Below are 69,431 nucleotides of genomic sequence, written 5' to 3' on the forward strand. Positions count from 1 at the left end.
TTTTTCTATTGCTTTATCTATAAAAAAAATTTATGAGTTCGATAATTATCTTTCCAACAACTGCACATCATTGCAAGAGACAAAAAAATGTTAGACAAATGTATGGGTAACTATTGTCTCTATTTTATAACAATAACATATTTCATAATGAAAGTTAGTTGAGTTTAGGTTTAGCACAAAATCATAAAACCATAAAGTTCATCCACCAACTAGTAATTTGCAAAACATAGGTAGATAACTGCAATAATGTGTTTTTGACTTATTATTATAAAGGCAATACTTAAATCTCAACTAAAATCATTACTACAATTTTTACATTTTGTATTCTGTAATGGTTATTAATTTTTCGAGGCGAAAAATATCACACTACCTAAAATTTAATCAAATAAAATGAATCTTTCGTTGAGCTCAAACTTATTTTCATAATGATGATTCAAATAATCAATTTACATTATGCAAAAAAGTCTTACCAACTTGTGTATAGAGTAACATTAGTTAATTAGCCCTACTATAATTCATAGATTTGATTTTAGCTTTGTTTAGTTTATTTGTATAACTTAATTTAACTTCGACTTAATTTGATTTATGGTTTAAATGAAAAAATCAATTGTAGCATGAGCTTTACCACACTTTTCAATTTCAACTCAAACTTTGAGAAATTGTTTAATTACAGTCAACAACAATATGACAAATTTGTTAGTAATTTAATTCAATTTCATTTTATTACAGATACGTCTAATCAATACACACACTAAAAGGTCAGTCAACACTAAAAGACAAGAATAATGCGGAGTACTCACTGATTTTCGTTGAAAAACAATGACGAATTTTACTTAAAAAATCGTCATCGATATACAACTAATTTGTAAGTAAATTGTTGGACTAGTGTACAATTTTCCATACTGATATTATCAATTAAATTCATGCATTATTCAAATGATTCTTCTTATAAAACTACATGAAGCAATAATATATTTTTCAAAAATTTCTACCCATAAATAAACTAAATCAAATCTCAAGCTATAATTAAAAATTTATCAAATTTTTCAAGTTATAAAATATGTTAAATTAAAGTTGAAGGATATAATTAATCAAACAAACTAAACTTAAAAACCTTTATTATTATTTAACCACAATAAATACTCCAAAAAAAATGACAGAAAAGAAGCCACATGGCTTAGCTGGCCTTGAAGCAGATGGCTGTTACTTTCAAAATTCATGGCCTCAATTATAAAAGAAAAAGGAAACGAAAACGATTATCAAAGATATCTCATTTCCTTATTCTGATTAAGATACAATTATTTGAAAAAAAATTGTTACTGACTTTAAAGAATTTGGAATCTCTATGCAATGAGTATGTTTGAAGGCAACGGACCCACATGCCAATTTACTTGTGCTTCAGTTCAGAGCTGCAATTGATGAGTTTCCCCAAAAAAAAATTTGATCTTTTTCAGACAGTAATAATTAATTAGGTGATTTAAATGGGGGTTTCTCCCCCTCTCTAGATTTGGTTAAATGGGGTTTAAAGCTTGCGGTGTCGCATATGTCACAAAGGGCTGAGTTTTGGAATCTTCTGGTGGTTAAAGAAGTGGTTTTTGTGTCAGAGCAGCTCTGTTTCGTATTCTTTCTTGTTTTTGGAGGGGTTGACCTCAATTTGTTGTCTGATTCAATTCTTTTTTGTATCGGTATATATCCCAAGTGGGATTCAGATTTTGGGTCGGTTTCAATTGGGTGTGTGAAGTGTTTTGGGATAGAGACAAGAGTTATGAGAGAGAGAAGAAATCACCCATCTGGATTTTGCTGCATTGATTGCAGCTTTTGGTGAAATCTACAATTGGAGCCTTTTTCTTGAGTTTTTGAGCTCTGTGTTATTCTCTTTGTTCAGAGAGTTTAGAAGAAGATCTGTGTAATTAGCAAATTTTAAGTTTTTTTGAGTTTAAAGAGATGGCTTGTATGAAGTTGGGATCCAAAACTGATGCATTTCGGCGCCAAGGGCAAGCCTGGTTTGTTTCTTCACTAAGTCCTCTTTTTATTTCTTATTTTTAAGTGTTATCTTTGTCCAAAAATGACTGGTTTTCTTTGAATTCTTGATTGCCTCTGTGTCTGAATTAGGACTAAAGAAAATGAGCTGAGTTTTGTGTTTAGGCTTTTTTGTTTGTTTCTTCACTTAGTCCTCTCTTTTTTATTTCTTATTTTTAAGTGTTATCAATGTCCAAAAATGACTGTTTTTCTTTGAATTCTTGATTGCCTCTGTGTCTGAATTAGGACTAAAGAAAATGAGCTGAGTTTTGTGTTTAGGCTTTTTTGTTTGTTTCTTCACTTAGTCCTCTCCTTTTTACTTTTTTAAGTTTTATCTCTGGCCAAAAATGACTGTTTTCTATGAATTCTTGATTGCCTGTGTGTCTGAATTAGGACTGAAGAAAATGAGCTGAGTTTTGTGTTTAGGCCTTTTTGTTTGGCTCTGAAAATAGACACTTGATTTCAGTTGCTGAGTTTGTTAAGTTTTTTTATATTTACATGGCTGAGAACTGAGAAGTGAGAACTATAATAGTATGTGTGAGATTTGGGAATTTTTGTGACAAGTTTTGCTGATTTCAGTTGCTGAGTTCCTCTTTTGTTTTGTTGTTTAAAATGTGAGTTATTTCTATTGATTTTCTGAATAGAAACATCCAATTTTGGGTAATAGTTTGGTTCTGTAATCTCTGTCTCAGACAAAACCTTTGCAGATTACTTCTTTAGTAGTACTCTTATGAATTTGGTATTGTATATATTTTCAAATTATCTGAAAAAATATTGATACTGTGATAGTGCTTTGACATTAGCTTGATCTGATGTTAAATAGCAGATGTATGTATGCATTAGCTTTTTGTGTAATTCCTGTGATCGCGTCTTCTTCAACGCTTTAACAGTTGTTGCTTTTCTTTCGAGTTATATGGTGATTTGCTTCCTCACCTTTCTCCTTCTCGTTTGCTCGTAGGTTCTGCACGACTGGTCTCCCTAGTGATGTAGTTGTTGAAGTCGAGGAAATGTCGTTTCATCTTCACAAGGTATTATCTCAGTTTTTCATCTCTATCGTCGTTGGCTCTCGTTGTTTGTATATTACTTTGTTTCATAGTGTTGATTCATCTATTTGATTTCTAATGCAAATTTGTAATTTAGCTTAAATTGTGAGGATGGATGTGAAGGAAACAAAACCATTGTTCAAGAATTTGATATTTTTTGTGTGATTGAGCATAACTTGATATGGTATGTTGTTGGCTGCCCCGTTGTAGTTTCCGTTGCTCTCAAGAAGCGGGGTCATGGAGAGGCTTATCGCAGAGGCATCCGAGGGAGAAGAAGGTTGTGTCGTCAAACTCTCAGACGTTCCCGGTGGAGCAAAAACGTTTGAGCTCGTAGCTAAGTTCTGCTACGGGGTGAAACTCGAGCTCACTGCATCAAAAGTGGTGTACCTTCGGTGTGCTGCTGAGCATCTCGAAATGACTGAAGAGTATGGGGAGGGCAATCTTGTTTCTCAGACCGAGATCTTTCTCAATCAGACGGTTTTACGAAGCTGGAAGGACTCTTTGATAGCACTGCAGACGTGTGACGATGTGCTCTCTTATGCTGAACAGCTCCACATCCTGAAAAGATGCATCGACTCCTTGGCTGCGAAGGCGTGCACCGATCCTGCTCTGTTTGGGTGGCCTATGATGGAGCGTGGTGGCCCGATGCAGAGCCCGGGAGGGAGCGTGTTGTGGAACGGGATAAGCACGGGTGCTCGACCAAAACAGTCGAGTGAAGATTGGTGGTACGAGGACGTGTCGAATCTGAGCCTGCCTCTGTACAAAAGGTTGATTTCGGTGATGGAATCTCGGGGCGTGAAACAGGAGATAATTGCCGGCTCCCTCGTTTGTTATGCGAGAAAATACCTACCGGGACTAAACCGGCGCCACGGTGGAAGTGAGTCGAGGGTCGTTTCGGCCGCCTTGCTCTCGGAAGAAGATCAGAAAGCTCTCCTCGAAGAGATCGATCGCTTGCTTCCCCTGCAGAAGGATCTTGTTCCGACGAAATTCCTGTTCGGTCTTCTCAGAACGGCTAGATTCCTCCGAGCCGACGCCTCGTGCATATCAAACCTGGAGAAACGGATAGGGATGCAGCTCGATCAGGCGACGCTCGAGGACCTGCTTATGCCAAACGTCTCTTACACGATGGAGACCTTGTACGACGTGGACTGCGTTCAGCGGATTCTCGAGCATTTCTTGACCATGGATCAGATGGTTGGTGATGCATCTCCTGGCTCAGTCGATGATGGCCAGTTGATGGAATCAGCATCACTAACACCTATCACCATGGTGGCCAAGTTAATCGACGGATACCTCGCCGAGGTCGCCCCTGACGTTAACCTGAAACACCCCAAGTTTCACTCGCTCGCCTCTATCGTGCCAGAGTACGCGCGGCCCTTGGACGACGGTCTTTATCGCGCCATCGACGTCTATCTCAAGGTAACTATATATTTTAGTATAATTATATAAATTCGGTATATAGCGTTATAATGGATTTTCGGTATACTGTATGTGAAAATTAATTCATAACGTTATTGTGCCGAAAATTCATATTTTTCGGTATTTTTTGGATACGATAAGTGTGGTATATCGGTAAATCTTTTTTCCACCCCTAGTGTAACCACTCATTGATTGATGAAAATTGCAACATTTCAATCAACTAAACAATTCATTCTCTCACATACAGTCTCACCCATGGTTGGCCGAGTCCGAGCGCGAGCAGCTGTGCCGGCTGATGGACTGCCAGAAGCTCTCGCTCGAAGCCTGCACCCACGCAGCCCAGAACGAGAGGCTGCCGCTGAGAGTAATAGTCCAAGTCCTCTTCTTCGAGCAGCTGCAGCTGAGAACCTCCATCGCGGGCTGCTTCCTCGTCTCTGAAAACCTCGACGGCTCGAGACAGCTGAGGAGTGGGCTGATGGGGGCGAACGAGGGGGGCTGGGCCACCGCGGTGAGGGAAAACCAAGTCCTGAAAGTCGGGATGGATAGCATGAGGATGAGGGTGTCCGAGCTCGAGAAGGAGTGCTCCAACATGAGGGATGCGATCGACAAGTTAGGCAAGGTGAAGGTGTCGCCGGCGTCTTCGAGCGCGTGGGGAAGCGTGTCGAAGAAGTTCGGGTTCCGGCTCAAGTCGCAAATGTGCAGTGCTCAGGAGGGATCTGTGAGCAAGCAGAATAATGGCAGCAAAAAGGTTGACAAAGTTAGAGAGAAACAAGGGAAGGAGAAGAAGAAAATTGTGCTTTTGAATGAAAAGAACTAATTTCTTGATTTTGATTGGTTTCTAACATTGTTGTGTGTGATATTTGATGATTATTCTTGCCCCTTATTTCTTGTTCATTTGTAACTTAGGTAGAGTGGAAGTGTAATTGTGTGAACATATTTCTAATTTGTTTAGGTAAATCCTATTTTTCTTTTCCCAAGCTACTAATTTTTGTGGACATATATCTTGTGCTTTTTTTTTTGGTTTGGTTATTTTTGGTCTAGTTATGGCTAATATTACCATTTGTTACTATTTTGTTACTATTATAAGTTATCAACTTTCTATTTTGGATTTTTCTATTATAAGTAAAGTGATTGATTTTTCTTGTTTAAAATAAAAAAAATAAATTATTTACCTTTTTTATATTCTTTTCTCTTACTTTATCTTTCTAACTTTATTCTATCTTTTTTTTTTCTTTGCAATGTTTTATTCTCTTCGTTTAACTCAATAAATATCATTTTCTTAAATTTCATGTTTAAAAGAAACTTCTTGCTTATAGTGGGACGAAGAGAATATAATTTTTGTAAAAGACAAATTCAAACAAACAAATCACGTAGTACCATCAAAGGTGACGTGAATGAAACGATTTTTATAGTGCTTGTTTTCAATTATGAGAGACAAATGAGAAAATCTCCTTCAAATATTAAGTCAAAAGTTAATTTAAATAATTTAGTAGCACCTTTTATTCCACTTAGTGGGACGAAGAGAATATAATTTTTGTAAAAGACAAATTCAAACAAACAAATCATGTAGTACCATCAAAGGTGACGTGAATGAAACGATTTTTATAGTGCTTGTTTTCAATTATGAGAGACAAATGAGAAAATCTCCTTCAAATATTAAGTCAAAAGTTAATTTAAATAATTTAGTAGCACCTTTTATTCCACTTAGATTGGAAAATTTGTCACACTTTCCTTATATATAGACTTATTAAGAGACCAAGTATGGTTTAAAAAAATATCAAACTGGAATTTATGTTTGTATCAATCCAAACGTGATTTGTATACACAACCATGGGGCTAACCAATTTCTTAATAAAAAAAATTCAATTAAATTCGAGTTAGGTCGCTTGAAGTATGAATATTCCATTTTAATAATATTAAATAAGTCAACTTAGCCAGAGGTGTGAATGTGATTTTGCAACTGCTTTATAAAAGTCCACAGCAATTATCCAATTATTTCATGTCCATCTTCTATCATAAAATAATTACATCATTATAAAGTAATCTTATACTATGATATAGACTAACGGCGCCATGTTTGAAAGGTAAAAAAAAGGCGACAAGCATCATTTAAAATATCTTCTAATATACATATAAAATAAATATATGATACTTATAATAAGAAAAAAAACTAAATTATTTTTCTTAAACATTTCTTAATACATAAATAAAAAATAGATATATATGTGAACACTAAAAAGAAAAAAATGATTAAATTCTTCCAACTACTTACATATTCCAAAACATTTCATTTTCATTTTTCCATCCAATAATTTAAAGGTGGAAAACTTTTAAACTTGTGCGCAATATGCGAACCCAAACTATTCATAAGTAAGAACTTTCCTCAGTTTTTCCAAAGTAAGTGGAATGCGTGCCATGGTTAGCTACTATTTTAATGATTAACGATATAAATGTATGAGTTGTTAATCTTCAAAAAAGAATAAGAAATGATTTTCTTTGTAATCCCTGGTCCCAGCAATTGTTTTACATATTGTGGAATAATGCATCTTAGCCTCTCATTAATCTTCTCTACTAGTAGTAGTTTTTTAATGCTTTTTTTCTAAAGAGTGTATTTACATCTGTTTAGGATAGGTTTGTGTTAAAATAACAACACCTTTTAAAATAACACCGTACATCACATATCCAACAATATTATAAACGCTACACAATAATATTATAAACGCTACACAACAATCTATAGATTGCTATATAGCGTGTTGGTTATTGCTGACCGAAAAAAGTTGTTGTTTACAGTATAACATATTGCTGGCAGAGTTTTGTAAAAAAAAAAAAAATGCCACATGGCAGCTGGTTATTCGTCCACGTGTACAAATGATTGGCTAGAAATGATGGTATGGTGTTACGAGGTGGTGTCACCCTAACACTCCCTATTTAGGATATATTTTAAAAAACTTGGAGTTTTAAAAAAATCAGTATCTACAATTTTTTGTTTAGTTCCCTTTTTGATATGAATGCTAGCATGTGAAGAAATTAACCTTGATTTAGAGTGACAGATCGTGAAGAAATTATAAAACATTGAAAATTCAAATAAGTAAATAACCCAATTTCCTTAATTTTTTACAATTATAATTGATATAATAACCATGAGAGCGAGGGCAATTTGGTCTTTCAATAGGCGATGAGAATGCGGGCCGACGCAATCGCAACAGCACACATGATGAATATCCTATGCATGGGCCTTCGAAATTTCCCCTCGCATTTTTGGGACTAAATTCCAACCCTCAGATTCCGAATCTCAAGCTTGCTTTATCCAGAATCATTTCTCTCTCCTTGATTCTCAATTTATCCACAAATTCTTTATTTATACTATTTGTTTTTTCACTAAAAACCATATCATACTCTCATAAACATAATCAATTATCACACTCAATTTTTGGCATCTAAATATTGAACGAGTATTCACTATTACACCTTTTCCTTATCTACTCCGACAAAATCGGCATTTTTGTAACTAATTATCAATATTTATAAATAAACCCACATTAATGGGAATTAACTATATATTAAAATATAAAAGTCAAAGTGATATATCCCGCCGAATTTTCTTTTCATTCCTATAAATATTATTATACTCCCAAAAATACAATATAATATTCATATTTCGTCAAACCCTTCAAACTGCGCTCCCAAATTTTCCACACACAAACACACTCTACATCTCTACACTGCCGCGAAACAGGTTCTCTTCTCTCTCTCTCTGTGCATTGATTTCATTGTTTTTGTTCGTATTTGAAACGAGTTTGGATTTAAAAATTGATGTTTAGCTGTATGTATTGTGTGATTGAATCGAGGCGACGTCTGTAGCTTTCAATTTTTCGTGATGCTGTCGTTGATTTCGATTGATTCAATAAACAATTGTTGAATTCTTCATCGATGTGTATTTGATCGTATATAAAATACGCGATGTTGATTTGTTGAAGTGTAGCTGTTAACGTTAAGCATCTTTCGCCGGTCACTTGACTTTTGATTTTCCATATAAACAGAGCTTTTTGAGAGAGAGTGATACCTGCAATTCTGCTGGTTATTGTTCTAGCGTTGATTTGTTTTATAATCAGGTGATTTATTACGCCAATTTTTGCGATCAGATTCACGATTTAGTTTTGGATGATTCTGAAATCCAGTTCACGTTTCCGTTGCTCGTAATGCTTGATTCGTTATTTGGGGATCTGTTTGGATTTCGGAATGCCCTGTTTTAACGCGATGATAAATTTGAATGAGTTTCGTCTTCAAATTGAAATTTCATAATCAATGAATCCGGTGATTGGAAGCATTTCGATTAATCTCAACGACGAATTGAAAATTTTTGCAGGTGACGGAAAGGAATATGGAAGGAGACGACAAATCGGACGGCGCGGTTTCGACGACGCGGCGGAGGCTGTGCACGTGCTCAAAGGACGATTTTCTCCCTGAGGAATCGTTCCAGAGCTGGGGGAACTATGCGAGTGCATTGAGACAGACTCCGGCGCGGCTGCTCGACCGGGTGACGTCGCGGTCGAGCTTGGAGGCGGAGCTGGAGGTCAAGGCTCGGAGCGGCGGACAGATGAAGAGGACGCTTACTGCGTGGGATTTGATGTGGTTCGGCATGGGCGCTGTCATCGGCGCCGGAATATTCGTCCTCACCGGGCAAGAGGCGCACATCCACGCCGGCCCTGCCGTCGTTCTGTCCTACGCCTTCTCCGGCCTCTCCGCCTTGCTTTCCGTCTTCTGCTACACCGAATTCGCCGTCGAAATTCCTGTTGCTGGTATACACTCATCACTTTAATTGCTTAATTTCAAATTTTTGGTCTAAACATGTGATTTCTCGAAATTATACATTGTTTGATTCGATGAATTGTTAGTAGTATGAAGCTAGTTTATAATCTGAAGAAGCTATTTTCCTGCAGTTTTGTTATTAATTGAAGTGTCAGAGATGATTAATTAGTAATTTTACTAATTTATGAATTTTGCAGGTGGATCATTTGCCTACTTGAGAGTGGAGCTCGGCGATTTCGTGGCATTCATAGCTGCCGGAAACATCCTACTCGAGTACATCATCGGCGGAGCAGCGGTGGCGCGTTCCTGGACGTCCTACTTCGCCACGCTCTGCAACCGCCAACCCGAAGACTTCCGGTTCGAGGTAGACGGCTTAGCAAAGGACTTCAACCAGCTCGACCCCATCGCCGTCGGCATCATCATACTCGTCTGCATCATCGCCGTCATGAGCACAAAGGGCTCCTCCCGCCTCAACTACATCGCCTCCGTCGTCCACATCATCGTCATCGTCTTCATCATCATCGCCGGGCTCATCAAAGCCGACCCCAAGAACTACAGGGACTTCACACCCTACGGCGCCCGCGGCATCTTCAGGCCTCCGCCGTCTCTTCTTCGCCTACGTGGGCTTTGACGCCGTCTCCACCATGGCCGAGGAGCGAAGAACCGCCCGCGACATCCCCATCGGCCTCGTGGGATCGATGGTGCTCACCACCACCATTTACTGCGTGCTCGCGGTCGTCCTCTGCCTCATGCAACCGTACTACGAGATCGACATCAACGCCCCTTCTCGGTCGCTTCGCGGTCGGGGGGGCCCCGGGAGCCGTGGCAGCCGGCGGTTAAGGGGATGCCCTCGGTCCTCCTCGCAGCGGGTGGGGCGGGCTCGGTCCCTCACGCACATAGCAAGGACAAAATGAGGGCCCCCGTGGTTCGCCAAGGTTGATCCGAAGAAGGGACGCCGATATCGCCACGGCGAATGCTCGCTGCCACGGCCGTGATAGCCTTTTCACGATCTCGAAGTCCTAGCAAACTTGCTCTCCACGCACGCTCTTCATCTTCATGCTGGTGGCTCTAGCCCTCATCGTGCGGAGGACTACGTGAGGGGGACGACGGGGGCAAACCCGGAAGGCTAGTGGTGTACCCCACATCCTGGTTTCCCTCCGGGGAGGGCCCTTTTGGGGGCCCAAGGAGAAAGGGGTGGATCGGGTACTGCGTCACAGTGCCTATATGGTTCCTGTGAACTTGGCCGGGGCGACCGGCTCGCACGGTCGCCTGCTGGGGGGGCCGTTGGTGCCGTGGATGCCGTCGACGTCTATAGCTATAAACATATTCTTGCAGGATCCATTGATGGAAAGTTTTTGTGAGGTTCAGGTGTGGACGTTTTCCTGCTGGTGTACTACCTGCTGTTCGGGCTTCCGGCGACGACAGGGCCGATGTACGACCGCAGGGGAAGGCGCTGGAGTGCGGAGGAGGGGACACCCGGCAGGGGGGGATCCCTTTTAGGCTAAATATAAATACTAAGTATTTTTCCCTCTGTTTTTATTCGTTGGGATGTTATATGATTCAATTACAATTTCCTACTACTTATTTTACTTCAGTTTTTTGGATTGTTGAATCTATCGAATGTATCCAAATTCAATCAAAAAATTCAGTAATATGAACGTTCTCGTTTCCCCTTTTGTTTCTCAAAGATCTCATTTTGAAATTGGAATGATGGAACGCCCCCCATTGTTCCCCCGGGATTGGTCTGCCATTTAGTCTTTCCGGGGGTAGGAGCCCACATTTTTAATAAAGGACCCCCCTTTTTACTAATTTTTTCCCCCAATTTTTTTTTTACATTTAAAAATTCTACATCAAAAGGAATAAATTTTAAACGGACGGATGGGGGCCCCGGGTTTTGTAAAATTTTTTTGGCCCGTGATCTGGATTCTGAAAGGGGTCAACATGTAATAAATTATGTGATCACTTAAATAATTAATGATTTTCCCAAATTTTGCTGCTACCAATTTCAGATTTGACTGTTATAAGCATAAGATAAATTACTGCCAACTCATATAAAATCAGTATCTTAAAAAAAACCCAAGGACCACAAAATATTCTCCTTTAAAGGTTTCCCAGTTTTGCTGCTACCAATTTAAATTTGACTATTATAACCGTATAAAGTCACTGCCAAATCATATAAAATCAGCATTTAACAAAATTAACCAAAAAATAGAGTCATATAAAATCAGTATCTTAACAAAATTAATCAAACATATAGACATGGGCGTTTGGCCCTCTCCCTTTTCCCCCTCCATTCTATATTTATTACAAATTTTAATGTATATATATTATACAAACTTTCATGTCTATACATTAAACTATACCAAATGCTCCTCAAAAAATAATTTGCTCCTCGTGTAATGAATTCTTGGCTACGCAGCAATAGTTAGTTGAAAACTTGGATTGATTAATCAGAAAAAACAGTTGGAACCAGCACTTCTCCAGGCAATCTATTGGTATATAGCCAACATTGAAGTCAATTCTACATTAACATCACTATTAAGATTTTCGCAAAGCTACAGCGATAGGAATGATGAAATTTAGTCTAATTTTAATCTGAGCCAAATATTTTCAAAACTACTCCCTTCATTTTTGTTAATTTAGTATATAGAAATGATATGCTATGAAATTAAAACTTAGATTTTCAAAATTACTCCCTTCATTTTTATTAATTTTTAATTTCACAAAATTTATAAAAATCAAGCTTGATTTATTATTTTATTAATTTATTTGAAATTATAGAGAAAACAAGCAAATCGAGTTTTAATTTTTATGAATTTTGTGAAAATAAAATTTTCAATAACATTTTCTTATGTATTAGAATCAAACTAAATATATAAATCGAAACGAACAATGCTAAATGTGCGTAAAGGAGCTCACATAAGATATGTAACATAGCATTCATCTATAAATATATATCACCCAGTACAAGAAAATGATGTTTTAGTTAGTTAAGAGCATCTCCGGTGGCGCCCTTCCCACTAGGACTTCCCACAAAAACTTCCTGTCACGTCATCACTAGGACTTCCCATTCCACTGTCACATCACTTTAGGAGCTTCCCTTTTGCACTAGGACTTCTCACTAGGACTTCCCGCAATTAAATTCACAATTAATCAATTTACGGAACTTCAATTTACGGAATTAAAATTTCGACACGAATACGAACGGGGAAATTACGAATATTTCATTAAAAAAAAAACATACATTATTCGGAAAAAAAAATTACATAGTCAGATAATAAAAAATTAACCACATCAACGTCCACCTCCGCGTCCAAACCTCTTCGATGATATCCTCTTGAAATCGAATATGGGCATCTCTTTGCTGCATGTCGGCAAATGCGCGCCAACCGCTCAACCTCTCCATGAGGTACCCCCATGTTCACATTCGCGCTGGCCACGACGTGGCTTGGACCGACACCCGTATCATCTTCGTTGGTCCACTGAGTCAGTTCGTCACCTTCACTTTCGACAATCATGTTGTGTAAAATGATACATGCGTACATGATGTCGTCGATGTTGGGAATATACCACATCCGTGAAGGACCCTTCACCATCGCCCATCGACTCTGAAGCACACCAAATGCCCGCTCAACATCTTTGTGCGCTGCCTCCTGACGGCTCGCAAAGTAGGACTTCTTTGTCCGATCGCATGCTTGATCGTCTTCACAAAGACGGGCCAGTTTGGGTATATCCCATCCGCCAAATAGTATCCCATATTGTGCTGGTTGCCGTTGGCGACTAAAACCGATGGCGGGACCAACGCCATTGCATAGCGATCGTTGAACAGGGGTCAACGACTGGATGACGTTGAGGTCATTGTTCGACCCAGCGACTCCAAAATAAGCATGTCATATCCGCAAGCAGGGTAGTCGCTACAGCTTCAAGGATCATCGTGTGATGCTTGGCTTTGAAGCCGGAAGTGTGCATCCCTTCCAGGTGGCGGAGCAGTTCTTCCACTCCAAATGCATACAATCTTTGCTGCCCAACATCCCAGGGAACCCGTGCACCGAGCCGTGCATATTTATCAGCCGCTGGCCAGTCTTCGGGCTCGGACTCCGAAGATAGCAATCCTCGAATATCGCTCTAATGCCCGCGCAAAAGTTCTGCAGACACTCGATGGCTGACGACTCGCCCAATGTGGAGGTACTCGTCGAACATGTCGGCCGAGGCCTCCGTACGCCAATTGCCTGATTGCGGCAGTGGACTTCAGTAAGGGCGTGTGTCCGGGTTTGCCAGGCGCATCCTCCCTGTCCGAAATACTCGTATCTTCTCTCTAAAGCACCCACGATATGCATAAACAGCGGATGATGCATCCTAAAACGTCGCCGGAATATGGCATCCCCGAAACGCGGCTGCGGAGCGAAGTAGTCCTGATACAATCGAATATGTGCAAGATTGTGGTACCGGGGTACATGATGTCGCCGATGGATCGGCCGAGGTACCGCCGCCTGCTGCCTCTGCCGTAGCAATCGATCAATCGCCCCCTTCCACAGCGACATTCAATTCATTCTCACTATCACTATCACTATCACTATCACTAGCGCCCCCGCCACTACCACCCGCACGACTACTAGCCATTCTAGATATACTTTGAGTTTAGAGAGATAAACTTGTCAACACAAGTGGTGTGAATAAAATGAAGTTCAACGAGCCGTATTTATAGAGTTTAAAAAAAATCAATTTTAATGCGGACGTCCGGTCGGACGTCAGTCGGATATCCAAGCCCATCTGACGTCCTCACGGGACGGGCGTGTCCGAGTTTTTCCTTCACTACGGCGGACATCTGGTTCGACTTCCGCGACGTCCGCCGTTGGAGATGCTCTGAAGAGTTAACAAAACAAAATTTTAATATTAGTTGATTATTGTAAAAAGAAAATAACTAGCGCAGCGTTAACATTTATTTCGTAATTAAGATAACACTAATTTAAATGTCCATAATTCTTCATTTTCTTAAATCCATGTTGAGGAAAGTAGCAAAGAAGAAATAGAAACCGCAATAACGACGTCGACATTTCCCCTTTAACCAATAAGACAAACAAATGAGAAATTATTATTGAATAAAAAATCAGATATGAGTGATTCAGAGTTCTATAGCAATAGTTTCAGCGTCAAATATCCAAATAGGAGAATTTAGGAGCACCAAATATAAACATAGATTTTGGCAACATACACATCTAACATTCCCAACTGAGGGTCAGATTTTACCTACAAATACATAAAACTCGAAAATCAGTTAAAAAAGAAGGCAGACTCTACAAATATTTTCAGTAGCTGTTAGGCTTCGGCTGAGCTAAAGCACTTTATTGCGCAGGAGGCGGGGCTTTGCTTTCTCTACCTGTGACGAGCAGCATCGTTCCCAGAGTCGCCCGCTCTCCATCAATACCAGTGCCAGGTTTTCATCTTGACACTATATATGGCATAAGAATTTACGTTGTGTTCCATGTTTTAGTTATCCTTTTCCTGTTCTGTGGGTCCAGATGTGTCGTCGTCCTGTTCAATAGTTCGGTTCTCTTCAGCCGCTTGTGTAGAATCTGAAGGACTGGCAGCACAGTCTTTTGCATCATTAGGGGATTCTCCAGTATCTGTAGACTCATCGGTGGAGGCTGGGGAAGGAGCCGTTTTGTTGTCGGGTTGGTCCTCTAATTCTACCTGCAGCTCGCCATTGGGTAAAGATGGGAGTTGGTCTGCATCAGATGTGTTTGCAGTATTTGATGGCGTAGGGTTTTCAAAAGAATCTGAACTTTCCCTCCACTCGACCCACTCGGGTTTGTCGGAGGAACTTGTCTCACTTTCACTGGAGCCCTCCAGCAATTTAGTAGGTATGTCATCAGCAACATTTGGTTTCTGCTCGGAAGGTTCAGATGCGGCAGTATCAGCTAAGGCCTCATCTTCCTCGACAACGACACCTCCAACACCAACATGGCCTTCGGTGTTGGGGGATGAAGAAGCAACAGGAGCATCGCCGTGTTCATCAGCGATTCTTCCATCTTCAAATGCAAACCAATTTGAGTTTGTAAAGAGGGATCCACTGCAAACAAGATCACAAATCACAATGAGGCTTGCTATTTTGTTCAATAAAAAATTGATTTAATTAACTTTCACTAATATTTGAGCTTGTGGATACAAGAAATTAGAAGAACTATAAAGGTAAAAGTTACAAATTTCATTTCCATTTTTACCTTTCCTGGTGATCATCACCCAACCTGAGTGAAGAAATGACTACTTCAGCAGATTCATCATCAAAGTAAACATCCTGAAAAAAGTTATCATAGTTAGATGATTAAAAAAAGATGAGATTTGACAAAGTTAAAAGGATGAAAAGGACAGAAATATAAATTATGGCGGTGCAAAAATTTGGCACGGATAAAGTTTAAGATGGAGAGAGTAAAATATCAAAGAAGCAGAACCAAAATTCGCAAGATATTCAATACCAATAAATTTTCTCATCCAACCCATCACTAAATGCAATCAATTAAGTCATAATTCTCAGTCATGTGAATACCTCATCATCCCGTTCCACAGAACCATGAGCCTGCAAAAAGTAAACATATAAACTATTCAGTCAATGGTACAAAGGCCACTTATTAGCCTTTTTGGGCCTCTATTAACTTTTAATTATCTAGACGAAAAAATGAAAAACAGAGCAGTAGCAGTTAAATCGCATAAAACAAACCTCGGTATCATCATTACTGTATATCCCATATCGGAAGGCCTGGCTCAAGTTATTCGCCAATGCCGCAACATCATAATCCCTATCTTGGTAATCATCATCATCACTATCTCTATTCTGATCCAGGAGTGTAGTGGGCCTCCTGCATACTCAGAAAAATGTCATGTCCAGAATGAGTTTGGAATTTAGTTAAATAGACTATGCAATTTCAAAACACCTAGACCAAAGGAATAATGCTGAAACATGACCATGATATTAGAGAGAACTAGAATCGGATATAAGGGTGCATGTGCATAAATGCAACACCCTCTAAGCATGCAATAACTCAGTTTCTCGTGCATAGTCTATATAGCTAATAGCTACATGCAGAGGAGACCATATTTATGAACACTAACCCGCATGCCCACTGTGAGACATTCTCCACAGCATTGCGCTTAAGCAGGACATTTGTTTGCCAATCAACCCAATCACTATTTCCCTGCCAATTAAAAGGTAACAAAAAACTCTTTAAAAATATACCAGAAACTCAATAGCATTGATGCCTTAGCAAGATTCAAAATATACTGAAACATTGGCATTATCAGTCTACCAGCAGCACCTCATAAGGGTACAAACAATGCTAATCTGTTAAGATATATGGGTAACAGGGAAAAAAGGATCAAAGAAATAAAGAACAAAGGCATTTTAAAATTAGTTATTCATAACAGTATATCTGTTAGATAGCTTTAAGCCAACAGATAACAATGTCGCCTTTAGTTGATGATGGTCATGAACCAAGAGAGGAGCGGTGTTTGAAGGCAGTTGCAAAAACTAACAGAAAAATGCAATGAGAAAAATCAAATAAAGATTGGGCAAACCTGTAGAAATGTCTGTATGTCACTGTTGCTATCCCCCAATTGCACAAGCTTGTTAGCAATACGGGTTAGGTGACCAATATTCCCTACCATGGGTGGTGTTCTTCCCTCTGCGGATACAGTAGGCTGCAAAATACATTACTATAGTTCAGTATTTAAGAATGATTTGATTCTTTACCCCACATCATAGAAAGCCAAAACAATTGTGATGAAAAGAATAAGAGCAAGTGATAGAAGCAACTACAAGTTTTAACTGCAGTATCAAATAATTACCTTGCTCGAATCAACAGTCAAAGTGAAGTTTCTTTCAACTTCAAGAATCTTCCCAACAAGATTGCATTCGTGAAGCAGATGTTCCACAAACTGAGGGTTCTTACTCTCAATACAAGATAGTATGATGTGTTCCACATTAGAATGTAAGAAATTATTGTATGGATACCTAAAAAATAGTAAAATCAAAATTCTCAACAGAAACTACAGAATTACTAGTATAAGACGGAAATGGGTAAATAACGTACTCGAAAAACAATTTTAGAATATGCTTCACAGCACCCAGGCGAATTAATTCCTTTTCTGCAACTTCATTGCTGACAGCGACCAAGACTGAGATGAACTCAATAATCTACAAGACCCAATCATTGATCAAAATAAGATTTTGGTTCAGCTGCATTGATTAATTCACTTATTAAGACATAATGTTGGAAAGACATGGAAAAAATGAAAAAATATAGAGATGCAGCCAAGTGAAGTTATATAGGGAATGCACAAGAGATTTGCAGTTATTAGTTGGATACAGAACATACTTGAAGAATAAACATCTGACAACAAACAATCCTTGAGCAACAAAAGATGTACCTTCAAACGATGCTTTCCTAGAGGGGGTTGCAATTTGCCATAAGTAGTAAGCAAGACACGCTCTTCCCATGAAATATCCAAAAGCTTGAGCAAATCACCTGCCAAACAAATCAGTAGAGTTATCAAGCCAGTCTCTAATGAAGATTTGCATCACGCTTTTCACAAAAATCTCCTGAGAAACGTATTTGAACAGACAAAATAAACTAAGAGCCATGCATTTGCATTGTAATTTTTAGTGAATCCATAATGGTTTAGAGAAAGAAAAGGCTGAATGGAAGCCTCAACTTGTTAGCACAAGCAATCAAATCCAAGAACTAACCTAGTCCATCTAGCATGCTTCTGACAGTCTCAGGGCTAGCAGTAGTTCCTGATCCTTGTGTCATTTGACGGGTATACATGTAATATGTTCCTGAAGTTAACCTCTTGGAGTCTAGCAACGATATACAGACAGACAACAAGTTAACCAAAACAGATTTTGGGCGCGAGTCTTCCAGAGCATGCCGGAACAGTCTTTCAATGAAACTGTGACAACAACCAGTCCAAACCAAGATAAGAAAACAATCTGATGTGGGAAACTAAGAACAAAAATAGGTAGACAAATGGACCTCGGGCTGGAGATTTTTGAAGCTAGTCCTGGTGGAGCATAACGAGTGATTGCACAAAGTGTTTCTGCTGCATTAGCATGTACTTCGGGGGAATCCTGCAAACCAAAATAGTACACACATCAAAAGCTCTGTGAAGCAGATCAGTCAAATTCTTGGGGATGGCAGGAAAAAAAAGAAACATGAAGAAGTAGGCTTCATTTGTCAAAATGTAATTACTCAACTTACCCCCACCGCAGTAGACAGAAGAAAAAAAGTTACAGAACAAAATTCTACCAAACATAAACAGTTATACATACAAGATTTTAATGAATATATACAAATGTGTGTAAATTCTGTAAAGGAATAGCTTTTGCTCCACAGTAATAAAGGATAAATGAGCAAAAGAGGCACAACTCCCAAACAGCTATACACCCACAACAATTAGAAAAGAAATCTCCAACCAAGCCACAGTCCACACACCCTAAATAACCAGACTCTGGGTAAAGAAGACAACACTGTCAAGTCAGGGTACACATGCTTACTGCAACTTACAGATGAACTAAATTTGTCAACAATCATTTCCAGCACATTCATATCTTCCAACCACTGCATAGAGTCCGCACAATTGGTGTAAATATGTTCATCCGCGCCGATTAGACGTATTAAAACCTGTTCAACAAAAAAAAACTATTAGTATTTTTAAACAAATATGCCTAGTAAAAGAGAGGCCTGGGTGAGGATCAGGGTTTGGAGGAAAGGATTAACAGCATACCTCCATTATAGATGTAATACCAATTAGGTCAACCAGCCTTTTAATGATATCCTGATGAGCCTGTAAAAATGTGAATAAGCTTCTCAGTAAATACCATATAGTACAAGGCAGTAAGTAGGCTGATGAATTATCCCTCTAAGAGGAACTTAAATTCCTGCATATTACATCAAACCAAAGAGTAATGGATTCTACACTTATTTAGAATAAATAACTGAGAATTACAAATCATGAATATAAACCCTGGAATGACTGAAACAAGATGGTAAATGGTAATGCAGGAAAACGGACAGTGCCACCTGCTAAACTGTTCAAAACTTAAAAGTTATGCATTTAGGAAGGAAGTTCTCTAAAAACATGAAATCTCAGTAGCACTTCTCTTAGAGATCATGTAAATAGACTGTACAATATAAAATTATTTCCATCTCCGTTGCTATGCATCATGTTGTGAAAATAACACGGCTTAAATTACGCGGTTTTATGTTCATAAATACTTATATTTGTCTTTCAAGTTTCAACGATGAACATAACAAGCTCTGCTTATCAGCCTACAACCATAGCAGATATACAAATACAGTTGGACTCACTTGTATGTAGTTCATTAAAGGAGTTGTCTTTCGCAGCAAGAGGCACACAACAACCTGGAGCATCAAAGATCAAGGATCAAACACACCAGCCAGAAATGAACAAAATACCTATATGCAATATATTTAGTCATTTGTACATAAAGTATAAACCATACCTTGCTGAAATAACCAGCCAACAAAGTGCTATGGGAACGCTCAGGTTCCAAAAAAGAAAACAGCAGATCCACTAACTGTGAACCAAATGCAGGAGGTAACTAGTTTAGTCCCAAATAAATAAGGTTTAAGCTTTTAGATAGACCAGATGAGATAACGGGAAATGAAAAAAGAAGAAAAGATAGCATTACAAATTCCAACCTCATCATCCTCTATCAAGGCCTTAAGAATTATATCGACCTCGCAAGTGAAAATCTCACAAGCTACAAAAGGAAGCCTGTGGGGTGACAGAAGAAAAATTACATAAGTCAAATTAATTTGAATGCCCTATACAATTTTATTGCAAATATTTGGTATGCAGTCAATTGTAAACAAAATACACCTAGAACATCTACGACACATGCTTACTTGAATATTCGTTCTTTTTCGGCACCTTCTGGTGGTTCTTCCACGATGTATTGAACCATTTTTTTAACATTAGCTCTTTCCCGCAAACTGCAAGAAATTTTGGCTGTTAACTAAAGGTGCAAAATCAAAGAAAATGATGTTTAATCCAATTATTACCAAAAAAAATAATAACAGGGACATTTTTACAAGAAAATATAGCTCCCATGATTGTAGCAGAGAAGGAAAACAGTTCATTTTCAGAGATCAATCAAGAACCCATGAAGATCGGTTACTGCACAAACTACTTAGCTGATTATCATACTGTCCTTTGCATCTCATCTTGATTCAACCTATATAGCAAATTTTATTTTTGCTTGTGGCATGAGTTGGTGAGCATTTATGCCCAATTACTGTGTCAAACCTTACATAAGAATACTCTCATGTGATGATGTACTTCAAAAAGAAAAAACATAAGATACACACAATTATGAACACCGGAATATCCCACTCCACTTTCTACACAATATAATGATTAGAAAACACAACAAATGTTGGAATATAGAGGAAAGCAAAGGAAACTTGATCTCACAAATGAATGAGACGGCCATTAAGAGCTTTGCATTCCTGAATGATTTCATCCTCGTCCAATAGCTCCTCCAGTGTAAAATCATCTTTGTCCAATATGGTCTCCACCTATTATCAACACAGTCAGAACTCAGAAACAATAAATATTCCATACGTCCAATCAAGTAATGCATGCTTTTATTGGGGTTTGCATGTCGTAATAAAATAATACCATTACCAATTCTGACCATAAAGCCCAGCACGGTATCCACAACAATTTGTACAGCTATACGAATATAAGCTAAAGGCTTGCAGTCAAAGTCTGAGAATGGTAAATAAAAGGGAAATATCTTCCCAGATCATCCTTCCACCATTAAACGGAAAAATAACATATTTTGCATAACCCATAGAAAGCATGCAGCTTCTCATTTCTGCGCTGGAAAATACGAAAAAGTGTCTCTTGTTTACCTAATCCGTCGAATTTGATTATGCAGCATCCCGTCCTATGGTTATAAGTAACATTATTTTCAATTTGAATTTCTTTTTTCTCCACTCCAATCAATGTCAAGAAAAATCGACAATATGAATCCTAAACAGTTTATTTGCGAAAAAATGAATCACTTCTATTCTTGGAGCTGAGGGATACGAAGAATTGATTTTCGGTCCCTTTTGTCCATTGATTAGGGCAACATCTTTTTCATGTCGAAGACACGGGTCGATTCCCATTGTTCAAAAGCAAGACTACAAAGATCACTCAACTAGCGCCATCGTCCTCATTTCCTATTTCCAACTTTGAGTAGCGTGTAGCTATTTTTTCTCAAGCAAATACGGTATAAATCCGACAATCATGGAATTCCCTATCTAGCCTACTCAAAATAGAGAACCTATTGTACAAATACAGCTGGAAGGACTTTAGGAACCCGACAGCACGAATACACAGTGGCACCAAGTGTGGCACTCTACTAGGCCGATGTTGCATCCCATTGCATGAATTACAGGCAAGACTAAGTTTGACGAATAGGATCCCCTCCAATCAATAAGACTCCGCCACGGCACACTGGCCAAATAGATATGAAATCATGCAAGACTCCAAAGTTACTCTCCCCCAATCAAATAACCCCTTTTCGACCCAACAAATCTCAACAGCAATACAATAAACGCACAACGAAATCCAACTTCCAAGTAACAAAATGCCAACAGGATTGGATCCAACAAACAGAATAAACTACTCAACAAACAACACAAGTAATATCTCTTCGAATAAATAAGATCACGAGCACTCACTGCGGAAGCAGTGGAGAGACCAGCCATTCGCCAGAACATGTTGAATCCCCAAAGTGCAGCGATCGAATTGCAGACTCCTACTCAGATCTGTCCACTCAACAACCCTAGCTCACACACCCAGCGCCCCCTCAATTCAACAAAATCCCTGCAATTCCAACACAAATTAGTCACAATTCACAAACTTGTTGATAATCCACGACACTAGCACCCGCGGATTCCTGTATTGGATTCAATTTCACAGCAAAATTTCACTCACGCGTAGAGATAGCTATATTACCTGCGAGTGTGTGTGGGAGAAAGAGTGAATTTTTTTCGGAATTTGCAGAAGAAATGTATCAATAAACCTACCTATCAAAGCGGAAACAAATATCCGTTGCTCAAGTTTTGATTTTTCTATGTGATTATCATTGACACATGTATATTTTTTTTTTACTTATATCATATGTATCATCAATATTTAATTATTGCAATTAGTTAACCTAAATATGGTACCAGACTATTTTATTTCGTTTGGCAATTTATGGTAGTAATAATTGTTCTATATACGCAATTTTATGTCTAATTTCATGATTATATTTTATGCCACACTTGGCGTGCATTAATTATACCACAGTAAGATAAAAGAAATACTCTCTCCGTCCCCCATAATTTGTTACCATTTAATCCGGCATGAGTTTTAAGAAATATAGTAGAAGGTGGGTTAAAAAAGTTAGTGGCACGTGGGTCCTACTTATATATATTAGTTTTATAATAAAATGTGAGTGAGAATAAATTGGTGGCATATGGGGTCCACTACCAAAGATGGAAAAAGTGAAAGGTGACAAATTTTTAGGGACGAACGAAAATGGAAATAAGTGACAAATTTTTAGGTTAATGCTATACGAATCTCACTTTCACGTATAAACTTTATAATGAAATATAAAACATATTCATCATATTATAATAAAATGAAATGAGACATGTAATTACCAACATCCCAAAATGAGTTGAATGGCGAACGAATGGAGTAGTTTTCAAGAAAATGAAATTAGTGAACTTATATACAACTACTTGTGTAAGGAACTTTTCTCAACTTCGCACAAATGAAATGAGACATGTAACTATGAACATCTCAAAATAGCAAAATAAGACATTTAATGGTAAACCGTAGAAGGAGAGAGCATAAGTTTTCGAGGAACTAAAGAACACATTATACAACCACTTATGTAGTAAGTTTGGACAACACTAAAGAAGCAGCCAACAATAATTCTTTCATGGATTACCACAGCATAATTTATACACAAAGTGGCAAGAGTTGAAGAAACAATGAATTCTAAGAGCAACAGTGTGAAGTGGATTTAGAGCAGAAGAAGATAGGAGGGGGAAATCATTTCTAGCTATCCTTGGGCAACTCCAGGTCCGGTCTTTGATCGAGAGCTTCGATTTCTGAGGTATCAGGAAAAGCATCCGGATAGGTTCCTGCAATCTTGTTCTTAAGGCTCCTACAAACATCAGAATAAATGCGCATTAGCTTTCATAGAAATGTGGCAAAAAAGACTCCCACGCAATGAAAATAACAATGATAAGGAGGGTCATTCGGGCAGAATTTAACGAACTCATTACTATGAGCAAAAGAGTTGCTGGCCGTTTGCCACAAGATCGTTCCAGTCATTTTAGCATACACTAATGTAGCTTACTTGGTAGGTGTTATTGAAGAAGACTACTATGCACCTCCTAAAAACAGAGTATATGTGCAATCAAAGAAAGCTTCAGTTGTGTTGTTCTTCTGTTCACATAAACCGCGCTTGGCCTAATACCCTCTTCACCACACAGGATCATTAGCTTGAATTAAGTGCTTAGGGAAAATCACATTGATATGGTAACCAAACAAGCGAAGGATGCTACTCGACTTCTCTGCCACTTTTGACAACAAACACCGAATTCTGTCGTGCCATTAATCTAATCCATAATGCTAAGGAAGTATAGCTTCTACGAACATCGGAAAACATCTCATATCCATATGGATTTCCTAGCCCTATTTAAGTTCTTTGTTTGTGGAAGGCTAATCACAGGGAGCTAACAATTTTTTGCAGCTGAAGAGGACAAGGTTCAATCTGGCATTAATATGCCATCATCAAACATCTCTACACATTTCATAGGCTCAATTATCATCATCACAAAGCATAAATTTCATCAACTCTTCTTAATTTCTCAAAATATTTCCACTCATCCAAAAAAAAACAAGCTATGAATACATTCATTTGTACATCTAAACAAAATAAAGCATCATAAATTGGGGGAATTGAAAGTTATAAGCCGAAAAAACGGAGAATTCGACATACCTGAGCTTCAGAAAGATGTAATCCAGGTCCGATTTCATGGACCGCAAGAGGCGCGTGTTCTTCGCAAAATCAGCATGCACTTCCATGAAGCAATTCTCCGAGTACTCGTTGAAGTGAGACAGCACTGCATTGCTGTCTTGCAATCTCCCTAATCTGCGTATTAAACACTTCAAATCACTAAATTCCGGTGAAATTATGATCGAATAACCAATTGACAAAAATACGTTTCTACACATACATACATGAGATTTTGCGCTTGTTTGATCGAATCCAAATCTCGCGAATCAGTTAGGGTTCTGAATTCTCTGGAAATTTCGCTGGATGCTGATTCCATCGACTCCTTCACCTTTTCTGAATCCGCCATTTTCACTTCTTTTCCTTCTTCCTTTCTAATTTTGGGGATAAAATTAGCTGCCTTGAAGTTGGGCCGTTAACGGGCTTGAAGTTGGGCCTTAGGATGAATTTAGCGGCTTATTGGGCCTTGGTCATATATCTGTAAATAGAGTAAATGGGCCTTTAATATTTGGATTTTCATACATATTTCAATTCTCCATGTAAAAAATGTTTTTGCATTTCCATTTCTTGATCTATATAGTAAGAAAACCTTAATATATTACATAAACTAATCAAACAATATAAATAGGGAGTGCGTTAAAATAAAACACCTCTTAAAGTAACACCATACCACTATTCTTAGCCAATCATTTATATACGTGGACAAATAATCAGTTGTCATGTGGCAATCATAAAAAATGCTCAATGGTAAATTTTCTCGGCCAGTAATATCCAATACGCTAGACAACAATCTATATACTATTGTTGTGTAGCATTTATAATATTGTTTGATACGTGTTGTCACAATGTCACTTTAAGAGGTGTTGTCATTTTAACACAAACCTATAAATACATAATCATGTCACCTAAAAAAATTAACATATGGATCTTAGGTGATGTAGAATCAAATATTTCACTATAATTTTTAAATATATAATTACATACATATAAATTGGATTGGATCTAAATATATATTGTGCAGAAGTGAAAATTGTACTAGTACACAACAAGAAGGTATAAGATCATAGGCCTCAAGAAATAATAATGATGGCAGTCTATGAAAATGTGGAAAATGGGACAAATATTTAGTTGTCAACATGTAAAGATGAGACACAAGTACGAAAGGTAAAAGCCTCATCATCCAATTTCAAAATTAATAATGATTTCTTGAATACAAATGAATAACACATGTTTCAATATTTTTATGAATAAATTTCATACTATATGTAAAATTTATTGCAACCCACATTACAAATTACTCCCTCCGTCCCTCATTAAGAGTCATGTCATACTTTTCCATTTCGGTTCGTCCCCAATTAAGAGTCACACTTCATTTTTACCATAAATAGTAAGTAGGTCCCACATTCCACTAACTCAATTCACTCACATTTTATTATAAAACCAATATAAAAAAATGGATCCCACATTCCACTAACTTTTTCAACCAACTTTTCTTTACATTTCTTAAAACCCATGCTCGGTCAAAGAGTGACTCATAATAGGGGACGAATAGAGTACATTAAACCCACCTAGAAAAAAGGCTAATGTAAGCAAATTAATTTAACTTTTCCTAAAAGTAAATAATGATTGTATTTCTGCAATATATAGCCATGGAGAAAAGCAAAGTAGCCAAGAATTCAACCCATCCCACACCCAAAAATTTATTTCAGATTTTGCTGTCACAAGAAACCACAGAAAATAAATGCTTCAATAGTAGGTCAACAATGATCTTTTAAGTAACAGTGCCAATTCAATGATTTCAGAGATGGATCACTTTGTAATTTTAAAAAATTATGGGGGGTTTATGCAATTACCCAGAAATGCTTATTGCATATTCTAAGCAACCGTACCATGAAAAGAGGGTTCAAGTGCACGCTCGTCTGAACAAATTTTGAAAGACTCAGAATTTTTTTGTGATATGGACAAACCTAAAGGTGTGAGGGATGGTCATTTTCTCATGATATGAAAAAATTACTATGAAGTTTGGTTAAATTAAATTGTGATAGTCACTTACCTTTCAACCTTAAATGTCAAAAAATTTAAGTAAAAGATGTTAAAACAAATACATAAAAATGAATAACAACTTGAATCACACAAGACTGAAATAACTCGAAATAGCAATGATTCAAGCATGGAATGAAGAGAATATTTTTAAAATACATAAAAATGCGTAGAAAGTTACTCCCTCCGTCTGCTATTAGGAGTCTCATTTATGAGCGGCATGAGTTTTAAGAAAAGTGGGAAGGAGTCTCATTTATGAGCGGCATGAGTTTTAAGAAAAGTGGGAGGAAAACGTTAGTAGAATAGGAGTCTCACTTGTATATATTAGTTTTAAATGAAATGTTAGTGGAATGAGTTAGTGGAAGGTGGGATTACCATTTATGGTAAAAGTGAACCGGGACTTCTATTCGCGGACGAATTAAAATGGAAAAACGGAACTTTTATTCACGGACAGATGGAGTACTTATAAGTGTAAATTTGAATTTGTGTATTAACTCAAATGCACATATTTTATTTATTACTATATCATGTTAAACTTAATATATCTCATAGTATTTGATTTGTGAAATTATCACATTATGGCTAAATAGATTGTTCCATACCAAAAGTAAAATTAGTGAGTCTCGTGTGTTTTGGTATTAGGTGGTTAGAGTGACACTTCATACTTTTATTTGGTTAGGATGATTTGATATATCTATCACATTAAATGTTATACGTAAATTTGTTCCCATTTATGTATAGTGAGAGAGGGAGAGAGAGAGAGGGGTGGCCATTGGCAGCAAGCTTTAACAGTGGCTCGATTTTCAAACGCAGCAAAAGGAAAGTCCGCCAATTAAGTCCAAGAGTGAGTTAAGTTGCCATACCATCAATGTTCATCACATGGATGTCATACTCATCATATCATGCCATGCATGTATATGCATACTCAAATTAAAATATAGGAGTAGTAATCTATCCGTTCTAAGATATTAGAGCCCTTTCTTTTGGGCACAGAAATTTAGGAGATGTTAAGTAGTGTAAATAGAGTTGGTAGTAAAATAAATTTTTACCATAAATAGAAATGACTCAAATATGTTGGAACACCCCAAAAAAGAATAAGAGTCTAATATCTTGGGACGGAGGGAGTACTTTAATCTAAGGGTCCGAGTGGCATGGAATCGTCATCCTTAATTAAATGTCAGTAAATCTATCTATGCCTTTGGGTATGGAAGAAGTCTTAAATCCTTAAGCCATCCTTCGAGATGCTTATAAATCAGTACGATTTTTGGATATGGAGCAGATTTAAGTCTTTCGATCAGTTGTTCAAACCTTTAAAATGCTTACAAATCAACCTAGTGACAAATCATTAGGTTAGCCGGTGAATCTCCTTAGTCTAACAACTAAAAAAATTAAAACACATTTTAGCAAATTATCAAAAAAATCATCAAATATAATTAAAATATGGCCAATGGAAATTTTAAAATGGTTAAAAACTTTGAAATGATAAATTATATCATACATTCGAATTTTTTTTCTTAATTGTCTAATGGCAACAAATTTCGGCATATCCCTATCTGAACTTATTGATGTAGCATGTACCTATGAAAAAAATTGTTAACATTTCGCAAATCCTCGTAGTGAATAAGAAACAATTTCTTTATGACTTTGTCCTCAAATAATAGTTTCATTTTGATAGGTCCACAAATTAGTTCACTTTTATTTTTTTATAAGTTTTTTATGTTTCAAGTGAGAATACTAAAATTATCTTAAACTTCAAAACTCGGTTATAAGTATATTTATAATCCATTAGTACTTATTTATTTTTAAATTAGTACATTAATATTTGGAGGGAGGAGAATAGTTGGAGGAAATAGGGGTGAATTAAGGTTAAAGAGTGGAATTAACAGAGATTGAGAGGGTTTGAAAAGACGTTGATGGACGTGGGAGTGCAGAACTGTTAATTAACAAATCAGACAAAAGTTATGGGCTTTTTAGGTATTTGATCCCAAACAAAAAATGTCCAAATGGGGACCGATCTGAAGAGATATTATTCTGTTGGTGGTTCACACACAGTGAAGGTACAGAGATGACTTCACGAGACATTGTTTAGGTGTGTGGAGCCAATCCATGCATTTGACCTTGACTCCTTATTCCTTTTTTCCACTACCTTTTGCTTTCAATTTTTTTGAATTTCAACATCACACATTTCAATTTGCTCCCAACCAAATCATCACTTATTTCTATTAGCACCCACCGATATCATTCTTGCAGATTTCGCGTCACATCCTTCCTTCAATTTATTACTATTAAAAATAATAATAATATTTCTTTTCCATTTTATCATTTTGCTCATTCACCGGTACAAGTCTCATTTACCTTTTACCACTTTTGATAATAAATTGCATCAGCAGCAGACGCAGAAATGAACGTAAGTAGGAGCTAAATTTTCAAAATTTACCTTAAAAACAAATTTATAGGCGTCTTAGATTGTTAATAGGACGTTTATATAATAATGTACTATAAAATATGAATAAATAATAGAAAAAGGTTTTAAAAAATGATTTCATAAGGGTCTAAAGCCCCCCTATACACGTAGTTCCGCCAGTGAATCCCATATTCTCTACAAACTTTATCTCATTCACATCTTATTATAAAACTAAAACCCACCTTCCACTAATATTTTCTTACTCATTTTTTATCACATTTCTTAAAACTCAGGTCTGATCAAATGTGACCTTATAATGGTAGACGGAGGAGGGAGTAGCATTATTGAGACAAGGATCACTCTTGATCCTCTAATTTGTAGTCTTGGAAATCTTATCAAGAGTCACAAAGTTTGAATTCAACCAATAGATTTACAAACAAATGCTAATTATTAACCAAAATATTTTCATTCATAAACTACACCTATTCTTAGATTTGAGCATGTTATAAGCTGCTATATTTGGACTTTGGTAATAAAAAAGATTTAAAAAGAGGATTAAAAAGCACCTTGTTTCCATATATAACAAAATAGTAGGCATCTCATAAGTTCATAATCCCTCTCAAACATTATGTCATATGCATAAGTTCTGGCAAAATCAAAGAGGTACAAATAACTTAAGCAGCTGATGTCATATCTTAGTAGGAGTTTTTACTCTATTTCTTTACACAAAAGACCAGTTCATGAACATGAAAGCAAGGCAGTGATTGGCGTCGTCGTCGTTGAGGACCTTCCACGCGACGGCTTGCTCATACGAGACCGGCCTTCCCATGCTCGAGACGCAGACTCCGGCTGGCAGATAGGCGAATCCCTAAACAAGAACGACGATGATGAGTAAAGCTTAGCTGCTACGTCACAAGGGAGAATCTAGTCGGTGAGAGGAATCTGTACCTGCTGCATGATCTTGGAGAACTCCGAGAGGAGAATCTTACGGCCTGCTTCGTCTAGAATCTTCTCCAGCATTATGTCCTGAAGGGCGACCAGGGTCGTCTCCAGCATGTCGAGCCCTGCCTGGTTTGCGAATGTGAAAACTGCGGACGCCTGCAATAGGTAGCCCGTGTTTATGAACAAAATAGAGAAAATGCAAGAATTTCAAAACATAGATAAAGAAAACAGACTAACATTCATCTTAACAGAGCAGCACATTATCGCATCGCTGTGGTGCCAAAGTTGTTTAAGAATGGCATCGCCTGCTGGTGAGTCGGCCTGAAGGAGTTCTGCCCCAGTGTGCATACTGTGAAATAAGTTGGGAAGAATATCAACGACAAAGTCTATAATACCACAACTTAGCAAGTTTAAACAAAAAAAAGGAAGCTCGTTCCTCGTGGATCTAGTGAAAAATATACCTATAGCTCCTGCATATCCATTGTGCTAATGTCACAGCCTCTGGTGATCCAGGAAAAGGCTTTGGTACCATATGTGAGCTGAGTTGAGACGGGGCTATGGCCATAGCAACTCTTTGAACTGAGGCAACAATGCTTCGTACATACTGGCGGGCCATGGCAGCAACGCTCTCTTGGTAGTGATTTTCAAAAGTGAACTGGAACGCAATGGTTAGAACGGACCTAAGGTTCTGATTGCTCGTATCAGCTTCACCACCTGCACGAGCTCCACCATGTCCTACCTCGAGGGCTGAAGCCAAGTCCAGTGTTCGAGTTGCTGCAGGACCATCCTGTATCATAAAGATAACAAAATAATAAATACGTATAGCGAGTTTGCAGAATTTCAACACGTAATTGACAGATAGAAGCTAGGCAAGGAGTAGCACCCAACTGATTTAGGTTCCAATGGAATGACACGGAAACCAGATGGCAGCAAAGGTGCATCATCACCAAATGATTCATCTATCGGTGCGAAAACAAGCTGAGCACAAGCCCCGGTTGTTGTCTCATCAATCCCACTGCATAACTGCATGGACATAAGGGTTCGTTCACAATATGAACATCATAGTCAACATAATGAAGGAAATCACATCTATGAAACTGTTTTCTTATTGCCAGACCTGTAACAGGTACATATCTCTCGACATAGCTATGTCTTCTGGGGAGAATGCATGACCCTCCAAACGAACAACTTCCAGAAACTACAATTTGAAACCAATTATTCTACAATTTGCCATTGAGAGACAAAATCGAATGGTGCATGAATGAATGTGTTCATAAAGGGTACCTCTTCGTGTTCCACTGTCTGTGCCAGAGGTAAAATGACTTGACTACTAGGAAATCCGCCGGGCTTTGAACAAGGAACTGCGTAAGGACTTGCTTTAAGAGAAGCAGCTGAGTAAACATCAACGCCATAATCAGCCCACTCCGAACGATGCTCCCTCAGGAAGCGAACAAGCAAAGCAGGGGGCACATTCTGCAATGAATATAATTTAGAGATGCTATTGAATTCGAAACTATCAATCAAGACTGTAATAATAAGCTATATAACAGAGATTAGAGGCCTTGAAGACAATGGAAAGGAAAAGCTGATGACATTTACATCATTTCATTGTCAAGAAAACGATTTACAAAAAAGTAACCTGGAGAAGCATAGATGCTCGTGCGCAGAGGACTCCCCCAAATGTTGGGAGCATTGACAAATTGTTATACTGAGAACCAAGAAATTTGTTCGGGGACGTGTTAACAGCAATGGTTACATCTTCCACCCCATCGCTGCTCATTATCGACCAGCCATCATCAACAAATCCATTGACAGCATCATTGAACCCCCTAAAGATTGTGGAAATGCATGAGTAAGGTAATCATTTTATAATTATTGTCATAATTTTTTAAGGTAAACATAAGATACTAATGGAAGTCATTACTCACCTGCACAACCTTTGACTTAGGGCCCTGAGAACAGCAGGTTGGCGGCCACCTGAGTACTGGACCTCCCCATTCGTTTCTTGAGCTATTTGTCTTATGTGACGCAAAGCCTAAGCATACAGAATGATTAATTGCTACATAATTGAAGGCATGGACCTATAAAGACACAAAGATGCAAGGCAGATAACACTCACAGCCATAGTCATCTTCTGCGCTAGGATTTTGGATGATTCATAAAGAGGCCTCAAAACTTCGGGAACACTGCCAGCCTGTTACAAAATAAGACCCACGATATGTGACATAAGTAAAATGATGACCAGCAAACATATAACTAGTTGAAGGGCATTGGAAAAGCTGAACGAAAGACCCCTAAACATTTGTTGGTAAGTTCTTACATCAAAGTCAATGTGATCAACAATGTGGATAATTGATCCACCACCCTCACAAGGTCGGATCAGGTACCCACTAGGTAGCATCTCAGCTCTGGCAAAGCAAGTAGCAGGAGGCCCAGCTGGACCACCAGTGGATGATGTTAATGACCTCTCACAAATCTGCGACATAAAAGGTTATGCTGTCAATTGTCATGATACTCGTCTTCCTTTGATGTTCAGTAAAAAGTATTTAATACGAATGAAATTACGGAAAATAGTTGAGTACTAGGATCATTTACCACTAGACTGCCATCTTCCAAGCTAGTGATATATCTTAGCGTCCAAAAGTCACGAGCAGATGCCAACGTTGTTGGTGCATATACCTATACAACAAAGTGGGTTTTTAAACATTTTTGGAGTTGTAAGATATATAAATTGCCTAAGGCCTAGAAGAACAACACACAGACTTCCATCACAGCAATTGTACCTGCATATATACAAGCTCTATAGTCCCTCCGTTTCCTGTGGGAATTGCACTTGCTACATCAAGGCAACGACAGTCACGGAACCAAGAGAGACGATCTTTGAGAATTTCGGCAACCTGCAAAGGAAAGTTAGTCAAAGTTGAATTTCAAATGGGGTAAAAACATGCCACAGATGGACGGGGTGAGGAAAGTTTGATTACTACCTTCGTGGGTTCAAGACTCACGAGGCCACAGGCTCGTGCTGCTACCCCACTACAATTGCGAGAAACAGCGACAATGCCAATAGAATCCGGACCAGGCTGTCCACATCATATACAGAAGACATGTTACCACCTAGAGCTGAGAATAGATAGAAGACAAAACTAGGCAATAAGAATCTTTACCTTCATCCCAATCATCTGTACCCAGTCGACAGCAGTTCCAGTAGCCTTACCAAGGAACTCTGCCAGGGTCTCCTCAGCAATTGCGAGAAGACTATCACAACACAAATTAAACAAAATGATAAAGAAGCCACATCAATTCAAACTTACTGGACCACCAACACATATGCAAGCTAAAACATTCGAATTACTCCACCAACTGGAAAACTTAGTAATGTTCGACCCCGGAGAAAGATCTGATGGGCATTAATTGTATACAGAGTGAATTAAGATCTACAAGGAAAGGGACAGGAAATGAAGATAAAGCAACTAATAGCATGACTGTCAAAATGATGAATGCCCATCTGAAGCATATTGACTGAGATCTCAACAAATGGCACAAGAAATTGAATTTCACCTCCAAATTCAATTAATGAAAAGATTAGAATGAGCCCTCACTTTTTTCGAATTAACCATGTACAGAATACTTAGTCAATTAAAAACCTTCATTTTTGGACAAGAATTGAGCTAAAAGTAAGGGCTGGAAAGGCTACGAATTCCCATCCCTATTCTAAAATATGAAAAATTGAGATGCAAAAATAACTAACGACACTGTCGATTTGTTCAGCAAGCAGAGCTGGAGTGGAAAAAAGGAGGAATCTTTTTTTTGAGAAAAAGAAAAAAAGAACTGTACAAACAAAAACTTGAAGAGGATAGACAAACAACAACTAAATTCACTCAAGAACTTCCCCAATCCTTTAAAAAAAACACTCCAAACTCATGTCCCAACAGCCTTGAGAGAAACACATGTGTACCTGCGGTTCTGAAACCAGACTTTGATTTGTTTAGGCTCAATGTTGGAAAGAATGGGGCATTCCCTAATGAGCTGCTGCCTCCTCAAAGAGCTAGGCTTGGGGCACTCAGCATAGACCCTCTCGAGCGCATCAACTTGCTCCGGCGTGTACCTCACATACTTGCTTGCATCCATTTGCTGCTGCTGCTTGCTGCTGCCGCTGCCGCTGCTGTTACTGTCCCTGTGCATAGAAAGCGCCATTCCACAAGAAAGACTGAATCTTTACTCGTTGGGAGAGGAGAAATGGCGGTTTAGATGGCTGCATGAACAGGCAGGCTCTCTTCACACAGAGAGCCTACTCTCCCACTCATCAATCAAGATTGTGGCTTGTTGGTTTCTTTCTTCTTCTTCTTCTTCTTCTCTTTTGTGTAGTAGAGAGAGATTGTATTATCTTTCCTGGTGTTGAGGATATAGAGATATAGAGGAGAGGAGAGCAGGAGAAGGACTGGTGTTGAGGTAGTGTTGTTTATTGGAACAGAGGTCCCCCTGGTTTTTATCTCAAGACCCCAATCTCGAGAAATTCATAGAAAGCGAAATGTGGAGAGAGAGAGAGTACTATATACAGTGAGATAAGAGAGAGGGTGGATAAAGTCCTTGCACCAACCCACAGAAAGGAGAAACTGAGGGTAAACAAAATCAAAATTGAATAGCATCACAAACTAAATCAAAATTGAAAAGCTGGTTGGGTAATTTCATCAAACACGTTGAATGCAATTAAGCAAAAGAGTGAGGTGCGTATAATGATTTGGTATTTGGGAGTTGGTATTGAAATTGGGAAATGGAGAAATGTGTACAAAGATGGAAGGATTAAAGAAACAGAAAACAGTGAAAAGATGGAAGAGAGTAAATGGAAGGCAGAAGGGATGCCTTTATTGGAAGCAGACTGGCAGGCCCAATTTTAGACAAATAGAGATTCTAGCTGTTAAGCCTGTAGCTTCATCTCTTAGGGAAAATATTAATTGAAAAAAAAATGTGCAGTCTCTCTCTCTACCTTCATTTTGTATGGTGAGGATGATTGTGGGACATGTGATGGATGATGCATGCATGGATGTCGTATGATGCATCATGCATTGGACATGGGAGTAGTATATTAGCAAAACATATTCTTAGTTCGTTATACTTTAGTCAAAATGTTAATTAGGTCTTTGTACAATTTTTTCGTTTTAATAGGTCCTTATACTTTTCACAATATTTTTATCAGGTCCTCCTATGATTTTTCGTTTTAGTAGGTCCTTATACTTTTATCATAACTTTCATTAGATCCTTGTACAATCTTTTATTTTAGGGACTTTTTTACATTTATCTTGGATAATAATCTAAATTTAATTAAACTTAATGAACTTTTTAATATTCCATTATTTAACTTAGCATAGTCTATAAAGATAATATCATCTTGTTATCCAATAATCTCAATAAGTTGTAGAGAATAATAAAAAGATCAACTGTAATGATTGAATATTAAAATCGAAGTTTTTTTTTAGAATAACTATCCGAATTTTCAATTGATTATTTATATTTATATTGAAAGATACGTTTCCCTGAATATTTATAATCATAAGATAAGTTAAGTAATAAAGTTAAAAGGTTCATTAAATTTAATTAATTAAATATAAATTATTATCTAAGATAAAAGTAAAAAATATTTTAAAATAAAAAATTGTATAAGGACCTAATAAAATTTATAATCAAAGTATAATGACCTATTAAAATGAAAAAATTGTACGAGGATGTGATGAAATTTATGAGAAAGGTATAAGGACCTAAGAATGAGTTTTGCCTAGTATATTTTGTGAAATTTTAATGTGATACTCCATCCGTCCCACATAATTTGACCCAGTATTCCATGTTGATCCATCCCACCTAATTTGACACACTTCACTTTTATCATTTTTAGTAGTGGACCTCATATTCCACTAACTCATTCATATTCACATTTTATTATAAAACTAATAGTACTTTAAAAGTATTACTCACATCCCACCAACTTTTTCAACTCATTGTCCATTAGATTTCTTAAAACTCATGCCGGGTTAAAGTGTCCCAAATCATGTGGGACTGAGGGAGTAATTAATAAGTCAAAATGAAATACTCCATATTAAAAAGAAAATACGACATCTATTTTTGAGATGGATGACGCATTAGTTAGTGTTGGTTTGGATTTGGATTTGGATTTAGATTTGGATTATGAATAGGATTATAGATAAATAATAGTATTCCCTTCGTCCGCTATTAGGAGTCTCGGTCATTTTTGCGCATCCGTTTTATAAAAATGATAATAAATAGTTAAAGTAGAGAAATTATAAAGTAAGAGACAGAATAACGATGGAGGGAGTAGTATTTTATTTTGTAATAGGACCATGAAGAAATTAATATTGATTTATAAATTTTGGTCTTACTTCATTACCAAGAATTAATCTCGAAGGATATGCTTCATTTAATATATGGCTACTCTCTGGGATAAATTAATTTTAATCGACTATAGTATTTATATTTGGCGAAATAAATTAACAATGAATTGCTCCTTTCAATTGAACGTTTAATTTCTATATATTATTGTTTTTACTTTTCGTGACGATGAGTAAGATGATATAGAAATTGGATTATCGGATCATATATTGAGGATATCGGTCTTATTTTTAATTTTTTCTTAATTAAATATTGAGTTTGAATCGAAATTTATGTCCGGATTTAAGTTTTATAACGTTGGCAAAGATAAAATACGTCATATTTTTGGATTAAAAGTTGCTTTGGAGCACTTCTAACTGCTTCCCAAACATGCATGCATGGTCTTTGTCTCTTTGGCCTAAAGTTAATGTGATGTAATTCTACGCGTTCTTAAATATTGAGCTTAACGCGGTCTTATTTTCACTTTTTTCTTAATTAAATATTGAACTTAACTCGAACTTTATGTTTGAACTTTAAGTTTTATAATGTTGGTAAAGATAAAATACGTCATATTTTTGGATTAAAAGTTGCTTTGGAGCACTTCTAACTGCTTCCCAAACACGCATGGTCTTCGCCTCTTTGGCCTAAAGTTAATGTGATGTAATTCTACGCGTTCTTAGATATTGAGCTTAACACGGTCTTATTTTCACTTTTTTCTTAATTAAATATTGAGCTTAACTCGAACTTTATGTTTGATTTTAAGTTTTATAACGTTGGCAAAGATAAAATACGTTATATTTTTGGATTAAAAGTTGCTTTGGAGCACTTCTAACTGCTTCCCAAACACGCATGCATGGTCTTCGCCTCTTCGGCCTAAAGTTAATGTGATGTAATTCTACGCGTTCTTAGATATTGAGCTTAATGCGGTCTTATTTTCACTTTTTTCTTCATTAAATATTGAGCTTAACTCAAACTTTATGTTTTGACTTTAAGTTTTATAACGTTGGTAAAGATAAAATACGTCATATTTTTTGAATTAAAAGTTGCTTTGAAGCACTTCTAATTGCTTCCCAAACACGCATGGTCTTCGCCTCTTTGACCTAAAGTTAATGTGATGTAATTCTACGCGTTCTTAGATATTGAGCTTAACACGGTCTTATTTTCACTTTTTTCTTAATTAAATATTGAGCTTAACTCGAACTTTATGTTTGATTTTAAGTTTTATAACGTTGGTAAAGATAAAATACATTATATTTTTGGATTAAAAGTTGCTTTGGAGCACTTCTAACTGCTTCCCAAACACGCATGCATGGTCTTCGCCTCTTTGGCCTAAAGTTAATGTGATGTAATTCTACGCGTTCTTAGATATTGAGCTTAACGCGGTCTTATTTTCACTTTTTTCTTCATTAAATATTGAGCTTAAATCAAACTTTATGTTTTGACTTTAAGTTTTATAACGTTGGTAAAGATAAAATGTGTCATATTTTTTGGATTAAAAGTTGCTTTGGAGCATTTCTAATTGCTTCCCAAACACGAAACGCAGAGTCTTCGCCTCTTTGGCCTAAAGTTAATGAGATGTAATTCTACGCGTTCTTAGATATTGAGCTCAACGCGGTCTTATTTTCACCTTTTTCTTAATTAAATATTGAGCTTAACTCGAACTTTATGTTTGGACTTTAAGTTTTATAATGCTGGCAAAGATAAAATACGTCACATTTTTTGGATTAAAAGTTGCTTTGGAGCACTTCTAATTGCTTCCCAAGCATGCATGGTCTTCGCCTCTTTGACCTCAAGTTAATGTGATGTAATTCTACACGTTCTTAGATATTGAGCTCAACGCGGTCTTATTTTCACTTTTTTCTTAATTAAATATTGAGCTTAAGTCGAACTTTATGTTTGGACTTTAAGTCTTATAACGTTGGTAAAGATAAAATACGTCATTTTTTTCGGTTTAAAAGTTGCTTTGGAGCACTTCTAACTGCTTCACAAACACGCATGGTCTTCGCCTCTTCGGCCTAAAGTTAATGTAATGTAATTCTACGCGTTCTTTGATATTGAGCTTAACGCGGTCTTATTTTCACTTTTTTCTTAATAAAATATTGAGCTTAACTTGAACTTTATGTTTGGACTTTAAGTTTTATAAAGTTGGTAAAGATAAAATACGTCATATTTTTGGATTAAAAGTTGCTTTGGGGCACTTCTAACTACATCCCAAACACGCATAGTCTTCGCCTCTTCGGCCTAAAGTTAATGTGATGTAATTCTACGCGTTCTTAGATATTGAGCTTAACGCGGTCTTATTTTCACTTTTTTCTTAATTAAATATTGAGCTTAACTCGAACTTTATGTTTGGACTTTAAGTTTTATAGCATTGGTAAAGATAAAATACGTCATATTTTTGGATTAAAAGTTGCTTTGGAGCACTTCTAATTGCTTCCCTAACACGCATGGTCAACGCCTCTTCGGCTAAAGTTAATGTGATATAATTCTACGCGTTCTTAGATATTGATATATATCAATATCAAGTTTTCTAATAATTATAATAAAAGAACATACTTATTCCAAATAATGTCAAAAGCGAATTAAACATTTTTTATGTCATACGTTCTAAGTAATTATTAAATTTTAATTTATCAGTTGTACTACTTGTACTAAACAAATATCATGCAAAGGTCAAATAAAACATGTTTCTCATAAATTTGTTTGAAACTAACATCATTGTAAAATGGGTCAATATCCAAATCCATATACATATTCAATAACACGTTTAAAGTTACAACAATCAATAAAACTACAAATATACTATTAAAACATAGATTTTGATGAACTTTTTTGTACTAAATCTTATACTAAACCGGTGTGACAATATATTATATGATGACACAATCTAATAAACAAGGAAATACCCATTGCTGTCCAAGCATGCTTTCATAAACATGATATCATTATAACGTTTTCATGCACTAACTTTAGCTGGAAATGGGTCCCATAAATCACTTAATATTGTATAAACTTTGGAATTAATTAACTTAATTAAATTCTCCTAATTACAAGTATTCTCATTGGTTGATTCCTCCTATAAGATTCATGACATATGCTTTAGAGTGCCCCTACAAAATTGGAATATGAGTAGTTATTAACTTATTATTCACGAGTGTGCTAGATTCAAGTATACTCGATATATTAAAATTATGTTAGCATAAAATTAATAAGTACCTTATTAATTATATGTATGTATTTTAAACTAATTTGTTTTAGTATGGCTACACATTGACAATATATGTTCATGATGAAGACGAGGGCCATGAAGCTTTTCACAAGAGTTGGATGGCAATATTTTTTAAACATTTGAAAAAGGTATAGGTGATTAATTGTAGAAAAAAAATCATAAAAGTTGGGGCCAATTGTTATTCTAATAATATTAGTAGTAAATTAAATAAACCCATGCATGCCACTAGATCGGCCCCACTTATTCGAAAGAGATTTTATTTTATTGTAGTTTAATGAAAAATAGCTTTGTGATATTAAATGTTAGCCAGATAAAACTATTTTTTAAACATTTGAGGGATAAATATTTTATTATTATTGATTATAATATGACAAAATAGCATTATTTCGAGGTTATTTTTAATTAATCACTTGTTACTTGCAATGATTATACTACTAAGGCTACGTTGGTAGCTTCGGCATTTCGATTATTATTCAACTAAAAATAATACTAGTACTCAGTAATAAGCAAGATTAGGAAAAAAGGCACGATTTCATGAATTATACTAGTACTAGTTCATTATTTACCTTATTATTATGAAATTTTAGTACCCCTACTTATTTATCTAAAAACATTTACTCCATCCGTCTAATTTCAAGTGATTAACTGTTTTTACGTACGTGTTTTAGGAAAATGAGAAATAGTTAAAATGGAGAGAAAGTAAAGTAAGTAAGAGAATAATGTAGATACGACTCTCTTCTATACATATTATTTTCTCTCTTACATTATTTTCTATCTATTTTAACTATTTATACCATCTATGCAAAACAACGACAAAAAATAAATCAATCACTTGAGCTTGGACGAAGAGAATTTCTTTTAGTGGAATTATCGACACAGTTAATTACTAAAATGATAAATCAAAGTCAAATAAATTTATGGGCAACATATATGTCATTCAATTTTGCAACACACGTTATTATTCAAAAATTAAAATGATCATTTATAGATAAACCTAAATAATGAGCCACTTAAAATCGTGTGAAATGATGTGATTTAGAAGGCTTGAAGATGACACCCCTTTTTACCATGTATGATTAAATTAGAAAGCTTGATTAACACCTTAATAAAAGCAGTGATCATTACACCCTTCATCCTGACTATGAAGGCTTATTCAAATTTTCACAACAAATAAGTAAAATTATTGTAAAATAAAATTATACTATGATAAACTTCCTAATAATTAAATGCATGGGAGTATTAATAAATGAGTTCAAACATTACTTTATGAAACAAACCTATAATTTCACTCAATTTTTTTATAGTATGTATTTAAATCTTGGGATGAGGGAGCAATTGAATTTTAAAATCAACAAAAAAAATAGTAATCAATAAGATTAATTTTTGGCTATTTTAGTTTTCATAGTGAAAGTCGACAGCCAACCACCATACATATTTGTAATACTTGAAAATGTTTCCACTACATATGGATTTACATTGTGCCTTCACTCAAAAGAATCCTAAAAGGTAAGAAAAAGCAATTGACATTTACATTTTTCACTAGGTTGACATTTTGAATAAAGTGCTTTGCATTTTCAAAAGCATCCAAAGTAATTGTGGGACTAACTAAAACAGTGCTTTGCCGTCACTAATATTCATTACCATATTATAATTTTATAGTAATTTTTATTTGTGCAAATTGTTTATATAATGGATAATATAACCCATAATCTTTTGTAAAAATTTAAGTAGTAGTACTACTATTTTATTATCAAATACTACTAAAAATACCACCATGCAAAAAATGGTGTAATGACTAATGAGTTATGAGAAGTAGAATTATTATTAAATACAAAATAATATAAAAAAATTGTGGATTTAGACAGCAATGAAATATAATGTTAGACTACTCGATATCATGTGTATACACATATAATATTGTTTGTTCACTCACTCTCACTTTTATAATGATTAATGAAGCAATGGAATGCAGTCGATCCATTTAAAAAGTTAAAAGAAAACTAAAAATATGAAAATTGGGAATGCAATTTGTATATTCTTGTCCCCTTATCTAGCAAAGTTCATGATTAATGTGAACACTCAAATCTCTGCTCTTACAATGTGTATGCATTATATATTTAATCAAAAAAAGATATCACATCAAATAAGAAAACTAATTATGATTTTCACGTTTGATGTTATAAAATTATGATTTTAATTTGATTCGATTTTGTGAATCATGGTATCATAAAGTATTATTCAGTAATTATAGAATTTTCAAGTTTCAAATTTAACAAATAACAAAGAGCAATATCAATAATTGTCTCAAAGCCGCATTTAATACTTCCTTGATAAAATTACATTTTTTTTGTCGCATAATCATATAATAATTGCACATTTGAATCAGAAAATAAACAAATTCTTTGTGCATGATTATGTTTGAGAAAATTAAAATTTGTGCCATGAACAATATCCATTTATGACAAGTTATTACTTATTACAATTGGTGAAAGATTTTACACCTTATTTACTCTATAATTTGATAAATATGGGTTGAATTAGTTATGACTTGTTTGTTTTATTTTTTATATTTTTTTTAATTTTAATATTTTAAAAATTATTATTGATATAAGTAATTTGATAATTTATACACATAATTTATTATTTTATATTTATCTGATATTGCAGAGAAAATGACTAATCAAGTTTTGATTTTATATAATTTGTAATATTAAAATAGTAGTATCATATATACAGATAATAAACAAAATAAAATAATGTTAACTTGGAGGCTAGAGCATTTCTCTTATTTATACCCGATATCCATTTTGACACCTCTTGGAGCATTTCTCTTATTTTACTTATAAGTACTATACTTTATAAAATATTTTTAAATCAGAAATTAATTTAAAGAAGAAATATATTAGGGGTGTGGGGCAGAAAAGGCCCACATATGGGCCCGGCCCACTTGTTGATGTTCCCACATCCCAATCCCCTTGCGTGATCTTGTAAAATTAAAGCTAAAAGTGCTAGTCGCTTGTGCTCTCCTTTTTCTCATGCACTAAAAGCGTGTTTGTTTGTGCGTTTCTCTCTCTCTCTCAATGTCTCACCTTTCTCCATCTTTCTTAAAATTTCCATGACTTTGCTTCCCTTTTACATCTCTCTCTCTCTCTCTCACACACACACACACACTAATACAAATTAGATTTCATGGAAGGACAGAGGAGAGAGAGTGGGGCCCAAGTTTTGAAATAATAGAAGTTGTAAAGGAGAAGAGGAAAACAAAAGAAAAAGATGAAAAACTTTAGGATATTAATAATAATAGCAGAAAATCATGGTATAATACTTTGCCATCATTATGAGTGATACCAAAGATTATGAATTTTATTTGTCAACCTTCTAATAAATGGAACAAAAAGTAGCCCAATATTATGGTTGAAAGTGATTCTTCAAGTTACCAATCCATCCAACATTCTAGTGCCAAACTTTTATTTTTATTTTTCAAAATTCACATTTTTAAATTTTTTGGAGGGTTGGGTGGGGAGGAAATCTTTTCTATTTTCTACAATTATGAGAACAATTTTAACATAGTTTGTTTGGCTAATGGATGTTTTGCCATTTGTTGTGTGATTGTTGTATGAAGCTTTATAGTATTTGGTTTGAAAATAATGTAACAAAAATAATTACAACCAACCAATATTGATGTACAAAGAGAACTGAAATTATTATATAAGTCTCATGAGCCCCTCCTCCTAAACTAATTAATTAGTTTAGGATAAAGAATTTCAATCAGTAGGGATAGATTTTCATTGTATTATTTTCTTTTTACATAGGGATGGACATAGAAAAACAATAATGAGTAAGTATAAAAATAAATGAAATGGAATTTTTTTTTAAAGAGAAAATTGGTTGGGGTGCTGAAGCTCCCCCTAGATCTTATTGTTTGTTTTTTGGGAGAAGAAGAGCCAAATCAACAAGGAGTATGTACAAGGTTAATTTAAAAAGTCAATTATTTACTTAATTATAGTACATATACAACCAAGAAAATAATTGGGACCTCTAATGTCAATACATACCGCATAAATAGGAATATAATGAAATTATCCCAACAAACAAAATTTGAGGTCAAGTACAACAATCACACGTAGGATAAAATAGATTGTATTTTATGATTATTCGAATGAAGAGGACAAGATTGCATGTTTAAATGAGACAAAATCCAAGAACTACAACATGGGAATTTAGGCAAACTAGAAATGATTCAAGAGAAGAAAATTTATAGATAACATATTATTATAATAAAAAACAAAAGTGGAGTAATTGTGGCTGTGTTGAAAATTTTGAAAGAGGTAGCCTATCTATACCCTTTGAATTTGGTTTGATTGAGAGATAATTTGTATATCATGTTTGTTCGAATAAGACATGCAACACACTATCATTATCTTTCACACTTTGGTCAACAACTCAAAATCAAAACTGATCATAAAATACAATAAATCTCACCCAAAAACTTATGACGCAGAATTAGTAGTTGACACGTTACTTCACTAGTTTCTTTCAATAAATAGGAAACAAATCGATTTATTTAGAATAGGTATATATCGAAAGGTTAAATTTATAACATTATTGGGCTTAGCTAAGCCCATTTTAGGAAATATTTATAGCCCAAATACGAAATTAATGGTGGCAGAGCCCGTGATTCGTTGAGGCCCAAATCTGACACAAATCCGATGCAAATCGCTAAACAGATGTTCCCTCTGTTTTCGATTAAAAGTTTATGTTATTTTAGTTGTCTACGAAAAAATATAAAATTTTATTAATGGTATGAAAGAAACGGTCCACTTTCACACATAATCCAATACAAAATTACTACTAGTAGTCTACTACTGTAGTATAAAAGTGAGACCCACATTTCACTCTTATAGTGTAATGAGCAAGTACAACGTGAAGCGCTGCACTTATAAAAGATAGAATGTGAGTAATTTATTGTAAACGATTGAAATAACAAAATGAGATTTTTAATTGTAGACGGATGAAGCATTTGATTAGCAATTTGCATCGGATTCGCATCAAAGTTGGGCCTCAAAAAATCACGCGCTCCATTGTTAACGACTTTTAATTGCGGACGAAGTGAGTTTGAAAGAACACACACATTTGGTTTTGTTGTTGTTTACCTTATTCCATACACTTGAATGCAATGTGGTCGCTTTCTTTATTGATAGGGAGTAGGGTGATCATGATTTGATGAAGACAAAAGAATGTAAAAAATGAAATCTTGGAAACTAATTCGTATATTTGAGAGATTTTAATTTGTGTGACGAAGAGAATATACATTGTGTTGATGAAGATGCATTTGTGTGTGGATTGGATTTAGGTTCCTACCTTAAATAAAACACAGAAAACATCAACCTGAAATTCACACTCAACTGAAATGCTTCCTACAAAAACCTATGACTGAATGTACACAAACGAGACTATTGACTATGAACCATCTTAATGAATCTGCCAAACTCACACGAGACAGTTTCGACTGCGCTACTTTTGTTTCGATCCGTCTAACTTCCATCTTCAAGAGGCATCCTTTTCGCTGTTGAGGTTGATGTTGTCGTGGTATCTCTCGCTCGATCCCACGTCCTTCTTCTTCTGGCTGTCGTTCTTTTTCTGGAATCGACCCCCGTTTCCCCGAGCTCGCCTCAGCGCATGCAAGTGTCGCGATTCATGCAAATACGGCTGCACAGATTCATCAATTATGAACAATGCCTCATGTGAATGCAATGATGATGCATCTCATTAATACCTTTCGAGACTTGGCAAGTTTATGTTCTGACTCGGCCTTTGCACGGGACTGGCGACGACGCAAGATGCCGTGATATTGTTTTGCATTGACAAAGACAGGCTCCTCAACTGCTTCTGATGGCAATGGCACACCAGCTTGCTGGATTCCCATCAATTGCAGATGCACCTGAATTAAGTTGAGATTTAGAACTCTTGGAAACTTCCATTAGGATGAGGAGACGAGCATAACGAGTACAGTACCATAGGCTGAGCAGGATAAGGTTGCGCTGGGTAAGGCTGGGTTTCGTAAGGAGCAAATATACTCCTGTAGTACGGGTCGGGATACGGGTAAGCTGCTTGGGCCTGCAAGTATTAGGAAATCCGAATTATATACTTAATCCGTATTCATCAATTATCAGCAATCAAGACAACCTAAGATGACATCTAAGGATGATTCCACGATTATTATATGGTTATATTCTACACGAGGATGATACGAGAGAAACATGAAAAGCATTGTCCTGTAATAACACTAGTGATGCAGCAGAGACACTAACGAAAAACAGATGATACCACAATTCAGCTAAGCTGACGATATCTTCAACGTTTAGGTGGCTCAAACACATAAAAACACAAGTAGCACCATGTGTAATACCGTTACATTTCCTACTCCAACTTGAGCAGGAGGTGATGCATAGTGCATTCCCGGTGATGCAATACCAGTGGGACACGTCCCTTTTGCTGGAGACGACGGTTGTAGGTAAGGCTCTGTGTGCTTTTGTTGTCCATCAGCCTCACTATTCTCTGAAAATCATTCATATCACAAAAACTAGTAAGCAAGTCTAGACGGCGAATATCAAAACAGAGGAGCACTAAGAAGTGACCCCCTATTCCACTAACTTTTTTTCACCAACTTTTCTTAACATTTCTTAACATCCGTGCCGCTCATGAATGAGACTCCTAATGGCGGACAGAGGGAGTAGAAATTACTACTACTTTAGATATTTTTAATGTTAAATTAGTTCATACAATTACAAATTTACAATTACAAGTAATTCCAGTTACCCCATACGATTTCAAACGTAGTAACTAAGTACTCTCTCCGTCCGTCCGTCCGTCCGCCATTAGGAGTTCTATTTTTTGGTGGCACGAGTTTTAAGAAAGTTAAGAAACACGGGTGATTTTTTTTTTGTGAAATAGGGGTCTCACTTTATATATTGATTTCAAATAAAATGTGAGTGGAATGAGTTAGTAGAAGATGAGGAAGACCCTATTATCATTTATAGTAAAAGTGAACTGAGACTCCTATTTGCGAACAGACTAAAATAAAAAAATGAGATTTCTATTCGCGGACGAAGGGAGTATGTTGCATAGAATTTAAACAAAAATGCAACGCAGTATATAATTTTTATAAAATTTGAATCTTGATTATCAATTTAGAATATTTAACCACAGTCCAAAAGATAGGTATTGGTGGTACTACTAATTTGAATTATTAGCATAATTAATTAATCTTAAGTCAGCGCTAAGTGAGTGGATAATGCTTCACGGGAGTATGCGATTAACTAGCGAGACAAGAGAATATCCAATCAGATTCCGCCCCATGACACGCGTCGCGAATTGAATGGTGGAAGTGACGGATAGAAGTAGCTGGATATTGAACAACGAGCGCAGGATATAATATCCGATTTTGAATTGAAATATGTGGCGCAGAGGCCAGTGGTCAGCCGCAATCTAAACGTGGGGTAGATGACGTCATATGATGTTTTTTCAACATAGCTTACTCGATTAAAATTAGAAATATTTTTACAATAAATTAACTCTAGATCGATCTATATCTTTTTATCATCAATTTTCCTAACTAAGATGAAAAACTCATGTATAATATGAATAAATAATATAAAATCAGCTGTATTTTTTTTTGTTTGACCACAGGTGTACCGAACTCGACTAATCCTGTTTGACCGAATTTACGAATTAAGGTCGAAAGTCTTCCGGCAGATGGCGGAATTTGGACGTGTGATCTCAAAATCACCACAGCTCCGCGCGGGCAACTGCGCTACGACCCGTTGATCGTAACAATAGATTTATTAATGCAGCAGAAAATCTAAATTAACAAAATTAACCTGAGCAATACTTAGACTTAAAAATAGAAAAACTAACTTCCAACATAAACTAATTATATAAAAAAAATTCTAGCCAATTCCATAATATAGTCACGATCATGTTATACAACATCTTATGGATGCCATTGATTGTCATAATTATTGATCGTATCGTAATCCAAGTTTGTGTTAAAATGACAACCACTCTTAAAGTACCACCATGACACCACTTATACAACAATATTATAAACGCTATATAACAATATTACAAACACTACACAACAATCTATAGATTGTTATATAGTGTCGGATATTGCTGGCCAAGAAAAATTGTTAGATAAAGACCAACAAATTGCTGGCCGTCTGTTTCAGATTTATTTTTATTTTTTTTTGCCACGTGGCAGCTTATTATTCGTCCACATGTACAAATGATTGACTAGGAATGGTGGTATGATGTTATTTTAAGGGGTAGTGGCACCCTAACATGCCCCTTGTAATCCATCTAGTATTAAGTTATCTAATTATTGTATAAATTATGAGATTCAATTTTATAAATTAAATATAATATATATTTAATTATGACATACATAATTTGGCTAACTAAACATGGAGCAACGCTAAAACATCATAGGATGAGATATTTGTGCACGATTAATGAACTTGTGTAAGTGTACACATCAATACCATATCCAACATTTTCTGTATCAAAATTTAAAGCAACATTCAAAAACTCAGTACATTGCTATAATCATACTCACTTAGAAAGGAATCACCCTTTCCAAATAAAGTGAAAAAATATAAATATAAAATGTAATCAGATAATAGAAATAGAGAAAAACCAAAAAAAGGTATGGATAGAGAAAGAGAAAAGTAGTAAAGTAACCAATATATTTGTGAAAGTCTTTTAAGAATCTTTTCTTGAAAATTGACCTATATTTTTGGTAGTACAACAAAATAAGGAAGAGAGTGAAATTGGCATGATTGCAATAATGGACAGTTAATGTCGCATTCCAAATGTCGTGCTGATTATATAATACGTGAATAATTAGGGGCTAAGCTTTCGAATATGATAGGATTGAAGTTATCCATAAGGTGATTATCCAAGATTGCATCAATATGATTTATTTATCTCTTACATCAGTTACATGCAATATGTAAAAAAAAATTAGGGGCTAAATATTTGAACACAAGGTATTTCTACCGCTGGAAATTGCAATTGAATTTGAGATCTACAGATTTGATGTTAAATATTTGATTTTTTGTGCTTTGAATGTGGCTGGAAATTTGAATTGAATTTGAGAATTGAATTTGAGATCAATCCAATTGATGTTAAATATTTATAATATGGCTGGAAATTTGAATTGAATTTGAGATTTTTGATGTTCAAGATTTGATTTTTGTGGGTGTTAGATGCTGGGCTATATCTGTTTTTGGTGTTGATTGATTAATCTTTCTATTTTAGTTATGATTAAATTAAAAAATGTACTACTAAAGATTGGATTTTTTTTTTATTTCTATGCTTGTTCTGCATCTGCTAATCTCATATTTTTCTCAGTTATTGATGAAGATCACTAACTTTTTGGAAAGGGATCGGTTGCGGCGTTTAGCTGTAAGAAAACAACGGAAACGGCGACATTTCTCCAAAAAGGATCTCTTGCAGCGTTTATCTGTAATAAAAGAACATAAACCAATAGATAGCTGTGTAGTTGTAAGAGAGGAACTGAAACAGAGAGATATATTGTTAACAACCGTGGAAGATCTGTTTGCTAATCTACCGGGTGAAATCACGGAAGAGATCTTGGGAAGACTCCCGATTATGAGCGTTATGACGTGCAAGTGTGTACTTAAATCATGGCGCCATCTGATTGAGGGGGATGACTTTGGGACGTCGTATACTCCCAAACCAGGCCTAGCTTTCGTTTACCGAGACATGGAAATGCGGTACAATGTCTGCAATGGGGCCTTAAAGCCACTCTTCCGATTCGATTCACCTTCTCACATTCAATTTTCAGCTAATAACCGTCGTGTTATAGTTGCTTCAGATAATGGTTTGCTTTCAGCGTGGGATCGATGGGCTAAAGTTCTATTTATATGCAATCCAATGACTCATGAGTATGTCGAGCTTCCTCCTATATCTACTAGTATATTTACTTCCCTTTTTGGCTTTGGAACGAGCAAAATAAGTGGACAATATAAAATTTTATATGGGAATCGGTATAGTTGTCATGTATACACTATAGGGAGAGGCGCCGGGTTGTGGAGAAGCCAGTCACTAAGGTTTAATTAGTCAAACATAAGAATTGATTGTTATGTATTTTGTTTATTTTTATGATTCTTATTTACTGAATCATAAACTTCTCGATCGGTTATCTATCTAATTGTCATTATATGTGGTTCAACTATATTACATTGGCTTTGATTGTAGCTCACAAAAATTGGAATTGAATTTGATGTATAATGAATTTGGTGCTAAATCTTTGATTCTTGTGATGAATATGGCTGGAAATTTGAATTAATTTTAAGATCTATCAAATTTGATGTTTAAGATTTGTGTGCTTTGTTTTTTGGAAGGGGATGTCGTATACTCCCAAACGAGGCCTAACTTTCATTTATCGAGACATGGAAATGGGGTACACTAAAAAGACTTATGGAGTAAAAAACCCCCCTCCGTTTTGTATATTGGGGGAACTTTTGGACAAAGTTTTAAAATGAATGTTAGGGGGTTAAATAAATAAATAAAAAGTAAAAAGAGAGGAAAAGGTAGAGTGTCACTAAGCACTTAATGGGGCTATATGTGTTTGATTATGTGAAAATGTTGGTGATCTATATACGTGTTAGGGTGTGAATAATAATAAGTGATATGCATTTTACTTTGTATTCCATCCTATTGGTTTACGAAGTGATATATTGTAATACCCGCATCTTTCATTATCCTTTTCGTTGATGTTTAATGTCGAACTAAAGAATCTTCACTCTATTGCTTCGTTGTTTTAAATAAGAACTCATTACTTACTGATGCTTAGTGTTGATAGTTCGCGAAACAAAACTTTGAAGTGAAAATCAAATGAACTAAACAATTGGAATTTACATTGTAGAATGTCATGAATTTTCGAATAGCAATTCTTATACAATAAACGAACAACTAATTTTCAAAATACTACAATACTTAGAACAAGGCTTCCAATAAAGGAAACAAAGAAAGGGAAAGATAAAATGTGCATGGAACAAATGGCATCGGGTCTCTTCTTCCGAGCCGAAAGTTGCGGCCCGTTTTCCGATCAGCCGTTGGGGCCAGGGTATCAAGCTGTCCTGGACAGCAGCTTGGCAACCAAGCTTTTCTCGACCTGCAAGGTAGAGATCAGTTTTTGTCCACTAAGGATCAAAAGAAAACAAAAAGGGGCTCTTACCATAGGGATGGAGACAACTTTTCTTTAGTTATAGATGACCAAAGAATCACCATAAGAGGCAAGTCAGCCCTGCAGCACCTTTGGCACAACAGCCACCTGCTTCTCTGCACAATCAAACAATTCCAATTACTAACTAGTACTAGGTACCCATAAAATACCAAGTTGCAGCCATGAAGGAGAGGCAGTGTGATCACTAAAAGTGAGATTTACTGCAGCATAACAACAAATGGTACAACAACCATTTAAGGCCTCACGAGTACACCACACTTCGCCTATAAACAACTCCACATCACCTTGAACACCCTCCTACACATCAAAAAATTCAGCAAAACTCTAGGGAGAACCAAGAACAAGCAGTAGCAAGTGTGAGAGGGAGAAAAACTGAGGCCAGAGGCAGAGTTTCTCAAAGCAGCCGTGAGACCGAGAGGTAAACACCCCCACACCCCAACACATTATCTTGCATCATGTTTAGAACAATCACAACATAGTACAAGAACTTAGTGGCACAAGTGTAATTACACTAATTTCAGCCTCACACAAGTAGCAAGCTTTAATAATCAAGGGATCAACATTCTTAGCCAAACACATAGGGTAATTTCAGATTAGTAAAGCTCCAACTCTTGGAATCATAGAAGCGACACTTAACATAACAAGATGAACAAAGATCAAGCTCATTCCAGGGAGCTAATGCTCCCTCCAAAATCAACTTTAAAACACTTTAATCAAGAGCTCCAACATCACATGGCTACTGCCCAAGCTTCAAACAATTATATTATGTAACGAAAGAGAGTAGTAGAGCTTAGCTTCGGGATCAAGAGTGGGACCAAACGGGGCTGTCCAGCTAGGGCCAAATGACGACGGAGCCCGGTGAACTGACTGTAACGGCGGCGCTGCTAGAGCAGCAGCGTGAGGTAGCGGCGACCTAGGTCTCGAACCGAAAGGGGGCAGAGATAGGTGTCGCGCCGTAACGAAGACGGCGGCGCCAGTTTTGCGCTAACGGGCCGCACCCCACGCGGCGACAGCCGAGCGGGCGGTAGATGGGCTCGACGACGGCGAATCGCTGTGTTGAGGAGTCCAAGAACAGAGAGAGAGAGAGATGGAGCAGAGGTGGCGGCGGAGCTCGCCGCGTGATAGCGGCGACACCGGCACGTCGTCGATCCAGAGCTGGGGGCTGGCGACGTTGCGGTGAGGCGGCCGAAGAACTGGAGCTAGTGGATGAGATTTGAAAAGGCGACGGCTATGGCGCTCCGGCGATAGGGTGAAACGGCGATTTCGCCGAGAGCCCAAAGTAGCATGTCTTCATATGTGCTATTTTGTCTTGGACTCTTCCGCTGCAATCTAGAGTTACGTGCTAGAAAGCTATGAACTTAGTCTTGATACTCTGAACACGTTTTGACTATGTACCCATATGCCTTTGATACTATTGACTTAAGTGATTTCATCCTTTTTATGTTGTCCCTTGATTATCGAGAATTGTTTAGTCGCGAAATAGCTACGCTCACTAGCACTAGGGAGTTGTGGTCGTGACAGAGTGGTATCAGAGCAACGTTCTTTCGCTCTGGACCCAAGAACCTTCTTTTCAAGCCTTAGTCTAGAATGATAGTACTAGACTAGAATAGTACTAAAATGGAAAGCTTAAAGGGACCCAACACCTCGACTCGTCACGTTCAACTGCAGCAATGAGGTAAGAAAGAAGTTCTTACCAGAAAATTTTCAGTTATTCATGAAAGAACTTGATAAGAGGAAAAATGATTTCTTTCTGAAGATGTTGTGAAAACATTCAAGGTTTTCAAGGAAAAGCATGTAAATTTCAATTTTTCCTATGAACTATGGAATTTTCAAGTTTAAAATGTTAGGTATAAGGGTGTCTTGAGACAAATGCTAAAGTATTATTAATTACGCATGCTCGATTATGTGAAGTATGATGATAGATTAAGAACTTTTAGAAAGTTACGAAATGACTAATGCATGCGAACATAGTATGCCTAAGAAGTACATTAGGCTGAACGCTCTTGAACAATGATATAAGTTGATGACTTCCTTTCCGCTTTCCTAAGCGATAAAACGAACAAGTATATGCAAGTTAGGGAAAAACCCTAGTTTTGTTTTCAAAATGAGGAAATATAGGTGAATGGGTCTTAAAGGGGAACCCACACCTTTTCCTCTACCCTATCTCTAAATGCCGAAATTTACAACTACAGAAGGTAGAGGCTGCCTAAGCTGTGTATCGCAATTGAAACCCTCTCACAAGGTAATTGAATTTGAAAGCTTCGCATTTCTTCTCTTGTTGTCTCTCTCGGTGAAACCCTCCGGTGACGCAAGGTATTTCTGCCGCTGGAAATTGATTTTTTGTGCTTGGTTGTGGCTGGAAATTTGAATTGAATTTGAGATCTATCCAATTGGTGTTATATATTTAGCACTACTTTTTTGTTAATATGGCTGGAAATTAGAATTGAATTTGAGATTTTTGATGTTTAAGATTTGATTTTTGTGGGTGTTAGTTGCTGGGCTATATCTGTTTTTGGTGAATATAAGTAGCTCAGATTTGTTAGACGGTGTTGATTGTTTAATCTTTCTATTTAAGTTATGATTAAATGAAAAAAAGTACTACTCCTAAAGATTGGATTTTTTTTATTTCTATGCTTGTTCTGCATCTGCTAATCTCATAGTACCATTTTCAGTTATTGATGAAGATCACTAACTTTTTGGAAAGGGATTCTGCTATACGTGTGTCTCAGTGTGGCATAATGAATAAAAATTCCCCTGCTGCACTCAGAACAAGTTACAGACCTTTCGCCCAAAAGGATCGGTTGTGGCATTTAGCTGTAAGAAAACAACGGAAACGGCGTGTAGCTCTAAGAAAAGAATGGAGACAGTTCTCCAAAAAGGATCTATTGCAGCGTTTATCTGTTATAAAAGAACAGAAACCAAAAGATAGCTGTGTAGCTGCAAGAAAAGAATGGAAACAGAAATATATTTTGGCAACAACCAAGGAAGATCGGTTTGCAAATCTACCAGAAGAAATCACGAAAGAGATCTTGGGAAGACTCCCGATTCTAAGTGTTATGACGTGCAAGTGTGTTCTTAAATCATGGCGCCATCTTATTGAGGGGGATGAGTTTGGGATGACGTATACTCCGAAACCAGGCCTAGCTTTCGTTTATCGAGACATGGAAATGCGGTACAATGTCTGCAATGAGGCCTTAAAGCCACTCTTCCGATTCGATTCACCTTCTCACGTTCAATTTTCAGCTATGAACCGTCGTGTTATAGTTGCTTCAGATAATGGTTTGCTTTCAGCGTGGGATCGATGGGCTAAAGTTCTATTTATATGCAATCCAATGACTCGTGAGTATGCCGAACTTCCTCCTATATCTACTAGTATATATACTTCCTTTTTTGGCTTTGGAACGAGCAAAATAAGTGGACAATATAAGATTTTATATGGTAATGAGTATAGTTGCCATGTATACACTATAGGTAGAGGGGCAGAGTTGTGGAGAAGCGTCGCAGCAGCACAACCAGGTATCAATAGCATGAATCGCGGTTGTGCTGCATTTTTGAATGGAAATCTTCACTGGTTGGCATATGATTCGGATGATAATTTCTTCGTTTGTTGCTTTGATATTGAAACTGAGCTCTTTACTAGTTTTTCAATTCCTTGTGATTACAATGGCGAAAGCCATGGCAACAATCAGCTATATATTTTGGAGGGTCGGCTATATTTATGCAATATTTTAGATCGGCAGCGTGTTGTTATTTGGAAAATGAACAACTACGGGGATGAGAATTCATGGATAAAGGAATATGACTTCAACTTGCCCAAAAAATTTACGCATATGTATGTGCTCGAAATTTTGGCGAATGGTAACTTGTTTGCAGATACAAGTGCTTGTTCTTTGTCCTCATGGGATCAACTATTTATCTATTCCAAAAACACCGGTCTTGGGAGATATGTGACAAGTTATAGTTCTAAACACACTTCTTCTAAACTTGCTGTTTTCACCCCAAGCTTGATTTCGCTCACAGCCATGGGGTTTCATAATGTTCAGTCACTAAGCTTTAATTAGTCAAACATAAGAATTGATTGTTATGTATTTTGTTTATTTATATGATTCTTATTTACTGAATCATAAACTTCTCGGTTATCTATCAAATTGTCATCATTTGTGGTTCAACAAATTTCCGTATTGCTCTATCCGCACCAGATTTATAGTCACATTTAGTTATGGCATGAGTTTTAAGGAATTGATGGAGTATGTAATTAATGAAGTGAGATGGTGGAGTGTGTAATAAATTAAGTGAGTTAGTTGAAGGTGAGTCCCTTTTTTACTTTTTTGGTTTTTTATTTTTGTTTTAGTTTATTTTAATCTAGATAATGGCATTTTGATGTAATTTTGATGAACAATGAGGAAAAATTGTATGACCAAATATGGAAAATTCTAAATGTGACTCTAAATGTGGGACAGACTTTTATGGCAAAATATGACTAAAACTGGACAGAGGGAGTATATTACATTGGCTTTGATTATAGCTCACAAAAATTGTTGTTAAACTTTTCATCATTCTTTCTTCAGTTTATATGCTTGTACTAGTTCGTTGCTTTCTGTTAGCAGTATTTCTTAAACCTTGTTGCTTTCATTAAGATCTTACTAAGACTCCCCATTAGGAGTCTGATTGAGGGGGATGAGTTTGGGATGTCGTATACTCCCAAACGAGGCCTAACTTTCATTTGTCGAGACATGGAAATGGGGTACACTGTCTGCGATGAGGCCTAAAAGCCACTTTACAGATTTGCTTCGCCCTCTCACCATCAATCATCTACTCTTTACCATCGCGTTGCAATTGCTTCAGCTAGTGGTTTGCTTTCGATGTGGGATCGTTATATAAGACTATTTATATGCCATCCAATGATCCGTGAGTAGTTGAGCTCCCTCTTCTATCCGAGGACATAATTACATGCTTTTTTGGATTTGTAATGAGCAAAATATGTGGGCAATATAAGATTTTATACAGTGATGCCTATTGTTCGTGCCAAGTATACACTCTCGGAAGAGGCATCGGGTTGTGGAGAAGCGTCGCAGCAGCTGCGCCGGGGATATGTATACAGCCTCGTGAATCTTTTTTATTTTTTAATGGAACTCTTCATTCGCTGTCGTCTGATTCGGAAAAAAAAATTCTTGGTTTGTTACTTTGATTTGGAAGCTAAGGTGTTTACCAGTTTTTCAGTTCCTTGTGATCATAGCGATAGCTATGGTAACAATCGGCTATATATTTTGCAGGGTCGGCTATGTTAATGCAATATTTTAGATTGGCGCCGAGTTATTATTTGGAAGATGAACAATTATGGGGATGACAGTTTTTGGATAAAGGAATATAGCTTCAACTTAGCCACCGGGCATTCATATTTGTACGTGCTTGAAGTTTTGGCGAATGGTGACTTGTTGTTCACAATAGCATGTGCTGATTCTTGGTCTATAATTCATGATCAACTATTTATCTACTCCAAAAACACTGAAGCTATTGTGACGTATGCGATGTATGTGACATATTGTAGTTTGGAACAATGTTAATTCTTCCAATGTTGTTTATATGCCAAGCTTGATTTCACTCACGACCATGGGATATCATAATGTTCAATCGTTAAGTTTATTAAGTAAACATGCGGTTCAGTTGTACTTTAGGTGATTGGTGCACTATTTTTTGTTGTAATAGTTATCATGTATTTTTAGTTTATTTATGGGCAAAACACATCCTTAAGTACTTGTACTTTGATTGTTTATTTCAATAGATCCTTATACAATTTTTTCGTTTTAGTAAGTCCTTGTACTTTTATATTCGATATATTTCATGCAATCCTTATTTGACAGAACCGTTAACTTTAACGTTATAAAATTACATATCATATATTTATTATTTAAATATATTCTACCTAATATCTAATTTGGAAAATATGAACATTATAAATATAAAAAAAGGTAAAAACAAAACGTAAAAAGTAAAGAATTTTCTAAAAACGAATTGAATATTGGAAAAAGAAATTTCATAAGAGAAATAATTATTACGACTAATTTATTCAAAGAATGTTCGCGTGTAGGTAGGGTTATAATGTTTGGTTAATTCTCAATTCTTTGGTTAAAATATGTGGAGATTATATGTGTAGGTTATATTGTTAATAAAATATTTAGTTCCATTGATCGAGGAATTCTAAGTTTTTTCTTGTTTTTATCTCTTTACTATGGAGCAACACTAAAACATTATAGAGTGGGATATTTTGTGCACGATTAATGAACGTGTGTAAGTGTTCACATCAATACCACATCCAACATTTTCTGTATCAAAATTTAAAGCAACATTTAAAAACTCACTACATTGCTATAATCATACTCACTTAGAAAGGAATCACCCTTTCCAAATAAAGTAAAAAAATATAAATATAAAATGTAATCCGATAATAGAAATAGAGAAAAACCAAAAAAGGTATTGATAGAGAAAGAGAAAAGTAGTAGAGTAACCAATATATCTGTGAAAGTCTTTTAGAGCATACACTATAGGAGAGCCGCGGCTCCCTACAGTGAGAAACATGGGCGTTGGTGGCCCGAGCGCGGCTCTCCTATTGCAGCGGCCACCAGCCGCAGCTCTCCCTATTTAAATTTTTTTTCTTCTTCTTAATTTTATAAATATACCCATTTTTTTTATCCCAATCGTACACAAATTCTATAAATATACCCATTTCCCCCATTTTCTTAATTAAAATATACACAAATTGAAAAAAATACTACCACCGTCGCCCAAATTTTGACACAGTTTACCATTTCGGTCCGTCCCTGAAAGTTTGACATACTTCATTTTTTACCATTTTTGGTAGTGGACCCCATATTTCACTAAGTCATTCATTCTCACATTTTATTTAAAGTTAATACTTTAAAAGTAGGACCCATATCCGACTAAATTTTTCAACACACTTTCCATTACATTTCTTAAAACCCGTGACGGGTCAAACCATGTCAAAATTTGGGGACGAAGATAGTAATTTATTTGGTGGCATGGGCATGTCCACCATAGTGGAAAATAAGTTTTTGGTGGCTTGGCCTGGCCAACTAGTGGACACCCTTAAGAATCTTTTCTTGAAAATTGACCTATATTTTTGGTAGTACAATAAATTAGGGAAGGGAGTGAAATTGGCATAATTGCAATAACGGACAGTTAATGTCGCATTCCAAATGTCGTGCTGATTATAATACGTGAATAATTAGGAACCCGAATAATTAGGGGCTAAGCTTTCGAATATGATAGGATTGAAGATATCCGTAAGGTGATTATCCAAGATTGCATCAATATGATTTATTTATCTCTTACATCAGTTACATGCAATATAGGAAGAAAAAAAAAATTAGGGGCTAAATATTTGAACACAAGGTATTTCTACCGCTGGAAATTGCAATTGAATTTGAGATCTATAGATTTGATGTTAAATATTTGATTTTTTGTGCTTTGAATGTGGCTGGAAATTTGAATTGAATTTGAGATCTATCCAATTGATGTTAAATATTTAGCACTACTTTTTCGATAATGTGGCTGGAAATTTGAATTGAATTTGAGATTTTTGGTGTTTAAGATTGGATTTTTGTGGATGTTAGATGCTGGGCTATATCTGTTTTTGGTGTTGATTGTTTAATCTTTCTATTTTATTATGATTAAATTAAAAAAAGTACTACTAAAGATTGGATTTTTTTTATTTCTATGCTTGTTCTGCATCTGCTAATCTCATATTTTTCTCAGTTATTGATGAAGATCACTAACTTTTTGGAAAGGGATCGGTTGTGGCGTTTAGCTGTAAGAAAACAACGGAAACGGCGTGTAGTTCTAAGAAAAGAATGGAGACATTTCTCCACAAAGGATCTCTTGCAGCGTTTATCTGTTATAAAAGAACAGACACCAAAAGATAGCTTCGTAGCTGTAAGAGAGGAACTGAAACAGAGAGATATGTTGTTAACGACCGAGGAAGATCTGTTTGCTAATCTACCGGAAGAAATCACGGAAGAGATCTTGGGAAGACTCCCGATTCAGAGCGTTATGACGTGCAAATGTGTTCTTAAATCATGGCGCCATCTGATTGAGGGGGATGACTTTGGGATGTCGTATACTCCCAAACCAGGCCTAGCTTTCGTTTATCGAGACATGGAAATGCGATACAATGTCTGCAATGAGGCCTTAAAGCTACTCTTCCGATTTGATTCACCTTCTCACATTCAATTTTCTGCTATTAACCGTCGTGTTATAGTTGCTTCACCAGCTAATGGTTTGCTTTTAATGTGGGATCGATGGGCTAAAGTTCTATTTATATGCAATCCAATGACTCGTGAGTATGCCGAGCTTCCTCCTATATCTACTAGTATATATACTTCCTTTTTTGGCTTTGGAACGAGCAAAATAAGTGGACAATATAAGATTTTATATGGGAATCAGTATAGTTGTCATGTATACACTATAGGGAGAGGCGCAGGGTTGTGGAGAAGCGTCGCAGCAGCACAACCAGGTATCAATAGATTGAATCGCGGTTGTGCTGCATTTTTTAATGGAAATCTTCACTGGTTGGCATATGATTCGGAAGATAATTTCTTCGTTCGTTGCTTTGATATTGAAACTGAGCTCTTTACCAGTTTTTCAATTCCTTGTGATTACAATGGCAAAAGGAGAGGCAACAATCGACTATATATTTTGGAGGGTCAGCTATATTTATGCAGTATTTTAGATTTTCAGCATGTTGTTATTTGGAAAATGAACATCTACGGGGATGAGAATTCTTGGATAAAGGAATATGACTTCAACTTGCTCGAACAATGTGCACATACGTACATGCTCGAAATTTTGGCGAATGGTGACTTGTTTGCAAATACAAGTGCTTGTTCTCTGTCCTCATGGGATGAGCTATTTATCTATTCCAAAAACACCGGAGCTATTGGAAGATATGTGCCAAGTTATAGTTCTCTACAAACTTCTTCTAAACTCGCTGTTTTCACCCCAAGCTTGATTTCGCTCACAGCAAGCTTTCGCTCACAGCCATGGGGTTTCAGAATGTTCAGTCACTAAGGTTTAATTAGTCAAACATAAGAATTGATTGTTATGCATTTTGTTTATTTATATGATTCTTGTTTGTGGTTCAACAAATTTCCATATTATATTACATTGGCTTTGATTGTAGCTCAAAAAAATTGTTGTTAAACTTTCCATTATTCTTTTTTCAGTTTATATGCATGTACTAGTGCGTTGCTATCTATTACTGCCTCCGTCCACGAAAATTCGTCCCGGTTTGACCGGGCACGGATTTTAAGAAATGTAATGGAAAGTGAGTTGAAAAAGTTAGTGGATTGTGGGTCCTACTTTTAAAGTATTAGTTTTATAATAAAATGTGAGTAGGAATGAGTTAGTGTAATATGGGGTCCACTATCAAAAATGGTAAAAGTGAAATGGGACAAATTTTGGAGGATGGACGGAAATGGAAAACTGGAACAAATTTTCGTGGACGGAGGTAGTATTTCTTAAACCTTGTTGCTCTCATTGAGATCTTACCAAGACTCCCCATTAGGAGTCTGATTGAGGGGGATGAGTTTAGGATGTAGTATACTCCCGAACGAGGCCTAACTTTCATTGATCGAGACATGGAAATGGGGTACACTGTCTGCGATGAGGCCTTAAAGCCACTTTTCAGATTCGCTTCGCCTTCTCACCATCAATCATCTACTCTTTACCATCGCGTTGCAATTGCTTCAGCTAATGGTTTGCTTTCGACGTGGGATCCATTATATAAGACTCTATTTATATGCAATCCAGTGACTCTGTGAGTACGATGAGCTCCCTCTTCTATCTGAGGACATAATTATTTACACGCTTTTTTGGATTCGGAATGAGCAAAGTAAGTGGACAATATAAGATTTTATACGGTGATGCCTATAGTTCGTGCCAAGTATACACTCTCGGAAGAGGCTCGCCTTTGGGTAGATGACGTCACATGATGTATTTTAAACATAATTGTTGCAATGTTTCTAATTTTAATAGAGTAAGGTAAGTCTAGATCGATTTATATTCACCAACCTTTTCTAACTAAGATGAAAAATCATGTAAAATATTAATAAATAATATAAACTCTACTTTATTATTTTGATAGGGCCCCGTCTTACATTAATTTGTAAGAAATCCAAAGTCAATATCTCACGATCCAACTATAATTTTTTGTCACGTCATTATTCTTCTCGCTTCAATTCTACGCCTCTTCCGCGGGCAAAAATATTAAAGATCATTTCTACTATCAATTTTAGTTGTAAAATTGAAAATGATGCCAATTATGACACAGAAAATTCATTCATTTTTTATAGATATTAAAAATTATAAATCCTAAAAAATTTTAAAACCAAAAAAGGAAACTATTTTTTTTGCTTGATAATATTGGCTCGGCATGAACTCGCCCATTTCTTCTCCTGGGTCGTAATTGAAGAAATTCGTTCTACATTAATTTAATTGAAGTTTGAGAGTAATATAAAGTGTCGTAGAATGGATATAATAGATGAAGAATCAAGTAAATTTGGAAGCAAAATATATACTCCTACCCATGGGCGGAGCCACGCTGGGGTATGGGGGGCCCAAATATATACTCCTACGGTCCACCACATATAAAAATATGGGGTGTGGTTCAGTATGTCACGCACAATTCGTGTGGCCCGACGCCTTCCCCCTTCCATGAAACCACACCGGTCCCCCACCCGACGCCAACGACCTCAAACCTGCACCACAACCTCTTGTTGGGCTGTGGATGCCCTAAACATTGAGCCAACATCAAATTTTACAATTCTTTCCACTCTCATTTGTGTAATAATAGATTTTTTAATGCAGCAGAAAATCTAAATCAACTAAGTGAGTGTTCGGTTGGCAAGACTAAATCTCATGATTAAATGTGTATCATGTTTGGTTCATAAGATTGACCCCCACTACTTAATCTTAGATGGATAGTCTCATGATTATTAGTCACAACCTCCCCTCTCCGACTAAAATAATCCCACGACTTAATCTTAGATGGATAGTCTCATGATAATTAATCATGACAACCGAACGTCACCTAAATTAACACAAGTATATAATACTTGACTTAAAAATAGGAAAACTAACTTATAATACATAAACTGATTCAGGAAGAAACAATATAGCCAATTGCATAATATAGTCACGACTATGTTATACTCCTACAACATCTTATAGATTCAATTGTCATGATTATGTATCAATCATGTGATAATCTATCTAATATTAAGTTGTGATATTAAAAATGAGTGACTAATTATTACTTGTAAGATTAAATTGCAAGATTCAATATCATTAGCCAATCACAACAAATTTAACCATTAGATCTAATTTGGAGACCAAATAATCCAGTATTATACTTTTGATTTATAAATATACCGACAATCAATTCTTATCAATTATCACATGAGTTTTTCGACTACCAGTTGTCTTTTTGGGGAGTACTATTTAGTTCTTGGATAAAGTCGAGGGTCAATTTATTTTACCAAAATTAAGTTAATGTGAGTTGCCCAATTAGGAAACTATGGAGCAACACTAAAACATTATAGATTGAGATATTTTGTGCACGATTAATGAACGTGTGTAAGTGTACACATCAATACCATATCCAACATTTTCTGTATCAAAATTTAAAGCAACTTTTTAAAAACTGCAGTACATTGCCATAATCATAGAAAGGATTCACCCTTTACAAATAAAGTAGAAAGAAAACAGTTACACGAAATTGAATTTAAATTAAATCGAATAAGCTTAAAAAAAAATCTAAATAAAAAAAAAATGTGACTGTTGAAATTTATTAGGAAAAGTAAAGAAAGCAATCATATTACCTACATAATTAAGTGAAATTAAGAAAGTGGACATGTTTTTTCGTTGATTACAAATCAAATGAAACCCCTATGGTTTCTCTCAATTCAATCTCCAAGATTTAGTTCTATCTTCAATTCTTCTGATTACATTCAACAAAAGGTAATCAAAAGCTCCTTTTTCACCATCATTTCCAGATCTTTCCACCTTTTCAGCTGTGTAAAAGTGCATTTTCTGTCGAATTAAGCTAAGTAGATTTCCAAATTTCTGGTGAATTTGATTGAGAACACAAGAATTTGATTTCAAGATCAGTTTTTTATTGCTCTTTTCTGAGTTTATGGATAGAATCTGTATTTATGAATTTGGGATTTTGTTTTTGGAAGAGGAATTGGGAAATCTTTATTCATTTATTACACTCTGCTTTTGATCTACTTAATTGGAAAAATATCATAATTTGAGTTTAATTGTGGAAATAAAGTGCTATTTGAGATTGATTTGTGATTACCTCTTTTTCCCTATTTTCTTTTTAGTCTATTTGTTGTGAGATTTGAAGGGTTTAAAAATGGGGCTTATGATTCTGCAGGTTTTGTGATAGGAAATCATGAACAGTTATCCATCCATTGGGAGACAATCCTCAGGTATTCAATTTATGCATTTTGTTGCAATTTTTAAAGGAAATCATTCAATTATATGGTGTTATGTTGCAGTTTTTAGTAAAGTTCAATTTTTTCTGAATGACAATCACCTGTGGTAATAGAAAAAGATGTAATTGACCGCCTTCGTATGGACATCTTTCTCGATTTAACTACTGTTTAATTACATTGATCTCGATTTTGTTGTTTTTTGTCATGGACTGTTTGTGTATTTCTCCATCTTGATGCTGGTTTCTGAAAATGTGGTCAGGTAATAGTGCATTGAAAGATCTTTTGGCTCGACCTGATAATCGCGTATGTGCAGATTGTGGTGCTCCGGATCCAAAATGGGCGTAAGTCCCTCATCACGTCTTTGTTTTGATTGCTTTATCTTTTGCCAATATACTGTAAACAAGGAACATAAATGGTGACAATAGTTTTAATGAGAACTCGGCATTACAGTTCGTTCACTTTGTTTTAGCTGTTTTTGTACTTTGTTAGTAGTATCTGATATGTATCAATCAATCGACATGGACGTATGTTGCTTGAAAAGATGGACGAGCTCACTAGTTTGTGGTTTATATAAGATTGTTTTTTCATTTCAGTTCGTCAAATCTAGGAGTCATAATATGCTTAAAGTGCTCTGGTGTCCATAGAAGTCTCGGCACACATATTTCGAAGGTGAATTCTCATTTCCATTTTCTGCTCTGATGCGTGGTCTTCCCGATATGAAATAATTTGCCTACATATATTGCTCAATTCTGCAGGTTCTGTCTGTTACGTTAGATGAATGGTCCAATGATCAAGTGGATTCCGTGGTCGAGGTTGGTGGAAATGCATCCGCAAATTCCACTTACGAGGCTTATATTCCTGAAGGGGTGTCGAAGCCTAGGCCCGATGCTGGCCCTGATGAGCGCTCTCAGTTTATCAGGTAGCGTCATGTTTAGAATCGACAGATATTATTGCTCACTTTCAGCTAGTTGTTTGTATGTTGAATTTTTCTCTTCGTCGTCTCAATTTGCACCTTTTAGGGCGAAGTACGAGCTTCAGCAATTCATGAAACCCAGCCTGCGTATTCTGTCTGCTACTTCAACGCACTCTTTGCAAGCTAGTATGTCGATGTCAGATAGCTTTCGAAGTTCAGCTTCATCACAGCTGTCAGTATGTCTCATACGAAACTCACAATCCCGATAACTTGATAGGATTTGTGCTGATGTATATTCAATCACATAATAACTACCAATTTGGTTGCAGGAAGGCATGGTGGAGTTTATTGGAGTGTTGAAGGTTAAAGTACTAAACGGCACGAATCTAGCTGTTCGAGATGTGCTATCTAGTGACCCCTACGTCGTTTTGAAACTTGGAAAGCAGGTCAGTCGATCATACGTTCATTCACTGCAATTCCTCCGTTTCTATGGTGGTGAACTTCTCGTTTGCAGAGTGTCCAAACAACTGTGGTGGAGAGCAACTTGAATCCCGTGTGGAACGAGGAACTCATGCTCTCCGTTCCACAGAACTACGGCCCTATCAAGCTGGTAATCCTCATTTTACGTCTTGCATGATCTGATCCTTCGACCATCGCGCGTTGTAACGATCCTTTCGTGTGTGAAACCACAGGAAGTTTATGACTACGACACGTTCTCTACGGATGATGTGATGGGGGAGGTTGAGATAGACATTCAGCCGATGATAACTGCTGCAACTGCATTCGTGGATGCTGAGAAGTTTGAGAACATGCAGATTGGGAAATGGCTGAAGTCGCACGACAACGGGCTGTTGGAAGACAGCACGGTGAATATTGTTGATGGGAAGGTGAAGCAGTCAGTATCTTTGAAGCTGCAAAAAGTAGAATGTGGAGAAATACATCTTGAGATGGAATGGATGTCTCTTGAATCTTGATCATAATTACATATATTGTTCTGTTTTGAATGATCATATATAATGATTGTTTTTATTTATTTATTTTGTCTTCTCTCATTTCATTCTATTATTGTGTTTGATTTCACCCTCAAAACACATTTATACTTTTCACAATCAAATTTTTATTCTCTTTCAATCTTGTAACCATTTCACTTCAATCTTGTAGCCATTTCAATATCATTTCATTCCATTTTACAATGAAGTTCCTTAATATAACAAATTCACAAGTGACCATAAGTTCTAGTACTAAATTAATAGGAAACACATCAAGAAATATACAACCAATTCTTATTGTTGACTATTTAAAAGTTATAGACTAAACATTAGTTAAGTCTAGAGTATATTGCAACATTACAAACTCCGTCACTAGGTAGACGAGTCATATTCCTTTTTGAGATGTTCCACTTTAAATGAGTCATTTCCCTTTTTAGCAAAAAATTATTCCTTTTATTTTATTCTCCACATACTTTATTCTCTCTTTACTTCTCAACTTTTTTTTTCCTCTCATACTTTACTCTCTCTACTTCAACTATTTAAATAGAGTGAACTACAAAAACGGTGTTTTAACTATGAGTTTATCTCCAGTAGTCTATGAACTAAGAGTTTATTTCAAAATCGGTTCTTTTGCACCATTTTCTTCCGAAAATGCCCTTTTGGGCTGCGGGGCAATTTTCTCTTTTCTCATTTTTAAGTTTTTAAATCTGATATTATTTTAATGATATACTAAATTTGATATTATTTTAAAATTATTTTCTTCTCCCTTTGTCATCTTCATTTTGTAATATTTTCAAAATATCAGATTTAATTTTATAAAATTAAGGGTAAATTGACTAAAAAGTATTTATAGAAAGTTTTGTTTTTCCCACAAACTATAAAAGTTGCTCCTAAAGTCACGAAATTTATCGGATCGTGCAAATTTCCCAAACTACCCGACCCGATGACATATTTCCGTTAAAAACTTATCCCACGTGGCATGCCGGAGGCGTGACTTGGCAAAATTTCTGAACTCAGGTAATATAAACTCTTTTTGGTTGATTTCGAAAGCGCACCACCAATTCAATCGACAAAAAATGTAATCGACAAGAGTGAAATCGTCGACAAACGGTTTACGGATGAAGTTTATTTACCAACACACAGAATTAAAAGTTCAAACTCATAAACATCAGAAAATAATGCACAACAATAGCTAAGAAAATAGTAACTTTGTTGACCAACTTTTACCGGACTAATTTGTTGACCACTTTTACCGAACTAAAGTGGACTAATTTGTTGACCACTTTCAAGCAGCCTGTTGCTGTCAAAGATTTGCTGGAAGTTTATAGAAATTTTAATGAGGTAGAATTTGTACGTGAGTCAGACATCCCAGGTGCCGTATGCTCTCAGGTATTTGATTTAAACTCTTTTCACTAGTTGCTTTTTAATCAGTTTTTCACATTCTTTTTGTAAATATTAATTTTTGTTGTAGATTCATGGGGAGGGGAGTCACATTGACATATTTGTAAACAATGATTGTGTTACGAATAAGTATTCCGATGTTGGTGAAGTCATCTCTAGGTATATTTATTTCACTTAAATTTCAGTATTAGTACAACTTTTTTGTAGTACTTATATTTGTTTTACAATTGCAAGCTAAAGGATGCATCTATAGAATCTTTTGTATTTGAATGCAAGATTTTTTGTGAAAATACTAACGGTAATGTTGGTAATGTTAGTATCTATGTCTCTGACCTTCTCTACTGAATGGGCAATCACTTTTGATGGAAAAATTTGAAAGACGAATTCAGGTTCTTGCTTAACTTTACACGACTCTTTGGCTATCATCTACATATGATTATAAAATATTATATTTAATTTTGCTTTTAATTTAATTACCTCTCAATTTTGCAGTTGTTTCGCCGTTCATTTGATAGATAGACGGGTTCATTTGAGCTTGCTAGCTTTAAAAACTCAAAAGAACCTTGAGACTATACCATCATTTTTAAAAGATGCGAATTCAAGGTTAATCCCTTACCGATCATGTTTTATATGTTATTTCATGTCTAATTATGTCATTTCTATGCATATAGCTTGTTATTGAAGAGATGTGATACAGATTCTTCTTATCAGCCATCAAAGCAACTACGAGATTGGTTTATATTGGAGAAAGATTTGTTCGGCAGCATTCAATATGACCTAAATCTGATCCCTATTGCTGCCCTTCGAGAAGAAGGCAGTGGAGGTACATAAGTATTTGTTGGTTTGTTGATTTTTGTTGTGATGGTTTTGTTAGATTTTAAACTGACTTGTTTTTTTTGTCGTACTAGATGCTTATTCATCTTTTCTTTTGGCGTCTTATGATGACATTAAAGATGAATTTGAGGCTATTGGTTATATAGGTAATTCTCTATTTATTATTATGTTTTTTTGATGTATTTCTAGCTAACATGTAATATTCTCCCGTTCTTAGGTTCTACTTTGTCTGACGCCAAGATTGAAGAACTTTTATCTAGTCTTTGCTCGAAAGTTATTAATGAGCCTAATGTTAGTCTCTTCATTTGAATTCATAATGTTATTATGTGCTTAAGGTTAGTCTCTTCATTTGAATTCAAAATATGTTCAAGATAACTTGAATTTTCACATAAGCACATCATTACCGAGGAGCAAGTTCAAACTCATAAACATCAGAAAATAATGCACAACAATAGCTAAGAAAATAGAAACTTTGTTGACCAACTTCCACCGGACTAATTTGTTGACCACTTTTACCGGATTAGGTAACTCCGATGAAGATATGAGATGTTATATGGATGGTCAGCTCTTGGGTATTACTATCATGATTAACATAGCATATTAGTGTGTTGTGATGATCAAACAGTGAAATAAATGAGTGGCTTTTCATATTTATATTGTTTCATATTTGATCTGGGTTTTGTAGCTTAATCTCCTTAGCTTGTATGGAAATTATACTGTACTATTCTTGTTAAGCTCAATATTGTGAACCTATTTACAAAATATAGAAAATATTGTGGGCTTCCAAAGATTAATAATTTGGTAATTACAAATGAATATTAAAGATTTTATGCAAAATCTTAATTTGATAAAAGTTAGAAATTTATAAGCATATATCCCTAATAAGAAAAATATCATAATTTTGTCACACTATCCCTAATAAGAAATTTATAAGCATATATTCCTAATAAGAAATATCATAAGGTTGCTAATTGGCTTGCAACAAAAGAACAAATGCTCAATATTCCTGTTCTTTCCTACATAAGTTTATAACATTCGTCTTTAATGTTACACACACTTCAATTCATCAATTGCCACATATCATTTGCATTTGGATCAAAATTGTGAGACCATAACACATTGGGCCTACAACCACCCAATCTTTATACTTGTTGGACTTTAAAGCCCATTAAATCTAAAAAAAGTTCTACAGATTTCATTATTTTTTTCTTTTTATTAAAAAGGAAAAATAGTGATTAAAATCCCATTGACTGATGCTTTTCTAAACTTAAATTAACTAGATTGATACTTTTTAGTTTTCTCGCATTTATATCCTCATTTTCTTAAAAAACTTTCAATTACTATAATGTAACTTCTGGATCAGATTTTTTTAATAGTCTATTTTTTGAATAAAAGTTTCAATTCTGATTCAACCTCTGTAAACTTTGAAAATTTGTAAAAAATTGGAAAAACTCAATAAAAATTGTTGTCAATTAAAATATTGGTACAATTTTTAATCCACTAAGAATAATGCCAATACAAAACCAGTGGTGCCTAAAAAAGGGATAGAGTGACATAATATAAAATCAACTAACCAACAATAAAAATATAACAACACACAAGTCCTATATCTTTCGGGGATGGAATCAATCTAGTAACCTTATAACATGCTATATAACATCTCCAACCATTAATATTAAATTCAAACTCATATTAAATTCAAACTCATTTTAATGTAAATATCACATCAAATATAATTTTACTTCAACCATTTACATTAAACTCAAACTTAAAAAGAATATTTTTTATATTATACTTCTTTTTTACTTTAAACCCAAAAATAAGATTAGTTTAGAGTACTATTAAAGCTAAATATTTATTTTATTTTACTAGATTTTAGTGTATTATAAGAGATGGTGTGTTACTAATTTTAAACTAGTTATACGACCTACTATACTAGCCTGCAATACAAAGAGTATAATTTTAAAATCATGAGATTGTGTCCAATTTAAGAATATGATGATATTTATTAGACAAGCGGAAATTTTAGAGAGTTTAAATATTCTTTTTGTGTGAAATGTTATCCAATTTTATTATTTTTATTTGTTTTCCACTTTGCCTTTTTTCCACAGTTGATAAGTGGATCTCACCTTA

General features: G+C 35.9%; 9 protein-coding genes, 1 long non-coding RNA gene and 1 pseudogene across 15 annotated transcripts; 5 read left to right on the forward strand and 6 right to left on the reverse strand.

The window, feature by feature from the left end:
- The first annotated feature begins 1,309 nt into the window (after positions 1-1,309).
- Positions 1,310-5,462, forward strand: LOC125194007 (BTB/POZ domain-containing protein At1g30440-like). Its single transcript, XM_048091998.1, has 4 exons — positions 1,310-2,003; positions 2,978-3,047; positions 3,273-4,481; positions 4,729-5,462. Exons 1-4 carry the CDS (start codon positions 1,945-1,947, stop codon positions 5,296-5,298), a joined length of 1,908 nt encoding a protein of 635 aa, XP_047947955.1. The 5' UTR covers positions 1,310-1,944; the 3' UTR covers positions 5,299-5,462.
- A 2,890-nt stretch (positions 5,463-8,352) lies between these two features.
- On the forward strand, positions 8,353-10,391 carry LOC125195477 (annotated as a pseudogene).
- A 2,831-nt stretch (positions 10,392-13,222) lies between these two features.
- Positions 13,223-13,834, reverse strand: LOC125195478. The gene has a single exon (XM_048093623.1). The coding sequence runs from the start codon at positions 13,832-13,834 to the stop codon at positions 13,223-13,225; it is 612 nt and encodes a 203-aa protein (XP_047949580.1).
- Positions 13,835-14,407: 573 nt separating this feature from the next.
- LOC125194006 (serine/threonine-protein phosphatase 6 regulatory subunit 1-like) lies at positions 14,408-22,449 on the reverse strand. Of its 2 annotated transcripts, none has more exons than XM_048091997.1 (20): positions 22,320-22,449; positions 22,043-22,187; positions 20,784-20,887; positions 20,216-20,302; positions 20,009-20,084; positions 19,810-19,884; positions 19,655-19,708; positions 19,071-19,130; positions 18,851-18,967; positions 18,320-18,414; positions 18,034-18,236; positions 17,715-17,812; positions 17,378-17,481; positions 17,133-17,298; positions 16,863-16,985; positions 16,401-16,483; positions 16,009-16,147; positions 15,838-15,867; positions 15,515-15,588; positions 14,408-15,363 (listed from the first exon to the last, which is right to left on the reverse strand). In XM_048091997.1, exons 2-20 carry the CDS (start codon positions 22,079-22,081, stop codon positions 14,781-14,783), a joined length of 2,310 nt encoding a protein of 769 aa, XP_047947954.1. In that variant the 5' UTR covers positions 22,082-22,187; positions 22,320-22,449; the 3' UTR covers positions 14,408-14,780. The 2 variants fall into 2 exon arrangements, with proteins under 2 accessions (XP_047947954.1, XP_047947953.1); XM_048091996.1 differs by having other exon boundaries at positions 15,838-15,869; positions 16,008-16,147; positions 22,391-22,444.
- An 824-nt stretch (positions 22,450-23,273) lies between these two features.
- On the reverse strand, positions 23,274-24,735 carry LOC125194015 (kxDL motif-containing protein 1-like). The gene is made up of 3 exons (XM_048092007.1): positions 24,606-24,735; positions 24,364-24,516; positions 23,274-23,523 (listed from the first exon to the last, which is right to left on the reverse strand). The coding sequence occupies exons 1-3, from the start codon at positions 24,725-24,727 to the stop codon at positions 23,415-23,417; spliced, it is 384 nt and encodes a 127-aa protein (XP_047947964.1). The 5' UTR covers positions 24,728-24,735; the 3' UTR covers positions 23,274-23,414.
- A 4,642-nt stretch (positions 24,736-29,377) lies between these two features.
- Positions 29,378-34,661, reverse strand: LOC125195479 (homeobox-leucine zipper protein HOX32-like). Its single transcript, XM_048093624.1, has 16 exons — positions 33,686-34,661; positions 32,929-33,060; positions 32,749-32,844; positions 32,548-32,661; positions 32,360-32,443; positions 32,085-32,240; positions 31,884-31,958; positions 31,693-31,799; positions 31,404-31,593; positions 31,049-31,237; positions 30,882-30,962; positions 30,653-30,787; positions 30,226-30,551; positions 30,002-30,113; positions 29,771-29,920; positions 29,378-29,690 (listed from the first exon to the last, which is right to left on the reverse strand). The coding sequence occupies exons 1-16, from the start codon at positions 33,956-33,958 to the stop codon at positions 29,544-29,546; spliced, it is 2,367 nt and encodes a 788-aa protein (XP_047949581.1). The 5' UTR covers positions 33,959-34,661; the 3' UTR covers positions 29,378-29,543.
- Positions 34,662-44,625: 9,964 nt separating this feature from the next.
- Positions 44,626-45,953, reverse strand: LOC125196245 (nuclear transcription factor Y subunit A-7-like). 2 transcript variants are annotated; one of them, XM_048094684.1, is made up of 4 exons: positions 45,787-45,953; positions 45,387-45,488; positions 45,148-45,312; positions 44,626-45,080 (listed from the first exon to the last, which is right to left on the reverse strand). In XM_048094684.1, the coding sequence occupies exons 1-4, from the start codon at positions 45,826-45,828 to the stop codon at positions 44,919-44,921; spliced, it is 471 nt and encodes a 156-aa protein (XP_047950641.1). In that variant the 5' UTR covers positions 45,829-45,953; the 3' UTR covers positions 44,626-44,918. The 2 variants fall into 2 exon arrangements, with proteins under 2 accessions (XP_047950641.1, XP_047950640.1); XM_048094683.1 differs by having other exon boundaries at positions 45,781-45,953.
- Positions 45,954-50,295: 4,342 nt separating this feature from the next.
- Positions 50,296-51,430, reverse strand: LOC125192713. The gene is made up of 2 exons (XR_007171459.1): positions 50,638-51,430; positions 50,296-50,574 (listed from the first exon to the last, which is right to left on the reverse strand). It is a non-coding gene; the product is annotated as an uncharacterized LOC125192713 (long non-coding RNA).
- A 1,313-nt stretch (positions 51,431-52,743) lies between these two features.
- On the forward strand, positions 52,744-54,803 carry LOC125193492 (putative F-box protein At1g32420). Of its 4 annotated transcripts, XM_048091289.1 has the most exons (3): positions 52,744-52,888; positions 53,319-53,985; positions 54,118-54,803. In XM_048091289.1, exons 1-3 carry the CDS (start codon positions 52,817-52,819, stop codon positions 54,705-54,707), a joined length of 1,329 nt encoding a protein of 442 aa, XP_047947246.1. In that variant the 5' UTR covers positions 52,744-52,816; the 3' UTR covers positions 54,708-54,803. The 4 variants fall into 4 exon arrangements, with proteins under 4 accessions (XP_047947246.1, XP_047947244.1, XP_047947247.1 ...); XM_048091287.1 differs by having other exon boundaries at positions 53,319-54,803; XM_048091290.1 differs by having other exon boundaries at positions 52,823-52,888; positions 53,351-54,803.
- A 3,622-nt stretch (positions 54,804-58,425) lies between these two features.
- On the forward strand, positions 58,426-59,730 carry LOC125195480 (F-box protein At5g49610-like). Its single transcript, XM_048093625.1, has one exon. The coding sequence runs from the start codon at positions 58,426-58,428 to the stop codon at positions 59,728-59,730; it is 1,305 nt and encodes a 434-aa protein (XP_047949582.1).
- A 2,829-nt stretch (positions 59,731-62,559) lies between these two features.
- LOC125192986 (probable ADP-ribosylation factor GTPase-activating protein AGD13) lies at positions 62,560-65,126 on the forward strand. The gene is made up of 9 exons (XM_048090674.1): positions 62,560-62,679; positions 63,101-63,155; positions 63,421-63,502; positions 63,755-63,830; positions 63,917-64,080; positions 64,181-64,310; positions 64,404-64,520; positions 64,589-64,684; positions 64,767-65,126. The coding sequence occupies exons 2-9, from the start codon at positions 63,119-63,121 to the stop codon at positions 65,046-65,048; spliced, it is 984 nt and encodes a 327-aa protein (XP_047946631.1). The 5' UTR covers positions 62,560-62,679; positions 63,101-63,118; the 3' UTR covers positions 65,049-65,126.
- The last annotated feature ends 4,305 nt before the right edge of the window (positions 65,127-69,431 follow it).

Source organism: Salvia hispanica, chromosome 6 (assembly GCF_023119035.1).
Source record: "Salvia hispanica cultivar TCC Black 2014 chromosome 6, UniMelb_Shisp_WGS_1.0, whole genome shotgun sequence".
Classification (NCBI taxonomy): domain Eukaryota; kingdom Viridiplantae; phylum Streptophyta; class Magnoliopsida; order Lamiales; family Lamiaceae; genus Salvia; species Salvia hispanica.

Bases quoted from the DNA above. Each gene is read 5' to 3' on its own strand.
- LOC125194006 (XM_048091996.1), bottom strand. From the start codon at position 22,081: ATGTTCTGGCGAATGGCTGGTCTCTCCACTGCTTCCGCA. The intron at 18,968-19,070 runs GTATGCTGTTAA...TTTGTTGAACAG, and splicing joins GTATTACATCTATAATGGAG to GTTTTAATACGTCTAATCGG. The intron at 16,484-16,862 runs GTTTGCCCAATC...TTTAATTGGCAG, and splicing joins ACATACAGACATTTCTACAG to GGAAATAGTGATTGGGTTGA.
- LOC125192986 (XM_048090674.1), top strand. From the start codon at position 63,119: ATGAACAGTTATCCATCCATTGGGAGACAATCCTCAG. The intron at 63,156-63,420 runs GTATTCAATTTA...AAATGTGGTCAG, and splicing joins CATTGGGAGACAATCCTCAG to GTAATAGTGCATTGAAAGAT. The intron at 64,685-64,766 runs GTAATCCTCATT...GTGAAACCACAG, and splicing joins ACTACGGCCCTATCAAGCTG to GAAGTTTATGACTACGACAC.
- LOC125194015 (XM_048092007.1), bottom strand. From the start codon at position 24,727: ATGGCGGATTCAGAAAAGGTGAAGGAGTCGATGGAATCAGCATCCAGC. The intron at 24,517-24,605 runs GTATGTATGTGT...TTTAATACGCAG, and splicing joins AAACAAGCGCAAAATCTCAT to ATTAGGGAGATTGCAAGACA. The intron at 23,524-24,363 runs GTATGTCGAATT...TGATGTTTGTAG, and splicing joins TACATCTTTCTGAAGCTCAG to GAGCCTTAAGAACAAGATTG.
- LOC125196245 (XM_048094683.1), bottom strand. From the start codon at position 45,828: ATGCACTATGCATCACCTCCTGCTCAAGTTGGAGTAGGAAATGTAACG. The intron at 45,313-45,386 runs GTACTGTACTCG...AACTTAATTCAG, and splicing joins CTTATCCTGCTCAGCCTATG to GTGCATCTGCAATTGATGGG. The intron at 45,081-45,147 runs GTATTAATGAGA...GAATCTGTGCAG, and splicing joins AACTTGCCAAGTCTCGAAAG to CCGTATTTGCATGAATCGCG.
- LOC125193492 (XM_048091287.1), top strand. From the start codon at position 52,817: ATGCCGAAATTTACAACTACAGAAGGTAGAGGCTGCCTAAGCTGTGTA. The intron at 52,889-53,318 runs GTAATTGAATTT...TACCATTTTCAG, and splicing joins AATTGAAACCCTCTCACAAG to TTATTGATGAAGATCACTAA.
- LOC125195479 (XM_048093624.1), bottom strand. From the start codon at position 33,958: ATGGCGCTTTCTATGCACAGGGACAGTAACAGCAGCGGCAGCGGCAGC. The intron at 33,061-33,685 runs TGAGTTTGGAGT...AGTTTGAATTGA, and splicing joins CTCTCAAGGCTGTTGGGACA to TGTGGCTTCTTTATCATTTT. The intron at 32,444-32,547 runs GTACAATTGCTG...TTTGTTGTATAG, and splicing joins TAGAGCTTGTATATATGCAG to GTATATGCACCAACAACGTT.
- LOC125195478 (XM_048093623.1), bottom strand. From the start codon at position 13,834: ATGTCGCTGTGGAAGGGGGCGATTGATCGATTGCTACGGCAGAGGCAG.
- LOC125194007 (XM_048091998.1), top strand. From the start codon at position 1,945: ATGGCTTGTATGAAGTTGGGATCCAAAACTGATGCATTTCGGCGCCAA. The intron at 2,004-2,977 runs GTTTGTTTCTTC...GTTTGCTCGTAG, and splicing joins CGGCGCCAAGGGCAAGCCTG to GTTCTGCACGACTGGTCTCC. The intron at 3,048-3,272 runs GTATTATCTCAG...GCCCCGTTGTAG, and splicing joins TGTCGTTTCATCTTCACAAG to TTTCCGTTGCTCTCAAGAAG.
- LOC125195480 (XM_048093625.1), top strand. From the start codon at position 58,426: ATGAAGATCACTAACTTTTTGGAAAGGGATCGGTTGTGGCGTTTAGCT.